The sequence below is a fragment of the Lotus japonicus genome, chromosome 6 (genome assembly GCF_012489685.1).
Source record: "Lotus japonicus ecotype B-129 chromosome 6, LjGifu_v1.2".
In the NCBI taxonomy this organism is placed as follows: domain Eukaryota; kingdom Viridiplantae; phylum Streptophyta; class Magnoliopsida; order Fabales; family Fabaceae; genus Lotus; species Lotus japonicus.
The window spans coordinates 53,836,357-53,897,304 of NC_080046.1; the positions used below are offsets into that span (position 1 = coordinate 53,836,357).

The 60,948-nt window shown below is 37.8% G+C and overlaps 6 protein-coding genes across 7 annotated transcripts; 3 read left to right on the forward strand and 3 right to left on the reverse strand.

The window, feature by feature from the left end:
* Positions 1–20,023: 20,023 nt before the first annotated feature.
* LOC130722996 (peroxidase 59-like) lies at positions 20,024–21,998 on the reverse strand. The gene is made up of 4 exons (XM_057573904.1): positions 21,740–21,998; positions 21,251–21,436; positions 20,855–21,020; positions 20,024–20,607 (listed from the first exon to the last, which is right to left on the reverse strand). Exons 1-4 carry the CDS (start codon positions 21,959–21,961, stop codon positions 20,186–20,188), a joined length of 996 nt encoding a protein of 331 aa, XP_057429887.1. The 5' UTR covers positions 21,962–21,998; the 3' UTR covers positions 20,024–20,185.
* Positions 21,999–23,394: 1,396 nt separating this feature from the next.
* On the reverse strand, positions 23,395–25,276 carry LOC130722995 (glycylpeptide N-tetradecanoyltransferase 1-like). The gene is made up of 2 exons (XM_057573903.1): positions 25,117–25,276; positions 23,395–24,935 (listed from the first exon to the last, which is right to left on the reverse strand). Exon 2 carries the CDS (start codon positions 24,900–24,902, stop codon positions 23,577–23,579), a length of 1,326 nt encoding a protein of 441 aa, XP_057429886.1. The 5' UTR covers positions 24,903–24,935; positions 25,117–25,276; the 3' UTR covers positions 23,395–23,576.
* Positions 25,277–28,775: 3,499 nt separating this feature from the next.
* Positions 28,776–32,663, forward strand: LOC130723696 (eukaryotic initiation factor 4A-11). Its single transcript, XM_057574810.1, has 6 exons — positions 28,776–28,951; positions 29,629–29,697; positions 29,883–29,989; positions 30,283–30,713; positions 31,123–31,802; positions 32,349–32,663. The coding sequence occupies exons 2-5, from the start codon at positions 29,630–29,632 to the stop codon at positions 31,756–31,758; spliced, it is 1,242 nt and encodes a 413-aa protein (XP_057430793.1). The 5' UTR covers positions 28,776–28,951; position 29,629; the 3' UTR covers positions 31,759–31,802; positions 32,349–32,663.
* A 1,285-nt stretch (positions 32,664–33,948) lies between these two features.
* Positions 33,949–42,378, forward strand: LOC130723695 (diacylglycerol O-acyltransferase 1C-like). 2 transcript variants are annotated; one of them, XM_057574808.1, is made up of 16 exons: positions 33,949–34,693; positions 34,998–35,078; positions 35,159–35,232; positions 35,332–35,407; positions 35,638–35,705; positions 36,286–36,415; positions 36,744–36,842; positions 38,362–38,463; positions 38,561–38,697; positions 38,883–38,964; positions 39,072–39,092; positions 39,761–39,823; positions 40,558–40,605; positions 41,306–41,368; positions 41,769–41,822; positions 41,934–42,378. In XM_057574808.1, exons 1-16 carry the CDS (start codon positions 34,346–34,348, stop codon positions 42,036–42,038), a joined length of 1,551 nt encoding a protein of 516 aa, XP_057430791.1. In that variant the 5' UTR covers positions 33,949–34,345; the 3' UTR covers positions 42,039–42,378. The 2 variants fall into 2 exon arrangements, with proteins under 2 accessions (XP_057430791.1, XP_057430792.1); XM_057574809.1 differs by having other exon boundaries at positions 33,957–34,693; positions 36,286–36,409.
* Positions 42,379–43,925: 1,547 nt separating this feature from the next.
* Positions 43,926–49,046, forward strand: LOC130723792 (probable U3 small nucleolar RNA-associated protein 11). Its single transcript, XM_057574922.1, has 9 exons — positions 43,926–44,086; positions 44,404–44,519; positions 44,610–44,700; positions 44,801–44,892; positions 44,984–45,077; positions 45,184–45,263; positions 47,438–47,521; positions 48,402–48,501; positions 48,591–49,046. Exons 2-9 carry the CDS (start codon positions 44,464–44,466, stop codon positions 48,681–48,683), a joined length of 690 nt encoding a protein of 229 aa, XP_057430905.1. The 5' UTR covers positions 43,926–44,086; positions 44,404–44,463; the 3' UTR covers positions 48,684–49,046.
* Positions 49,047–59,518: 10,472 nt separating this feature from the next.
* On the reverse strand, positions 59,519–60,568 carry LOC130725575 (uncharacterized). Its single transcript, XM_057576792.1, has one exon. It carries the CDS (start codon positions 60,566–60,568, stop codon positions 59,519–59,521), a length of 1,050 nt encoding a protein of 349 aa, XP_057432775.1.
* Between the last annotated feature and the right edge of the window lie 380 nt (positions 60,569–60,948).

The window sequence follows — 60,948 nt, forward strand, 5'->3', positions numbered from 1 at the left end:
TTTCGACACTTATGTCACTGACAAATAATAATTAGGTTTTGATGTAATGTATATTCTTTGTAATGGAGAATTAAGTAGTTGTTTTTAAGAGTCTTTTATATATAATTCAGATGCAAACAGTGTGCACTCAGCTATCACTTGAGCATTAGAGCAAGTAAAGGGAGCATACTACGACTGCTTTACTATTCTAAATTTTTTTATCGTAGAAATGCTCCGGTAAGTACAACAAGCTCAAAAGCAGAATAGCATGATGAAACTACTAGATATTATTAATGAACCAAACCTTTCAGTTCCAAACTGTCAAGACCTTCGTTAGAAATTTGTTCTAAAGTACGCCCATTAGTACTACTATAAGAGCAAAGCAACATGCTTCTTATATTAGGAGATAGACAAAAACAGAGGTTGCCTTAGTAAGCTTTCTCACCTGGATCAACAGAAAAAGCAACTGAAATTCGATCGATGAAAGTTGGAATGGCAAGGTTTACTCTTAAAGTCTTCGGCTGGAGGAGGATACAAGAGATCGACCTTGAAGCAAGCAAGGTATGGTGGGTGTCATCATATTCATCGATATTACCCACCAGATAGACTTGAGAAAAGACTTTCAGGCATCCTGAGAGTAAGGAGAAACTGGATCTAAATGTATTAGAAAGAGCCTAAAAGCTTTTATATATAGGAATAATATTTTACATGAAAATACTTCTACATAAAAATAAATGTTAATAAGATTTCATCGAAATTTTTTTTTGTTACAAGAAAAATATAATATAATATAGTTTGATGTTAATTTTTTACTACATAATAATATAGTCCACTTTAATTTTTTTGTACAAATTATTATAGGAGTTAAATTCTCCTACGGGAAGAAATATATTTTAACAAGAAAGTATCTTCATTAAGTATTAATTAATGTATCAAATACAATAACAAATTTCGCGGTACATTCTTTTTTTTTCTAAGATTAAAATGTGTTCTGAATGCTTTATTGGTGATTCTTCATATCCATAATTTGTGTTATTGTCTTTAGGCTCATGAAGAATGTGAAACGACTTCATGTTGATATGGGTCAAACTTAGTTTATTTTATTGTGTAAAAAATGAACTCGCATAATCACGTACATAAAGAATCTTTTCTCTTTTTTTCATTGTAGATTAAATCAGCTATTGTTTATTAGCCATCATTAAACCACATCCCCTAATATGTTTTGCATAATTTGAGATTTGGTTAACCAATTTTTTATTAGTTATTCAATTGACGAAGTTCAATCTATGCAACAAGGGTTTTAATTTAAGACTTTTTGTCCACTTTGCTCATCATTTCATACTCTTCTATTTCATCAGTTGTTTATTATATTTTTAATGATCAAGGTATTAATTGACCTATCAAATATAATTGATGTATTCCCCGTGCAACGCACGGGTAAAAATTCACGGGTAAAAATTGTCTTCTGATTTATGCTTCCATTTTTCATGAGTAGTCTTTGTGAGTTATTATGGTGTATGTATGGTTTTTGTGTATGTTATTATATATATATATATATATTATTCTAAAATACAATACCTCTTAATGACAGAAATATCAATTTTTTAATATCATAAAAATGGAAAAATACTTCTTAGAAAGGAAATATTTATTTATTTAAAAATGTAAAAAACATTAAAAATACAAATGCCATCAAAGATGTTTTTCTACGGAAAACTTTAAATTTTTCTTATATTCTTATCTTCATCCTAAAGGCTAAGCCTAATGCTAAAATGGCTAATAGTCTAATACACAAAGAGCAAGAGGAATAAATAAGTCCAATGAGTGTTTCTCCCAGTCTTATATATTCATGTTTTGGGAGCCACCATTCCATCTCCATTGTCGATGTCTTTTTTTTATATGAGTGGAGTTTTGATCTACTCACACTGACATATCTCGGGTTCTGATTCATTCGCTCTTCATTTTCTCTTCCATCTCATATTTGTTCTTATTCTTTACCTATCTTACTTCTTTCCCTATCATATCTCATATCATATATCTCATTTCTTTCATTTCTTTCTTGAGTGGAATGGAAAATCAATTGTGAACAAACACTCAAAGAATCAACAGCCACAACATAGAATAAAAAATCCCAAGGAAGAAAACCCAAAAAGTCACAAAACAAAGCAAGACAATATCTAAGTATAATTTTTGCAGTACTTTAAATACTAATAAAATTACATACATTTTTTATCCATATGAAATACATTGTCTTAAAGTTACATAAATTTAAAAGTTATTTTGTACAAAAGGATTAAGATACTTTCTGATCCAGAACAGAGCTCTGCCCAATGCCTGTCGGGTAGTAAGGATTGAATTTGTCTGAAAAAATGAAAAAATGTTTACATGACAATTGACAAAGTATGATGATAAATGTATACCTTGTGCTTTGTATAAATCAATAGAATGCACCATTTTTTCTCATGTAATTTGCAACCATTTTCAAGATGCACATTCAAAAGTTTAGAAGATTGAATTGTAGAATGCTAACTGCTGTTGAGTACGATAGAACGGGGAATATGTTGATTCAATCTCTGTGTTTTAGAGACTGTGATTTGATCTTCCTATACCCATTTTTCTAAAGGGGTGGTGATTTTAGAATAATTTGTTTTCACTTCATGGGTGTGGCAAAACTAATGATACCATTAGACCATCTCCAATGGTTTCAACATTCAACACCCTCAACACTCCACTTTTTCTTTTCCCAACACTCCACATCATCTTCTCTCTCCAGTTTAACACTTCATTCAACTTTTACCCACTCCAATGGTTTTTCATTCAACACCCTACCCCCTACCCCACCACTTTTTTATTTCATATTTTGACTTAATTTTATATTTTTCTTTTTATGATTTCATAAAATTAAAATTTTCGATAAAAATTAAATTAAATAAATATTTTTTTAACGTAAATTAAATTAAAACACTTAACAATTTAATATTTTTTTAAAAAAATATACACAATAATTTATTTTATTTTATTAACTTCAAATGGAAGAAAAGAAACTAAGCACACAATAATATATTTTATTTGCTTAACTTAAAATGCAAGACAACAAACTAAGCACACAATAATATATTTTATTTGCTTAACTTAAAATGCAAGACAACAAACTAAGCACACAATAATTTATTTAATTTTCTTAACTTAAAATGCAAGACAACAAACTAAACACACAACACACAAATAACGTAATTAGTACGATACAAAGCATATTTAATCATAATACATTCCAAACTTTGCCCAGATGTGCTTCACTAGATCTGCTTGCAGTTCGTGATGGACTTTTGGATCACGCAACTCGGATCTAGCACGCACATGATCCGCAAAAGCGGGTAACACCTCGGTCGAGTATGGTTGCGGTGTACTAGATCCACTTCCCTCAACTTGCTCAAAATCGGTCCAGCGTTGAGAATATGAATCTCGTTCATCCTCAACAATCATATTATGTAATATGATGCATGAGCTCATGATGATACCCAAATCAGTTATGTCCCACAAGCGAGCTGGTTCACGGATGATTTTAAAACGAGCTTGAAGCACTCCAAATGCACGTTCGATGCCCTTCCAACATGCCTCCTGATGTTTTGCAAAGCACTTATCGAGTTCACTTTGAGGAAGTCTAATAGATTTGACGAAAGTTGGATAAGAAGGGTAGATACCATCAGCTAGATAGTATGCCATATTATAGGGACGTTGATTCACGATGAAATTCACACTTGAAACGTTTCCCTGTTCCAATTCATCAAACACTGGTGACCGGTCTAGAACGTTTATATCGTTCAACGTTCCCGGACATCCAAAAAATGCATGCCAGATCCAAAGATCAGGAGATGCAACTGCTTCAAGAATAACTGTGGTGGTTCCCTTATCCCCTCTAGCAAATTGACCTTCTCATGCTTTAGGACAATTTTTTCACTCCCAGTGCATGCAGTCAATACTCCCGATCATGCTTGGGAACCCCCGCATTTCACTAACCTGTAGTATTCTTTGCAGGTCCTCTTGGGTTAGTGCTCTCAGGTACTCTTGCTCATACAATCGTATGATTCCTTTACAGAATCTACGTAAATGAAGGTATGAAAAACGGTAGAAAGGGGGGGTTTGAATAACGTTTTCAGTACAAAACTTCCACCTTAAAGATTTTGACAAATCTTTCGAGAACTTAAGTGCTAAAGATAAGAGATAGAGAAGCACACAAGGATTTTATCCTGGTTCACTTGATAAATCACTCAAGCTACTCCAGTCCACCCGTTAAGGTGATTTCTTCCTTCTTAGAATGAAGGCAATCCACTAATCAGGTAAGAGTTACAACTGCACTTGAAACCTACAAGTGACTAACAATTACACTGACTTAGCTCACACTAAGATTCACTCTCTTAGTCTTCTCTAGGATCCGATCAACCTTGATCTCCTAAAGGAACTAAACAAACTGTTTATCAAAGAAATGTTTACAAGAGATTTGCTTCTAAAAAGCTAATAGTAAACTCAATGAATTTCAGATGAAAGAAAGCTTAGAATTTTTTGAATATGTCTTGCGTATGTGAATGTTTCTTCTAGCCGCTTCTTTCAATCTTCAGCCTCTATATATACTCCAAGGATTAGGGTTGAGCGTTGCATGGGAAATGCTACCGTTGGAGGGCAGTTCTGGAAAGTCCAGCTTCTGCTGTGGCTGAGAACGTTAGGTAGGTCGTCAGGAAGGTACACTTGCTTTTGTACTTGGATAACGACTTGACCTTTTAACCTAGGAGACTTCTGATCAGGGGAATACTTCATATTGGAACTTGTGAAGCCGGTTGATCAGAGTCAGAGGGAAAGCACAGATCCTCTGACCATTGTATCTTCTGATTCTGAACTCAGAGGGAAGAACATGGCCTTCAGAGTTTCTTGCTTCTGGACTTCAGAGTTTCCACTATTCAGCTTCTGGATCTTCAGAGTCTTCTACACCATCAGAACATTTGAACCTTCAGTGTTTCTTGGTTATCAGAACTTCTGGATTTTCAGAGCTTCTAGCGACTGAGTCCACATCAGAGTTTGTATAGCTTCAGAACTTCTGAAGCTTTTCCACTGTTCATACTGAACATGGTGAATGCGAAAGCGTTGCTTGGGTTACTCTTTATACACAGTGCTTCTGATTTGTGTGAGATTGAGTTGAGGTCAGAGCCTGTAAATAGCACACTCAGAAAAACACGTTAGAGTACCACAATTGTTCATATCAAAAGGTTAACTTGTAATCATCAAAACATAGAGTTGTACTACTAGATCAAAACTTGATCTTACAATCTCCCCCTTTTTGATGATGACAAAACTAAAATTTTTGATGAACAATTCTTAAACATTAAACTGAATTCACTCAGAGTTTAGAGATATAGAATAAGACTTATCCTGATGTGAATAGTTTATCTTGCTCATTCTGAATTCAAGTCACTGCTTGATTCTGAACTTAGCTCCCCCTGAATCTAATACTTGATGAAAAACGTTAGTAAAGTCTAGATTCTGAGCTAAATAATATAAGAGTTCAGAGTGAAAAACTTATGACATAGATGAAAATCGAATAAACAGAGCGCATAAGTAATCAGAGTCATGGACAAGGTATCAGAGTCTTGGGTATCAGAGTCAACTTAGAATCACTTCAGAAGAAGTGAAATGTATTCCTTGTATTTGCCCAGTGACACATCTATGGTCATGAAGGTGGAACTCTTAAATTCTCCAAAAGAAAAATAAATCACACTAACACATCTTACACATCAAAAACTGGGTTTACTCCCCCTTTTTGTCATAAGCAAAAAGCCTGGGGTGTGAAAAACTTAGCTTGAAGTACAAGGTACTCCCCCTTAGAGAAGGTCTAAGTTGAAAGAAAACGAAAACGATGTAAGAATCAGAGTTAGGCGAAATAAATAAAAGAGTTAATGCAAGGGATGAACGTTTACCACCGGTCAAGTGAGTAAATAGAAGGGTCAGTTACCAAGAACTTAACCTCGAGAAACTGTAGGAGCATTAACTTGCAGAGAGAAAGTGAAGCCTATATAAAGCGTTGGAGAGAAAGGTAAGCTTCACACCTCGAATAATTTTCAGTGAAAAAGAATGGCATCATACAACGTAGCACTAGAAGAGCTGAGGAAGAAGGCCTTTGAAGAGGACTTGTTCCTGAACATCAGGCATCCAGAGGGTGCAACGACCATCTCGGAGCTAACACGGACACTGCTGGAAGAGGACCTGCGTCCAGAGTTGGAGAGAGACCTGAAGGAATTTCTTGCCTTCGTGGAGGAGGTGCAAGAACTCAGCCGGCTTGAACTCAAGCTGCTGGAAGAGAAAGAGTGTTTGGAAGAGAAGCTCAAGACTTCAGAAGAGATTCTAGAGAGGGATGAGCTAAAGAACAGGCTCAGCAACATCCAGCATGTACTGGAGAGTCTGGAGAAAGATAGGTCAGAGCAGCGCCAGGAGTGCAGAAGAATGAGGAGAGATCCTCCATTCTAGACTTTTTAGGGAAGTAATGTATGATGTAAACGCAAAAAGATTATGAATAAAACGAGTTTAGCAAACATATGTGTCACAAGTATATAGATATGCATATATAATCACAAACGAACAAATTAAAAAGGAAACAGAGTTGAACAAAAGGAAAACAAAGTTAACGAAAAAGAATAGAAAAGAAGAGATCCTAAAACTAAGGTTTGTCAGTGCGTCGCAGAAGTTCCATCATCATGTGCTTCATCTCAATCAGCATGGATTCATGAGTGTCAAGACGTTGTTCCATGATGTCGAGTCTGGATGAGCTTGGCTGAGTAGAACTGGAAGGAACATTCTGAGCAGCTTGAGGATCTGGAATGGAAGCAGAAGCAGCAGGAGTAAACACAACTGGTGCAAGTGCTTGGCATCTAAGAGCTTCAGCCTCAGCTTCAAGTCGCTCTGCCTCAAGTCTGGCTTGTTCAGCTTGAGCTGCTGCCTGACGTGCAGCTTCTTCTGCTTGTTCTTTCTTTCTCTTGGCTTCTTCAATAGCTTCAAGAAGCTTATTTCTCTATTCTTGTTCATGAAGAGCCACCCTTCGAGCAAACCTTTGCCTTGCAGCCTCAATGCTCTGACTTCCCTCTACATGCAGGAGCTGCATCATAATTGGAACTTGAGCCACTAGCCAAGTGCTCAGATTGTTCCACTCATCAGCCACACTTTCAGCATTCTCACTGAGGTCAGTCTGACCGTGCACATTGCGGAGCCTCAAGGAGGCTTCATGATAGAAAATATTGATGCACTCAGAGAGAGAGGTGGGTTGAAGGTGAGTATAGGGAATTATGGAGAGGTTGGTTTCAGGAGAGGCTGGGTGATTGCTGCTATGAGCTTCAGAGACACCTTGTGGAGAACCAATGTTAATCATGGGAGCATTGGGTTCAGAGGTTCCAAGGTGAGGGTCTGAAGTTTCAACCAGAGGATGAGGTGATCTAACCGAGGATTGGTTAGACACTGAATGTTCGGGTTCAGGTTCTGGTTGAATAGGCTCTTGTTGGTCAGGGACATGGTGAGCTTGTTGAACCAAGGGGTCTGCCTCTTGTAAAGGATTAGCCAAGATAGGTTCATCTGGGTCTACTAGACGTTCAGGTCTAGGGCCAGGATATCTCCTAGGGCTTGGACAAGTTAGGTAATATTCTTCCAAGGCAGACACCTTTTCTTTTCTAACCTCCATGAATTTTCTAATGGATTCAGAGTTATTGGAGGGAGAAGAATCAGCAACATTGATTGGGAAGGATACAGGTGTAAAGGCTGTTGAAGAGTCGGTATCCGTGGTTCTGGCAACAGGACGTTCTGATGCTCTGGGAGCAGAGTGATCAGACGTTCTGGGTTGTGGTTCTGTTTGGTTGGGCTCGGGTTGGTCATGGATGATGGGTTCAGAGGATAATGGGTCGTACGGAATGGTGAGGAGAGAGGTTGGTTCTTCTGACCTAGAGGGTTGGTTCTGAAGCAAATTCCAGAGAGGTGCTTCAGTAGGAGAAGGTTGAAAGAAGGAAGATCTTGGGGAATGTGGTGGAGTGGTGATTTGTGCGGCTGGCTGGGATTCAGGAATAGGAGTGAGGGGATTGGAGGAGTGTTTGAACATAGCAGAAATAGGGAGTGCATCAAATAAATTCAAATCATCATCAGAGGCAAGTGCAGGCTTACTTGAATGTGCTGATGATCGAGTCACTCTGGCAGGAGGTTCAGTCCTTCTGACCATTTCAGCAGCTGGTTCCACCCGAGTAGGCTTCACCACGATTCTGACCTTCTTCTTCTTCTTCTTTGGAGGACCATCCTCACTATCATCACCATCATCAGGCTTTCTCTTTGTCTTCTTGACCAGAGGGACATCAGATTCCTCAGAAGATTCGTCCAGAACCATCTTCCTCTGAGCTTTCTTCTTGGGAGGAGAAGGAAACTCTGGAGCTGGTGGTAGTCTGCTGACGAAATCATCAAGGTCAATTTCGAATCCTTGAGCCCTTAGATCTTCAACATAGCATCTGATGGCGTCAGGATTGTCCGCTTGTGTCCACAGAGGGTAGTCATTCAGAGGCATTCTTCTTCCTCTGATTTCAGAAGATGTGTCTTCATGAGCAGGAGCAATCTTCTTCTGGACCAAACCCATCTTCTTCAGAGAATTTGCAGTGAAGACATCACTGACAATGGTGCTCAAATCCTCTGTGCAACCAGCATTGATCAAATCTTGCACCAAGTTGCTTTCAATGAGAAAGTCTGAGAGCAGCCTCCCAAAAGGGATATATTTGATTGCAGACTTGATGGAGGCGGTGGTGCGAGACTTCCGGATGCATTCCTTCAAGTAGGAGAACAGGAAGTAGGGAAGGCAGATCTTCTCCTGATTTTGGATGAAGAACAACATCGCCTTCTGGTTGAAGTTGATGTAGTCTGGGGAACTGCCCTTCGGTCTCTGGTTTATGCAGTTGAGCAGGATCTTGTGCCAGATCCTGAGTTTGGGGTGAAGATCCATCACCTTGTAACTCGTCTTGCCCGGTTTGAAGGTGGTGTACAGAGCCTGGTTGACTATGTCCTTGGTGCTGGGTTTCAGCTTCGATTCCGTCAGTTGGAACCGATACCCATAAGCAGTTTCTGCACCTAGCAGATTCACGAATGACTTCTCCGTGATGATGATCTTTCTGCCAAGAATGTGAGAGACCACTTGAGTATCATCGCAGTCTGCGTGCTTCCAGAATTCCTTTACCAGTTTCTCATACACCGGTCCTCGAAGTCGGTTGAAGTAATTTCCCCAACCTTGAGCTTGGACTTCAGGACGAAGATCAAACCCATTTGTAGTCAAGTTGTCGAGGTTGAATCTCCATTCTGCCAGGACTTGGAGTTCCTCAGGAGGATAAACACAGTGAACGGCACAGCCCCGTTCTGCAATTGGAACACTCTGTTCTTGAGCTTGAACTTGATCTTGAGTTGGATTCTCAGAGCCCCTTTGACCCGTTGCTAGACCAACTACCATGTGAGGGAACTGAGGTGCATCTGCAGTAGATCTTCTGGTTTGTCTCACCATTTTGAAGAGGTTGAAGGTTTGAGGTAGAAGATGAAGGTTGAAAGATGAAGAGAGATCGAGAGAGAAATCGAGAAAAAAGGCGGTTTTGAAAAGCAGAGAGAGCGAGAGTGAAAACCGGAAGTGAAAGAGAACGTGTGTGTATAGTGGGTTTTATCAAATAACCGTTGTTGATTCAAAAAGCACTTTAAGATCAACGGCTGAAAATTAAAGATAGATAGTAACAGTAAAATACACAATCACACACAGGAGATAAGCATATCTACACGCAATCATAACAGACTGTCACACGGGCACAAGGAACTATGCATCAGAAATTCTGACGCACGTGTTGTTGTCTCAGCTTCAGAGTCAGTACCAGTGGGCACACACACTCTGATTGAGTTACCTTCTGGACTAGATATCTTCTGATCAAGAAGTATCATAGTCAGAGGTTCTGATCCATCTTCACTCTGGACAAAAGTCCATGTTCAGATTTTTCAGAATAAAATTAAATCTATCCTCTGCTAAGGGCTTTGTAAAGATATCTGCCCATTGATGGTCAGTATCAACAAACTTCAGAAGAAGTACGCCCTTCTGCACATAATCTCTAATAAAGTGATACTTTACCTCAATGTGCTTTGCCCTTGAATGTAGGATAGGATTCTTACTCAATGAGATTGCAGCAGTGTTATCACAATAGATTGGGATATTGCTCTCAAGGATCTGATAATCCTCCAGCTGATGTTTCATCCAGAGCATCTGAGTGCTGCATATTGCTGCTGAGATATATTCTGCCTCTGCAGTTGATAGTGCAATGGTTGATTGCCTCTTGCTTGCCCATGAGACTAGATTGCTTCCCAGAAATTGACAATTTCCGGAAGTACTTTTTCTCTCTGTTCTATCTCCAGCATAATCAGCATCACAATAACCTGAAAGCTTATACTCTGATGTTTTCTTATACATCAAGCCAAGGTTAGTGGTGCCTTTCAGATACCTTAGGATCCTCTTAACAGCAGTTAAGTGGGTTTCCCTTGGATCTGATTGGAATCGAGCACATAAATGAACACTAAATAATATGTCTGGCCTAGATGCAGTTAAGTATAGAAGTGAACCTATCATTCCACAATAGAGCTTCTGACATACTTTACCACTTTTATCTTCTTTCTCCAGAATGCATGTAGGATGCATTGGAGTCTTGGCCACTGTAGATTCCAGCATATTGAACTTCTTCAGAAGTTCTTTAGTGTACTTGCTCTGATGGATATATGTTCCTTCTGGTGTTTGATCAACTTGTATTCCCATAAAGTACTTTAATTCTCCCATCATACTCATCTCAAATTCAGCCTGCATCATCTCAGAAAATTCTTTGCATAGAGATTGATTAGCAGAACCAAATATAATATCATCAACATAAATTTGCACAATTAAGATATCATCTTTATAAGTCTTGCAAAAAAGAGTTGTATCTACTTTACCCCTTACAAACTCATTCTCCAGAAGGAATGAGCTAAGTCTCTCATACCATGCTCTGGGAGCTTGCTTCAGACCGTAGAGTGATTTCTTCAATTTGAATACATGGTCTGGTTTCTTTTCATCTTCAAAACCTGGGGGTTGATGAACATAGACTTCCTCTGAGATATAACCATTTAGGAAGGCACTCTTTACGTCCATCTGATGTAGAACTATGTTGTGATTTACTGAGAAGGAGATCAACAGTCTGATTGCCTCCAGTCTTGCTACCGGAGCAAATGTTTCAGTGTAGTCTATTCCTTCCTGCTGGCTGTAGCCTTGAGCAACTAGCCTTGCCTTGTTTCTGACTACATCTCCTTTCTCATTTAGCTTGTTTCTGAATACCCATTTCGTTCCAATAACATGGACATTCTCAGGCTTCTTCACTAAGCTCCAAACATCGTTCTTGGAGAATTGATTTAATTCTTCTTCCATGGCCAGAATCCAATCCTTGTCCTGAAGAGCTTCATCTATGGACTTGGGTTCAATTAAGGACACCAATCCTTTCAGACTCAGCAAGGTCTCTTCAGAGGGTCTGAAGGCAGATCTGGTTCTGACTGGTTCATCTTTGTTGCCCAGAATCAATTCCTTAGGGTGAGCTGCAGTGATTCTGCTCTTCTTCAGAGTTTGTGAGTTAGAGGGACCAGCTTCTTCCTCTGGTTCATCTTCCTCTGGCTCAACTTCCTCTGGAGCTTTGCCTTTGTCAGAAACATTAATGCTTAAATCTGCAAACTTTTCAACTAGCTTTGACTGGTCAGAGTCAAGCTTATCATCAAATCTAACATGAATAGATTCTTCAATAGTCTTAGCATCAGTATTATAAAATCTAAAACCTTTAGATCTATCAGAATAACCAAGTAATAGACACTTAGAAGACTTAGCATCAAATTTATGCAATCTATCCTTAGTATTGAGAACATAACAAACACAGCCAAAAGGATGAAAATAAGAAATGTTGGGTTTTATGTTCTTCCACAATTCATAAGGAGTCTTATTCATAATTGGTCTCACAGAGATTCTGTTCTGAATGTAACATGTTGTATTTACTGCCTCTGCCCAAAAGTGCTTAGCCATGCCAGTTTCTTGGAGCATGGTTCTAGCCATCTCCTGAAGAGTTCTGTTCTTCCTCTCAACAACACCATTTTGTTGAGGAGTTCTGGGACAAGAGAAATCATGTGCAATTCCATAGGAATCAAACAGACTCTCAAACTTGTCATTCTCAAACTCTCCACCATGGTCACTTCTGACACGCCCAATCCTACAAGCCTTCTCGTTTTGCACTTGAGCAATGAAGGTAGAGAACACAGCATGAGACTCATCCTTGCGGGTTAGAAACTTTACCCATGTCCAGCGGCTATAGTCATCAACGATAACCATCCCATATCTCTTGCCACCTATAGACTCAGTTTTCACTGGTCCAAAAAGGTCTATATGCAGAAGTTCCAACGGCCTTGAGGTTGAGACAACATTCTTTGCCTTGAAAGGGACTTTTGTGAATTTGCCTTTCTGACATGCTTCACAAAGAGCGTCTGAAGCGAACTTCAGATTGGGTAAGCCCCTGACAAGATTTAGCTTGCTCAGCTGAGAAATCTTTCTCATACTGGCATGCCCTAACCGTCTATGCCATACCCACTGCTCTTCATCAACAGACAGAAGGCACTTCACATTCTGAGCCTCCAACTCAGATAATCTGATCTTATAAATGTTGTTCTTCCTCTTGCTGTTAAACATAACAGAGCCATCGATCTGACTTACAGCCCGGCAGGACTTTTGATTGAATATAACATCATAACCCTTGTCAGCTAATTGACTTATAGACAATAAGTTATGTGTTAAGCCGTCTACCAATAAAACATTATCAATGCATGGACTACTATCTACACAAATAGTACCAGTACCAACAATTTTACCCTTTTCATTTCCTCCGAAGCCAACTTCGCCTCCAGGCTTAAGTTTCAGCTCTCGGAACATACGCTTTTCTCCTGTCATGTGACGCGAGCATCCACTGTCTAGATACCATGATTGGTGTTTCAGTGGAGCTATCAAGGATATCTGCAACATAGATAATCTTGTCCTTAGGTACCCACTTTCTGGGTCCTCTTTTGTTAGTTACCCCAGAGGTTCTGATCACCTTGGGTGTCTCAACATAATATTTTAAAGGAATATTTGCATGATATTTAGTCATAGAGAAAGATCCCTTTTTAAGAGGGTTTTTAGCAATTTTAGCAGGTACAGGATCAGGCAATATGGTACCAGAGGGAACAAAGCATTCATACAAGGATTTAGCTTTAGACACAGAAGGCTCATTTCTAATTGGTTTAGAATAGCCAATGCCATGCATTCCATTTCTGCTTACGCCATAGATCATTGAAGCCATTAAGCTTCTATCCACGCTTTTAGCTAGGAATCTTTGAAAAGACTTTTCATACTTAGATTCATTTCTACAATCAGAGGCATCACAGGCAACAATTTCTTCTAACTTAGCAATCTGGTTCTTAAGCACAGAGTTAGAATTTACCAAAGCATGATTTTCATTTTTCAAATCAGAAATAATTTTCTCATGTTCAGAAGGAGTCTTGGAGACAGCAGATAAGTTCTTTTTCAACTTTTTATGCTTAGACAATAAAGAGTTATACTTATCCATGATATCAGACAAAGCATGTTTCAGTTCAGAGGTAGAGAAAGAAGTAAATACCTCATTTTCATCGTCTGAGTTAGGATCTCCTTCTGATTCTGAGTCAGAGTCAACAGCTTCCTTTGACTCTGCTTCCTTGTCTTTGACAATTGCCATGAGTCCTTGGACTTCACCATCAGAGTCAACATCCTCTGACTCTGATTCATCAAATGTCACCATCAGACTCTTCTTCGTCTTGAAGTGCTTCTTTGGCTTCTTGTCCTTCTTCAACTTTGGACAGTCACTTTTGTAGTGCCCAGATTCTTTGCACTCAAAACATGTGACTTCCTTGATTGAAGACTTCTTCTGGCCTGAGGACTCATACTTTCCTTTTGCCTTTCCAGAGCCTTTGAACTTGCTCTGCCTGTGCTTCCAGATGCGGTTGAGTCTCTTGGAGATCAGAGTCAGCTCATCTTCATCAGAATCTTCTGATGCTTCTTCAGATTCTTCTTCTTCAGCTTGAAGAGCCTTTGACTTCTCAACCTTAGCCTTTTCAGATTTGGATTTCAAGGCTATGGACTTTTTCCTCAGATCTTGCATCTCTGAGCGTTTCAGCTCATGGCATTTCAAAATGCTGATGAGTTCTTCTAAACTCATATTCTCAACGTCTCTCGTGAGCTCTATTGAAGTCACTAAAGGCATCCAACTTTCAGGAAGACACCTGATGACCCTTATGACATGATCTTTTGTTGTGTAGCTCTTGTTGAGAGGTCGTATGCCAGCTACAAGCAACTGAAATCTGGAGAACATTTCTTCAATGGACTCATTTGGCTCCATGATGAAGGATTCATACTTTTGGATCAAAGACAATGCCTTTGATTCTTTGACTTTCTTGTTTCCTTCATGAGACATCTTCAGAGATTCGAAAATGCCTTTTGCAAACTCACGATCTGTAATCTTCTGGTACTCTTCATAGGAAATAGCACTTAGAAGAATTGCTCTTGCTTTGTGATGTTGTGAGTACAGCTTCTTTTGATCTGCAGTCATCTCTGACCTTGGGATCTTCTTGCCATCTGCATCAACTGGACGCTCATAGCCATCCACAATAATATCCCAGAGATCTGCATCGAAACCCAGAAAGAAACTTTCCAGTCTATCTTTCCAATATTCGAACCTTTGACCATCGAACATAGGAGGCTTTGCGTTGTAACCATCTCTTTGAGTTTCACTGGTGGTGGCAGCCATTGTTTTTCACACCGGCCCGGATCACTGAACACTGTTAGGTGTGGTAATCAGAACTTGCGCTCTGATACCAATTGAAGGTATGAAAAACGGTAGAAAGGGGGGGGTTTGAATAACGTTTTCAGAACAAAACTTCCACCTTAAAGATTTAGACAAATCTTTCGAGAACTTAAGTGCTAAAGATAAGAGATAGAAAAGCACACAAGGATTTTATCCTGGTTCACTTGATAAATCACTCAAGCTACTCCAGTCCACCCGTTAAGGTGATTTCTTCCTTCTTAGAATGAAGGCAATCCACTAATCAGGTAAGAGTTACAACTGCACTTGAAACCTACAAGTGACTAACAATTACACTGACTTAGCTCACACTAAGATTCACTCTCTTAGTCTTCTCTAGGATCCGATCAACCTTGATCTCCTAAAGGAACTAAACAAACTGTTTATCAAAGAAATGTTTACAAGAGATTTGCTTCTAAAAAGCTAATAGTAAACTCAATGAATTTCAGATGAAAGAAAGCTTAGAATTTTTTGAATATGTCTTGCGTATGTGAATGTTTCTTCTAGCCGCTTCTTTCAATCTTCAGCCTCTATATATACTCCAAGGATTAGGGTTGAGCGTTGCATGGGAAATGCTACCGTTGGAGGGCAGTTCTGGAAAATCCAGCTTCTGCTGTGGCTGAGAACGTTAGGTAGGTCGTCAGGAAGGTACACTTGCTTTTGTACTTGGATAGCGACTTGACCTTTTAACCTAGGAGACTTCTGATCAGGGGAATACTTCATATTGGAACTTGTGAAGCCGGTTGATCAGAGTCAGAGGGAAAGCACAGATCCTCTGACCATTGTATCTTCTGATTCTGAACTCAGAGGGAAGAACATGGCCTTCAGAGTTTCTTGCTTCTGGACTTCAGAGTTTCCACTATTCAGCTTCTGGATCTTCAGAGTCTTCTACACCATCAGAACATCTGAACCTTCAGTGTTTCTTGGTTATCAGAACTTCTGGATCTTCAGAGCTTCTAGCGACTGAGTCCACATCAGAGTTTGTATAGCTTCAGAACTTCTGAAGCTTTTCCACTGTTCATACTGAACATGGTGAATGCGAAAGCGTTGCTTGGGTTACCCTTTATACACAGTGCTTCTGATTTGTGTGAGATTGAGTTGAGGTCAGAGCCTGTAAATAGCACACTCAGAAAAACACGTTAGAGTACCACAATTGTTCATATCAAAAGGTTAACTTGTAATCATCAAAACATAGAGTTGTACTACTAGATCAAAACTTGATCTTACAACTTTCCAGTCTATCTTTCCAATATTCGAACCTTTGACCGTCGAACATAGGAGGCTTTGCATTGTAACCATCTCTTTGAGTTTCACTGGTGGTGGCAGCCATTGTTTTTCACACCGGCCCGGATCACTGAACACTGTTAGGTGTGGTAATCAGAACTTGCGCTCTGATACCAATTGAAGGTATGAAAAACGGTAGAAAGGGGGGGTTTGAATAACGTTTTCAGTACAAAACTTCCACCTTAAAGATTTTGACAAATCTTTCGAGAACTTAAGTGCTAAAGATAAGAGATAGAGAAGCACACAAGGATTTTATCCTGGTTCACTTGATAAATCACTCAAGCTACTCCAGTCCACCCGTTAAGGTGATTTCTTCCTTCTTAGAATGAAGGTAATCCACTAATCAGGTAAGAGTTACAACTGCACTTGAAACCTACAAGTGACTAACAATTACACTGACTTAGCTCACACTAAGATTCACTCTCTTAGTCTTCTCTAGGATCCGATCAACCTTGATCTCCTAAAGGAACTAAACAAACTGTTTATCAAAGAAATGTTTACAAGAGATTTGCTTCTAAAAAGCTAATAGTAAACTCAATGAATTTCAGATGAAAGAAAGCTTAGAATTTTTTGAATATGTCTTGCGTATGTGAATGTTTCTTCTAGCCGCTTCTTTCAATCTTCAGCCTCTATATATACTCCAAGGATTAGGGTTGAGCGTTGCATGGGAAATGCTACCGTTGGAGGGCAGTTCTGGAAAATCCAGCTTCTGCTGTGGCTGAGAACGTTAGGTAGGTCGTCAGGAAGGTACACTTGCTTTTGTACTTGGATAGCGACTTGACCTTTTAACCTAGGAGACTTCTGATCAGGGGAATACTTCATATTGGAACTTGTGAAGCCGGTTGATCAGAGTCAGAGGGAAAGCACAGATCCTCTGACCATTGTATCTTCTGATTCTGAACTCAGAGGGAAGAACATGGCCTTCAGAGTTTCTTGCTTCTGGACTTCAGAGTTTCCACTATTCAGCTTCTGGATCTTCAGAGTCTTCTACACCATCAGAACATCTGAACCTTCAGTGTTTCTTGGTTATCAGAACTTCTGGATTTTCAGAGCTTCTAGCGACTGAGTCCACATCAGAGTTTGTGTAGCTTCAGAACTTCTGAAGCTTTTCCACTGTTCATACTGAACATGGTGAATGCGAAAGCGTTGCTTGGGTTACTCTTTATACACAGTGCTTCTGATTTGTGTGAGATTGAGTTGAGGTCAGAGCCTGTAAATAGCACACTCAGAAAAACACGTTAGAGTACCACAATTGTTCATATCAAAAGGTTAACTTGTAATCATCAAAACATAGAGTTGTACTACTAGATCAAAACTTGATCTTACAGTAAACACTACAATGTTGTAGTCTCTCATATTTTGATGTACTCATCGACTGCATCTGCTGCCACACCATATGCTAACATTCGCATTGCTGTGGTGCATTTTTCTAAGGGCGATATACCTTCTTTCTTCGCTGCATCAACTCGCTGGGTGAAGTAGTTATCACTACTTGAAAGGTCTGCAACGATTCGAAGGAAAACATGTTTTTGCATCCGGTACCGGCGACGGAATATTCCATCGTCGTATGTAGGCTCATTGGCAAAGTAGTCGTCAATTAGCCTTTGGTTTGCCCCTGCATGATCTCTACTGAGATGTTTTCTACCACGAGGTGCACTATCCTCCAATATTAGATTTCGACGATCCCTAAATCGGTTGAGTATATAAGTGTCTTCTCTCTCACTTTTTTCAAGGTATGCTTCGAGATCAAACTCTGGTGGATCCATTTTTTGTGAAATTTGAAGTAGATGGGAAGAGATACATTGAATGGTGGTTCTATGAGTCCATATATATAGATAAATTGAATGGTGGACACTGATGGATTCGAAATAATATTAACTATAGTTAATTATCGAATAAGGACTAGATTCGAATTGAGTGATACATATTCAAACTCGGTAACCCATACATTAAAGCCACTGACAACACTGACAAATTATTAAAGTAAACAGTACAGACTTGACAAAACACTGACAAATTATTAAAGCAAACACTACAGACTTGACAACACTGACAAATTATTAAAGCAAACACTACAGACTTGATACCACTTGAAAATTAATAAAGCAAACATTACAGACAATTAATTTCCAAAGAGCTCTTGGGACAACCTCTTCAACAGCTCTTTCTTGTGGTCATTGAGATGCTCCTCTTCACTTAACTTTAGAAATAATTCCATTTTCTTAGCTTCAGTCTCCTCTTTCCTCAATTTATTAGCCTTTTGTTGCATCGATGCTATCTGCTTCAATTGTTCAACCACTATCTCCTTGACTTGTTTGTATTCAGTTCAATCTTTCTCCATCATCTCCAAGGCAGCTGTTGTGCTCTTCTTTTTACCCTTTTTTTTAGCTGCCTCCCTACCCATTGGACGGGGAATCGATCCTATAGAGTTTGAGCCACATGCATCACTCTCGCGAGATCTCTTAGATCCACTACTTCCTGAGCCAACATTTCCTCCTGCTTGACTACAGTAACATGATTGATCACGGAGAGCCTGCCATTCTGCCATCAAATTAAATTGACCCTTCTTCCCATCTGCGTATAATTCTTGCGCTTGGGTCAAAATATCATTCTCCGACCAACCGCTTCGTTGCATACGCTTAGCGCCATCATAAGCGCCAATCCATTTATTTATTTGCTTGCTCATATAATTATAACGGTTTCGGCATGCATTTCCATCCCGCGGAGGATCGAATGAGCAATGCTGATTACAATACTCAGCAATTTGACCCCAAAATGTTTCTCCTTTTTTGTTTCTCCCGACAACACTGTTTGTTCCATATTTAAGCCACCCACTAATTAACACCCTATTTTGATCAGTGTTCCATGCTGGTAAGCGACTTCTCCTGCTCGTAGGAGTTGAGTCCTCTTCATTTGGAGTGGCTTCATTACCAGCTGTCATGCCACCAAGAGTCATTTGTGTTGAAAATTCGGGAAATTCAGGTGCACCATCATTAGACGGCGGTGTTGGAGATGGATATCTGAACATAGATCCATGATGGGGATGAGGACGTTGGTTGAGAAATTGATTTGGATCTTGAAAATTGTTGGGATTTTGGTAGTTAGATTGATTTGGATCTTGATAATTGTTGGGATTTTGGTAGTTGGAAAATTGATTTGGATGTTGATAATTGTTGAGATTTTGGTAGTTGGAAAATTGATTTGGATGTTGATAATTGTTGGGATTTTGGTTGTTAAATGAGTTAGAAGAATTCTGGGTGTTGAAATGGTAATTGTTGGGATCCATTTCAAAGGAAAGGGGATAATAGAAAGATAATAAGATGATGGAAAACTTGGTTTTTTTTTCTGTGTCCAAATCAAACGAACCAAGTCTCTATTTATAGAGAAAAAAAATCATGAATTTTGGTAAAAAAATTATATTTTTAAAATTTTTTTTGAATGAAATAATTGAGTTGGAAAGATTAGGATAAACGAAAATCGCCCGGACCAATCAAACAACGTCACGTGTCCCACTGCAGCGCCTCCCTCTCTCCTCTGACGCGTGTGTGGCACGCGCCTGTCGGTGCCCAACCAGGGCATGCCACGTGGCTCCGGATGCAGGTTTCAGCTGTGTTTAAATTTTTTCAACTCCTCTCTCCCCCTTTCAACTTTCAACACTTATTTTAAACACCATTACACACACATTTCAACATTAAACACACCCCTTTCAACACCATGATAAAAATCATTCAAATTGTTCGTAATATTAATCAGTTCCAATTCACAAATCCTTGACATATTAACTTCTTTTGTCTACCCATCAATAGAAGAAAAGAGTTTTATTCAAATTTATTCATGCAAAATACAGCACAAGAGTGAAGATCACTGATAATAACTATAATGTTTTGGCTATGAAATACACATTATAAGTTGAATACTTCATTTGTTCCTAGTTCTTATATTTTTTCTGTAACCTGCAGCAGATATTAAGAATTAACGACTCTGCAGTTCTTTCGAATCTCTCCCTCAGAACCAGTTAGCGGGTTTATGTTCCCCATTTTGACCATGGCATAGGCAAACTCCATAAGAAAAAACCTTTCATTTTCGCTATAAAACTGGACCAAAGGTTTAGTAGTTGCGGTGGCGTCCTCACTCGAAAACAGAATCTGGTCAGAGCCAAGGAGACCCTTTCCATGGAGCAAGTTCTTGAAGTAGTGGTTATCAAATTGATCCGCTGAGTCTTGGTCTAGCACACTAGTTATGTTCCCATCTCCACTTTCTGGGCACAAGTTTTGCAATTCAGTAAGTGTGTCAGTTTCTATAGTATCATCTGGTGCTCCTGTTTCGGAGAAATTGAACAATCTTTTGCTAAATGAGGCACACCTTGCTCGCCCAATGGTATGTGAACCTGAAGAAATATTTCACATGTACATAAATAAATAGATAGATGTTAGTAATTGTTCAATTTATGAGAATAGGTAATAGGTGACATTAATCCTTGTAGGCTTATACCACTATTGTTTTCATGACTAATGTTTGAAAATGCTTATACAATTCATTATAAAACCAAAATCAATTCTAGAGATAAGTTTTTGAGTAGCTTATGAGTGTTGTAATTAATTCTGAGGAAAAGATAAGTTATTTAAACATATTACCTGATAAAGTAACAACATCTTTGTGATCAAGGCCAACGTTATTAAACTTGGAAATGATGGTATCTAATGTGTCAGTTGGAGCGGGAATTGAAATATTTGCCAATGTCCCGTTTGAGACTAATCCATCTCTCCGTCCTTGCGGAACAAACCAAAAGGGACCTCCACTCTGCAAAACGTGAATGTGATTATGGTAAAAAAGTAAACACAAACCGATAGCATATTCAGATCAGCTTGTGTTTATTTCTTCAAAATCAATTATGACAACCAGAAGCTATTGACAGAAACTTCTAATCAGAATTGATTCTAACTTTAGAATAAAATGTAAAAGGACTTCTAAACATGTATTCAGCTTTCCTTTTTCTTTGTGAGATAACTATATTTAATCATTGAACGTACCAGTTGAACAGAGTCTCTAGCAGCTATGGCTAATATATCAGCACAGGACACAACTCCACTACATGCACTCTCCACTGAACTTTTGATTCTATCTATAACTTCAAATCCTCTAGCAGAATTCAAGTTAGGAGCAGCAAATTTCTCACTATCTTCATCTCCATCCAGTAGAATTGAACCATCACAACCCTGATAGTAAAATATATTGGATAAAGAAAAAAAAAGTGATCAACCCTTAGTACATAAATTACTTGGTATATTATATCTGTTCAAATGTTTTCTAGCAGAATAGCTAAGTCTAAAACATTTCAGTCTTAGTAAGGTGTTTTTTTGCTACTATGGGGCAGTAAAAATATGAATTGATTGATAAAATTTGATTATGGAACAACAAATATGAAGTGTTTTAAAGTTAAAAATTAAAATGGAATCTTAAACTTGCAATTTAACCAAAAAAGGAACTAGAACATGCAAGTCAGGCCATTTTTTACATACATTTACAAAGCAATCATGGAAGTGAAGCCGAAGCAAAGAAGCACCCATTCGCATCTCATTTTTCAGAGCGTTTTGGACCTCTCTTCTCACTATTCCAAAAAGATCAGGGCATGTTTTTGCATAAAAATATGGGGACAATTGGGACCTTACAGCCACACTCAAAATGAAGAAACTCATAAGCCAAAAATATGCATTAGAACTGCATGATCTATTCATTATCATTTTGCTGTTACCAAGTTGCTATGCATGTGGAAAACAAGCCTAACAATGGCTTTATTTATAGCCAAGAAACGAGTCAAGTAGCAATTTCTTTTTGTTTTGTCGATTAGGATGCAACTTAAAATGCTGCTTGGTGCTGGCGGCAGCAATGCTCTTGCATTCAAATTAAGATTTTATTGCTACAAGATTAGATGCTTTAACATATGCATTTGAAAGTGGTGTCAGTGTCACCCTACTAATCAAATTCTGAGAAATGTAAACCTCCTATTCAAGTTTATGAATGAGGACATTAAAAAAATTTAGATAACAAGTCAAACACGGTCGATTTAGATTACAACCATGGAGCACTGTGAAGTTGAGCAAGCATTAACAATTTAAAATTGTTATTTACTGTCATCTGCTTTATGAGAACCAAAACAAAATGGTGCAGCCACCTCTAGATAATTGTTGCTTACAATTCATTCGTGGGAATATGGATCAAAATCCTCTGTCTCCAAATCGTGTCTCAATTTTTTGTTCTACCAATCAAATCTTCTCATGTCAAATAAAACTTGTAATTTTTAATTGACATGTCAAACTAATTCAATCTTGTTCCTGGTGGGGTGTGATAAATGTCAAGGGTATGAGACTATGAGTTACCACTTGTCCTGGCTCCTGGGCAGGGCATAACTATTTTCCATTGGCAAATGATATAAGAAAATTGGAGAATGATCTGTCCCTTTAAAGAAGCAGAAAAGGCGTTTTCCTCTCTCAACTGAAATATGTCGTTTGAAGTCGATTGTGTGTGTATCTTTTACTTGATGAAATCAATTTAAGGCTTCTTCACTTATACTATGGTGTGACAACCAAGCTTCTCTCACACTGCCCGAAGCCCCCTAATTATAATTTTGTTAAATCCAAATAGGGAATGGCCAAGAAGAAAATCTAAACAGGAACCAGCTCATGTGGCAGAGAAATGGGAGAATAAGGTTCAATGCTGCAATCTGAAAAAACAAAATAGCACTCGTATCCCTCCCCCAACTCCAACACGTGAACACAAAACAGGGACCAGCTTTTTTTGGAAGATACAAATGTTACTCCTCAATAGTTATGTGCATCATGAAGAATAGTGCAAATAAGAGACATTTTCATGAAGTGCATGCAAATGTCTATTTATACAAGTGCTAGTGGATATTCAAACATAGCCTATTCGCGGCCGCGGCCAAGCAACAAAAACAGAATTAATTTTTTAAGAATTTTGTACAAGTTCTTAGAACTTAATATTAGACATGGAATTAATCCCAAGAGGTTGGTGCTCTTTGAGTCCGACAGTTTTCTCTGCCTTGGATTGGGGCAACATCCTCTCACCATAAATATTTGTTTACAAAAAAAAAGACATGCGATCATGTATAGAGAAACTCAGAAGAAAATTAAGCAAAAAGAAAACCGAAGCAGCATTTTAGCAGAAACCAGAAAGTCTCCCCATAAGAGGGGCAATGAGATACCCTGTAAACTCAATAATGTTAATTGCCAGTATTTAAAGGAACAAGAAATGATGTTGAAACAATAAGCTAGCAAAACAAAACTAATGTACGGTTCTACCAAGTACATGGCAGAACCAAAACTGAAAAATACCAAACTACAAGAGCACAAGCCCAAGTTCAGATGGTTTCAAGGCACTCCGAATCCGGTAATTGTACAAGTAGTAGTGAAGCTGTCCATCTCCAGGTCCAAACTTGAGCTCTCTGAGGAAACTCTCATTATGCATCACATCCAAGGCATTGAAAACATCAAAATCCTTCTGCTTCGCCACAATCAGCGCATCATTCATCAGCTGAGGCAGCGGAGTCTTAGTAGACACATTATAATAAGAATAAGCAGCTTTCAAAGTGGAGTAACTCTGATTCCCAAGGATGGAAGAAGGAAGAGTGTAGAAGCTGCAGAAATCCGTAATCTCATGGCTGTCAGGGCTCTCAACCAAGTAGCTATCCACCACATTCTCATTGGGAAGAAGCCAGTGCTCAACATCACTCTGATCAAACTCCGGAGCAACAACAAACTGACTCAAGTAGTTCCTCAGCAGCCGCGTAACGGCAGGAACATCCCGCGTCTCCATTTTCCTGAATCCAGGAGTGACAGTTGATTCAGGCAGCTTGTAAAGCTTGATAGTACGGCTCATCGTCATCCTCGCACCAAGCCTCGAGAATCCAACATCAATAAGCTTCTTCGGGTTCAACGACCTGTGCCAATACTGACAAGTCGTGATCGGAGTCGGAAGCACAACCCCAGCAGTGTAAGAAGCTTGCCAGATATTCTCCAAATGAACCCTCCTAGTAACCTCCTTGATCATAACCGGGGCAAGCCTCTTCGACCTAAGCTTCTTATGCACACACAGGAAATTGATCTCCGCCATCTTCACAACATTATCCCTCACCCTAATCCTCGCAGGGACACCACTGATGAAAGCCACCAATTTCTTCGAAGATTTCGCACGAACCCCAATGTGCCAAGATTTATAATAATCAGGAGTGCACAAGGCCCATCTCAGAAACTCCTTGGAGTAATTGAACCTGAACATGTTCTCATCATCCTCAACATAATTGTTCTTCAGCAGGAGATAAACCTCATCACAGGTCTCCTCAGATTCCATGTCACAAGTGGTCCACTCATAAGCACTGGGAAGGTTGTAGGGCTCCTGCTTCACCTCAGATAGCGGTGTCGGCGGCTCAATTGGGCCTTCCGGTAGCGTGGTGTCGCCGAGATCCTTGTATTGGCCGACAGGCTGGGTTTCCCAGAATTTGTGTGTCTTCCCTACAGACATGGAATCTTGGAAACTCCGAACCATGGTTTCCAGCGAGGTGGTGTCAGTGTCACCTTTGGGAATTGCGGAGTCTCCTCCGTCAACAACAAGATCTGGTTTTGCATCTTGTTTTGGTGACCCAGATGGAGAATTGTTATCACCCATAGCAATGATCACAGAAATTCAGAAATCCCAACTCTGGAGTGAAAACAGGCAAAACAAATTCAATTGAAAACAGAGAAGCGTGACAACATTGATTGGATTATTGATGATGATGATGAAACAATGACAATGCCGAATTGATAAACAAAATTGAAATTGTGATGAATGAATTGCATGCGAAAAGAGAAAAATGAGATTGAGATTGTGAATAACTTACAGTTTTGGGGGAAGATTTGGATGAGAGAGATGAAGAATTGGAAATTGGGGTTTACTTGGCGATAGTATCTATCTATCTATCTGACGGAAAAGCCGAAAGCGGCTTAGCGTGAATGGGGAAGGGAAGGGATCATGAGAGAGTGTACATTTTGTACTTTCTTCCTGGAGATGGTATTGATTTTTTTTACATTTTTTTCATTTTTAAAAATCATTTTTATGTTTATCTCTTGTTTTATCATTTCTTGCTCTTATTTATTTATTTATTTATTTATTTATTTATGTTTCGGGAGGCACTCAGACGAATCACCCTCAGGTTGATCGCAATATCCCCTTAGCTCAAGCTCCACAATTATTGTGGACCAAAGTAAGGGACTGTTGTTTCGGAAGGCATCGTAGCTGATTAACCCCTAGGTTGATCGAGTTGCTCCTCTCCCGATCAGCCTAAGGTCGACCACTCCATCGAGCACAGATGGCCTCCCATAAGAGAAAAGATCTTGATCACTTCACCCATCCCATTGCTGACCCTACAGGCTAGCTGTAGAGTCTGGGTTCGAGGCTCGAGATCTAATCTCATTAACGAGGAACCATCAATCGTTGGATCTCTGCGAATAGTAGGTGCTCAGAGAGACTTAACGATGCATATGGGCCCGAAACTAGGCACTCATGACACTCCCAGGGCTACCCCAACCCCACAAACAGATATGTAAGGCTCTCTCGCAAAGGTTATCAGGTACACTATCTATCACACTTAACTTAGAGATTTCATAGAATGACTCAACCACTAACTTAGGCGTCAAAGTGCCTTTGCAGGATCCCTCCCGGGCTCATCAACGATGCTCGGACCTTTTGCTTTCTTTGATGTTTCTTGCAGACGCTACCCTTTTCCTTCTCCGCCTAAGGTTCCATCGCTTCTCCTCAATCAACACCTCTCCGAGTGATTTGATCGGTTTGACCCGATCAATTTATTTATTTATAAAGGAGAATTTATTAATTGTTATATATTTCGTAGTTTTTTTTACGGTGAAGTCTATAGTTTTTTTTTTTTTTTTGAAAGTGAGTTTGTAGTTATTCACTAGTGTTTAAATTTATGGCGGATTTTACGAAGTCACTAAAAGCATGTATATTTACATAAATCTAGAGTACATTTTTCCTTTTTTTATAGGCGTACATTTTTCCATTTATTGTAGTGTTTATAATTCCAGTTTTTGTTACTAAATTAAATTTAACTCAGTATTAGTTATCTTGTAAAATAATTGCTTTCTCAATATATTGTTGATTTTTCAAGTAGTCAATCTTAAATATCATACTCACATCATCAAATGTTTTCTTATTAAGCCACTTGACATAAAGTTCATAATAAATAAAAATAAAAATAATGTTAATCACTTCTTAAAAGTGGTTGTTTGAACACCTGAGTTGAGATTTTGATTCTTATGATCCACACTTTATGAAAGTACATGTATTTAGATTGGTTGTCAGTGATTTTCAAGTGTGGTAATAGTTTCACAATTAAGAAGAAATTTACAAACCAGAGCTGACAAAAAGTCATGTAAAATCAAATTATAAATATCATATTTACAATGAATTATGATGATAATAAAAAAGTCTATTTGTTAGATGTCATGATGAGAGAAAGGAGGAGATCTATGTTACCTAAAAATACATCCTACTTAACCATGTAATTGATCAAGTGTTGACGCAGATAATGGGGTTTTATTTCACATAAAAAATAGGGTTAATCATCTACTTGGTTCCTGTCTTTGTATCGCCGTCTGAAGTAAGTTTCTCAACGAAAAATTTATAAATCTAGGTCCTCTAGTTTGCAATAAGTCTGGAGCAGGTCCTCGCCGGAGCCCGGAGCTCCGACGAGTGATGAAGTGTCATGCTGACTCAATTAAGTGAGCTGACATGGATTTTAAAAAAATAAAAAAATTACATGTCAAATAATTTAACCCAATTAACCAAAATAAAACCTTTTAACAAATATAATCCAAATCTAATTAACAAAATCAATTCCCCCTCCCCAAATTAACCCCAAATCCTAAATCACCTATTCAGAATCACACCAATTCCAAACCCTAATTTTTCTTCCATATAACCATCTTCATTGCATTCCAAATCCAAATGCAGGGGATGAACCATCATCTAAATCTAACAGAGACACCCTTCCTTCATCTCTCTCTCATGAACAACATCATCACCCACCGCCATGGACGCTTCTTCTTCTTCTTCTGGAACCTTCCTCCTCATCACTCTCCTATTCCCGACGACGATTTCTCCACTGCCAGTCCTCTCCGCCACCGACCCCAAAATCCTTAACCAGTTCAAGAAAGGCCTCGACAAAACGGAGCTCCTTCCCTGGCCGGAACAAGGCGGTGAACCATATGGCACCCCGCGTTAGGAGATGAGAGAGATCGAGAATGAGGAACCCAGGTGAGGGCTCCATCAACGAGACCATGAATCAAAACTCCACCGTGAAGCTGGAGAATTCAAGCTATACCCACTTGATACCGAACCTGGCATGCGCCCTGATGATGGCCTTGTCCTCCTCCGGCGTGAACAGACGGTGCTCCACGTACGGCAAGAGCTGGCGCAGACGACACGATTTCCCTGATCGATCCGGAATCGATTTGCTAATCGTCGTGAACCTGAACCAGCTTCATTTACGCTTGAGACAGTGACCAAGTAGATGATTAATTCTAAAAAATACAACAGTGATTTGAGTAGAGGCATGTGCAACCTTCAATTTGTAAGCATAATTTCAGCGCAAATAGAGTAAAGATGTGGGCTATTCAGTTTTTTTGATTCTTCTATCTCTATTGTGTAGTTGTATGTTGCTGAAATAAAGTTGAAGTCTCCGAATGATAGCTCAAGTGATAAGAACTAAGAGACATATGAGTAGGGTGTGAGAGGTCCAGGGTTCAATCCTAGATGTTGCAATTTATCTTTCTGATGTAAAAAAAAATAGAACTGAAGCACCCCCAATATTTTTATTTATATAAAAAATTGTCTATTTATTTATTTTAAAAGTATCCCTTGGTGCTATACTGCTATTAACAGGGATTGTAATCAACCGGCATATTGGTTAGCTAGGAAGGGAGCCTCTTCGCTAGCCTTGGACATGTGTCTTATGGAGTCACCACCCTTAGATTGAGAGATCCTCATTTTGAGAGATCTTTTAGCAATTCCTTAGTGTTTTTTGGGTTTTGTTGTTAGCTTTCCGAGATAGAAAAAAAAAACTTTTTTTATTAGTATCATAACAAACACCTACAATATCTTAATATCTACTGTACATCTCACATATTTTTTTTATAATTATATCCTATCTCTACCTTTATCTCTACTCTCTTTTATCTTCTAAAAAATCTTGTGTTCATTTCACCCTCATGTTGGAATGTTGGTTTTTCTTATCTCTTGCACCAAAAAAATTCGATTTTTTAACACACTTTTTTTGGGACAAATAACTCACTTATTAACTGGACTTTCTTAATGTTTGCGTTTTGGGCTAAAGCCCAACTGGACCGGTCCATGCTAAAACAAAATCTCATTGGCGGTTTGACCTAGACCCGTTGACTAGGTACAAAAGCAGAGGGGGTAAATTCGTAAAACCCACACTCCCCCAAAACGAAAAGGAGAGAGAGTAATATATTCATCACTACCCTCACTATTCCCACTCACTTTCGCAAAAACAAAACGCACTCTTCGCAATCTCTTTCTCTTTCCTCAACTCCGCGGCTTAGATCTGAGGAGTTTGGGAAACCCTAACCGCCTCTCTCCGATAACACTCTCCGCCTCCGCTCTCTTCTCCGATCAACCACCGCTTCCATCACCGTCAGGTTGTTCCTTCTCCTCCCCTCTCTTCCGATTCGATGATGCTATCTCGTTTTTTTGTTTCCTTCGGTTTTTGAATTTTCTCGTGTTTCAATCGATGCTGTTTTTGTTGAGCTTTTCCTGATTGGATCTGTTTATGCTTCTCTTGTTGTTGAATTTTCCGTGCTTTTTTGTTTGCTTTTTATCTCTTTTTTTTTTAGCTTTTTCGATTTTCTCTTGATATCTGTTTTGCTTCTTTGTTTTTTTACGTTGATTTTGATTAATTTCCCGCTCTTACTTTCCTGTGTGTAGTTCTAGATGTTAATTAATCTCTTTTTATAAGCGTGATATCAATTTTATTCTGTGAAACGATTATGTTAATTGATTTTACTCGCTTTTGATGATTTTGTTAGTATTTGCTATGACTCTGATTAGATTTTGTAAACTTGATTTTATAAGAAGTGAGTTTGAGTGAAGCTTGGTGTTTGCAAATTTTAATTTGAACATGGTTCTTTATTAATAATGACTGTTTGTATATTGTTAATGTAAATTACTTTCGGGCTAGTCGTCATTGAAAGTAATTGCCTCATGGGTGAAGTAATTAAGTGTTGCTTTTACTGCTACTTTGAGAGAATCAGCTGAACTCCAATTCAACTATGGTTTTTATGAATGAGTTTTAATGCTATTTCGTTTTATCTTGCAGTATGGCTGGACTCGCACCGGAAGGCTCGCAGTTTGATGCAAAGCATTATGATACCAAGATGAGTGAATTGTAAGAGCTTTTGATGTTTATCCTTTTTTCTTTCTTGTTCTCCACAATGAAGTATGCAATTCTTGTTTGATTGGCATCCAGTTACAGTGGTTTTAAGCACGTTTTTGTCTAGTTCTGGAAACATGCTTACAACGGGATTCTGATGTTATTTATTTGATTTTAATAACTGATGGGTGTGCTTTCAGGCTTACTACTGAAGGACAGGACTTCTTCACCTCCTATGATGAGGTTTATGAGAGTTTTGATGCTATGGGCCTTCAAGAGAACTTGCTGAGAGGCATTTATGCATATGGTAGGTTTAACTTTATTTGTCGCCATCACTACTTTTCTTTCTTCAATTTTTAAACCCAAAGTTTTTTTCCATAATTTCATGTGATGGCAATTGAAAATTTATATTTCTGATTATTTGGGACACCTTGGAATTCTTCCTGGTTTATAGTTCAGTTATAACGGCAGCATATCACTTTTATCATGCTGTCTGGCTCTATTCTGCTGTATTTTTGTGCAAATCATTGTGTTAATTGTCTTGCTTCTGTTATTGGATTTCATGGTCGAATGTTTAAACTTGTTTCTTATGTGTTTTAGGTTTTGAGAAGCCCTCAGCTATTCAGCAAAGAGGAATAGTTCCATTCTGCAAGGGACTTGATGTTATACAACAGGCTCAGTCTGGAACTGGGAAAACAGCAACTTTCTGTTCTGGGATTTTGCAGCAACTTGACTACAGTTTGACTGAATGCCAAGCCTTGGTTCTAGCACCAACTCGGGAGCTTGCTCAGCAGATTGAGAAAGTTATGCGAGCACTTGGAGACTATCTAGGTGTCAAGGTGCATGCTTGTGTTGGAGGTACCAGTGTTCGTGAAGACCAACGCATTCTATCAAGCGGTGTTCATGTTGTTGTTGGTACTCCTGGTCGTGTATTTGATATGCTTCGCAGGCAGTCACTTCGACCAGATAACATCAAGATGTTTGTATTGGATGAGGCTGATGAAATGCTTTCACGTGGTTTTAAAGATCAGGTGCTTACTGTTTTTACTTTGTTAGTTCCAGTGTTTATTTCATGTGGCTGAAAATACTCACCATGCATACTGTTTATTTAACAATCATTTGTTTCAATTATTTAACTTTCGAAAATGATTCGTTGTGAGGAGTCAAGCCCAAATTGTTACTGTGTAGTTGGTTAACTCTCTTATCCACTGCAAGTTTCTTCCTTGATGAACTATTTTATTTCCATATATCTAGTTCTGACAGTTTAAACCTTTTAATGGATTCTATTTATTTGAAGTTTCTTTTACTATCATTACGTAAGCTATAAGTTTGTAATAAGTCTGTTTTGATTATCTAGGCGAGTCAACTTTTCTTGGCCTATTGATTTGATGTTCTAAATGAATTTGTGTACAAATTCTTTAACCTTTATTTTATCATCAGATCTACGATATATTCCAACTGCTGCCATCCAAGATTCAAGTTGGAGTTTTCTCTGCTACAATGCCTCCTGAGGCTCTTGAAATCACCAGGAAGTTTATGAACAAACCTGTAAGGATCCTTGTGAAGCGTGATGAGCTCACCTTGGAGGGTATTAAGCAGTTTTACGTCAATGTTGAAAGAGAGGAATGGAAGCTCGATACACTCTGTGATCTTTATGAGACATTGGCAATCACTCAGAGTGTCATTTTTGTGAACACCAGAAGGAAGGTTGATTGGCTGACTGACAAGATGCGAAGCAGAGACCACACAGTCTCGGCAACCCATGGAGACATGGACCAGAATACCAGAGATATTATTATGCGAGAATTCCGTTCTGGGTCTTCCCGTGTTTTAATCACTACTGATCTTTTGGCTCGTGGTATTGATGTGCAGCAAGTATCTTTGGTTATAAATTATGATCTCCCAACACAGCCTGAGAACTATCTCCATCGTATTGGTCGTAGTGGAAGGTTTGGGAGGAAAGGTGTTGCCATCAACTTTGTCACAAAGGATGATGAAAGAATGCTGTTTGACATCCAGAAGTTCTACAATGTGGTAGTTGAGGAGCTGCCTTCAAATATTGCTGAACTACTTTGAGGTGTTAGTCTTCAAACATAATTAGTGGAAAGTTGGTTTCTGAGGTAAGTGTTATGTAATGTTTTTCTTTTTTTGGGCCTTTTTTTTGTTGTATTTCTGGTTTTGAACTTTGTTTAACCTTTTTGGTAGGTGTAGTAATTTAATTTACATTATTAATCGTCTGAATGTTTGAAGTGATAAGTACTTTGTGATGTGAAATCCCATTATTAGTCGAATTAGTGTATTGGTCGTTGTTCCTTTTCTAACAAGCAAGCTTCTTAATATATGTTTAAGTTATAACCATGTGTTGAAATAGTTTATTTTCTTTCTATTTACTAAGAATTGATTCGTGGCATAGCTCGTAAAATGTTTGTTTATTGGCAATGGTGTGCAATGGATTCAATTTTGGGGTTACATGCTATATTATTTGGAACATTTCATTCTCAGTTGAATCAAAATTCGAGCTTGTATGTTATGATGTCTGAGTTTATCCCAAAATTGGAAGTTATCAACTCTAAACAAGATGGTGTTCTTAGTGGGGCCGGTAGCTCTCCTTAGTTGTTAAACAAGATATTGGTTTTTTTACTTTTTTTATTGGATTTTATTTACAGGTACTGAATGCAATTGATGGCACTCTGTTATGAACGTTGACTGGGGGCAGTTAACTTAATTTTTGAGTATTCTGATGTTTAAAATCGTGTTGGCTACTCTTTGACCAGCTTTACAACATTTTTGTGTGATTATCGGCAATGCTAGCTTAGTACCCCCTTATTTTTCATTGTTTTTTGAAGTCAATGTTTCAAAAAGTGATCAAGATGTGGAGTCTATTTAATGTTTGTTGACATTGTTGTTGTTTTGTGTTAGTGACGGTTATTTTGGTTACTATTATGTCTAGTAGCATTGAAGATGTCTCCTTTGTTCTCTCATATGACGTTTCATTCTTGTCAATATTTCGCCAATGTTTGAACTTTTACGTCAAAACTGTAGGAGGTCTAAAACTTAAATTGTTAGGTTAAAATACATTCGCATGTGGTATCTAGGGCTTTACTTTCTCTTGCATCTTTTTACACGAGTGATTAGCTTGTTAACACGAAATGTTCAGTACACGTCAACTGCATTTCTTGATTTGTGAATTCAATGTATTTGCTCAGTAATCAGATAAGTGTCTAATTTGATAAAATACTTGTAGTTTATCAATTATGAATATTTTTAATTTTTAGAGCATCTTTAAAATTGTATAAAACAAACTAATTTATTTGACGGTCTTCTATATATTTAAAAATAAGAACAACTAAAAATTATAAATAGAATAAACGGGACTTCTCTTGCACCCATGTAGGGGTTTCATTCTCTTTAGACTTAATTTGTCATAATTTCTATTATGATAAAATTTTATAATTTGCAATTTATTTTTGAGTTTAATTTCTATGCACCGACAGTGTAAGGGTTTTTTACACCGTCAACCAATCAGATTTTAAGTATGTGAGAAAATCTTTTTTTATTTAGTTTCATTAATTGATGTGATACATTTTTGAAATTTGATTGGTTGACAGTATACTTTATACTGTCGGTGCATCATCATTTTTATCTTTATTTTTTAATACTTTAAATAATGAATTGAAGAGTTCTAAATCTTTCTATTTTAAGAGGGTACCGGATCCATTTTGTAATGGAATGAAATGAAATACATTTAATTTGTAATTTGTCACCAACATTTTGTATCGTGTCAACTAAGTAAGCTTTGAAGTCATATAAATTTTCAATAGCAGACAAAGCAAAAAGGAAACCGAAATGAATGAGAGTTTAATTTTGATGCACCGACGGTGTAAAGTTTTTTTATACCGTCAACCAATCAAATTTCAAGGATGTGAGAAAATCTCTCTTTTTATTTAATTTTATTAATTAACGTGACATATCCTTGAAATCTGATTGGTTGACGGTGTAAAAAAATTTTACACCGTCGGTGCATCAAACTTTTTCTCAATGAATAATACAATTAATAAGCAATGGTTAATCTTTAAACCACGATTTCAAAGACGTGAAGGATCTTCTTAATGTTCTTGATGCCATGACTCGAACCTAAGTTTGGCATATTAAAGCTGAGATATGACTCATATGAGGACGCCACGTGAACCGTGCTCGAAATAAACAAGCCTAGGAGCAGAAAAAGGACAAATATGTACCAAACTTTGCTTTGAGAAATTCAGAGTCAATGTCTGAATTTGAAGCCTTTCTCATACCCGTGTCCATGACGTATCAAATATCAATTCAACGAAACACATTAATATTTCTTTCCCTAAAAAACCCGCGGTTACTTTACGTGTCAAAAGCACACAAAGCGGTGGCTCCCGCGTTCTGAGAGGTGGTCAGACCTCAACCCACTCTGCTCTGCTTCAATTCATTCCCACCACAAAACCAGGGACCAAAAACGAATAAACAGTAAATAGAAAGCCAAAACAACATTCCAAAGCCCCTGTTTAGTAATAAACCATTACTTCCGAATCTTTATTTCCATTCCACACTCTGATTCTGATTCCACTCTCTCTCTCATAATCCTAATCTGTTATTAAAAAACAACAAATTGGTTTTCCACCGTCACTCTCCACCGATGGCAGTTTCCGACGTGCCTGAAACCGACGGCACAACCGCCACTATCCAAACCGACTCAGATCTCAAACGCCCCTCTCTCCGGCGCAGGCCCAGCTCCGCCTCCGCCGGCAGCCTGTTCGATGCCGCGAGTGCCGCTGCCGATGCGGTGAGGGATTCTGGCTCCGACGACTCCCTGAATGGAAAGTGCAGCGATGAGGATAAGGATCGCAAACCGGATCATGCAGCCGCTGATAATAATGCTGATCGTGAGCAAGTTACGGATTACAAATTCGCTTACCGTCCTTCCGTTCCCGCTCACCGGAAAATCAAGGAGAGCCCTCTTAGCTCCGATAACATTTTCAGACAGGTTGGTTGATTTCTCGCGATTTTTGTTGATTTTAGCTATGCATGGCAAGTTTCGTGGCTCGTAATCCACTGAATTGATAAGGTTTTGTAGCTGAAAATTTCATATGCTGTTTTGTATGTACGAAACAAATTGGAAACCAATTGTAAATTCTGATTCCCAGATGAACTTCTTGGTTGCATGGCACTTGTTTCTTGATGTGTAGTGTTTGTTAACTTGATCAGTTTTATAGGTGCATGCTTAAGCTGTTTTGGAATCATTTATAATTGTCTTGTTTTACTGATGATTGTTAATCAATTGATTACAGAGTCATGCAGGATTGTTCAATCTCTGCATAGTGGTGCTTGTTGCAGTAAACAGCAGGCTTATCATTGAGAATTTGATGAAGGTTTGGCTCTTCCATTTGTTCTTGATGTGATTTGAATTGCCATCATGTAAATGTGGTTTTTATTGTTGTGTATTTTGCAGTATGGTTGGTTGATTAGGTCCGGCTTTTGGTTTAGTTCGAAATCGTTGAGAGATTGGCCCCTATTCATGTGTTGGTAATGAGTTTGATAAGCATCTTTAATATTTGATTGTGATTTGTGTATCTTTTCATGTCTTATCATTAGACATTTTGTAATAGGTGAATTTGTTTGCAGTCTTAGTCTTGGAGTGTTTCCACTTGCTGCCTTTATAGTGGAAAAGATAGCACAACAAAAGTGTATCGCTGAACCTGTAAGTGATCTGGCCAAGTAAGCTTTCATTTTAATAAATTTCGTTAAATGGGGGAAAATGATCTGTAAGACTGTAACCACATCAATTCCTTGATTGTTGTTTTTTTTTTTGGGTACATTGATTGTTGTTTAAGTAACCTTAGTTTGAAAATATAAATAATGGGGTGTGATATTTTTAATCACAATTTTCAATATTTAACATGCATGGGAAAATTGACTTGAACCTTGCAGGTTGTTGTTTTACTTCATCTAATCATCACGTCTGCTGAATTCTTCTATCCAGTTTTAGTAATCCTCAGGTCAGGATAAACTTCAATTTATTCTGGGGCTACAATTTAGAGTTTTTTTACATTTGTGATTACACTTATTGTAAGCTTAAGTTGATATGAAGGTTTTATAATCATGAAATCACGTCATTATCTAGGAAGGAATTCCGAAACATTATTTTTGCATTATTTGAGAAGTTTTAAAACCTTGTGGTAAACCTCGGTTTGATGTTTAATTCATTTAGTGTTGAAGTTAAATTACTTTATCATCACTAGATTCACAGATGGTTAAGTCAAGGAAAGAAAAGGTTGAAAACAACTCAGTAGCTTTTAATATTTACTAGACAGGGAGTTGTCTGCTTTCCGATGCATTTAACTGACATTACTAAAAAAAAAAAACTGACATTCATGTAACATTGTGAAGCCCTTAGCTCAATATAAGATCATGGAAATCCCTAAGCTCGCATTGAGCAGAAAAGGTGATTTTCCTTTGGAAGGATATAGAAAAAATGTCTACTTGGTGGATATAATAACTATTGTCATAGATATTTCGTCATTTCATAGATATCACTATCTCCGAGATATCTTATTGCTCCATTGCGTTTCTGTGCAGGTGTGATTCTGCTTTTTTATCAGGTGTCACGTTGATGCTATTTACTTGCATTGTGTGGTTAAAATTGGTGTCATTTGCACATACAAACTATGATATGAGAGCGCTTTCAAAAGAAGTAGCAAAGGTAGTGGTTAGTATTTTTGAAAAATAATATATTTAAAGAAGAGGTTATGTTATACAATATACATTTTCTGTGATGACTAGTTTTTTGACAGGAAAAATCCTGCATGAGCAAACTATAGTTTGTGGTTTTTGAGCTCTAAAACTTAATCAAATAGATGAATGCATTTTAGTACATGATTATTAGAGTAAAGGCCATCCTGCTTAAGTGCTTCCCCCTCAAATCTGTTGTTCAAGCAGCATGCTGACATTTTGCTATGAACTGTTCAGAACTTCAGATTATTGTCAGACAAAAAATCTTTTTGTCCCCTTATTCAATCATGTTTCCTGTGTTATAGGGAGAAACATCGCCCAATACTGTGAAAATGGAGTACCCATACAATGTGAACTTCAAGAGTTTGACATACTTCATGGTTGCTCCTACATTATGCTATCAGGTAGCACAAGTTCTAAATGAAATATATGTACTTTTGTTTGCAAAATTATTATAACTTTGTCATCATTGCTTCTGTTTGGATTCGCCTAATTTAATGATATTTGCATGCATGGAACTGATTTATGGACTTATTTACAGCTATATCTTTTGTATGGAATACATTTGAGGTTTTTCGTTAGAGGTTGTCAAACACTGTCTCGCACATAACTACACAGCTATGAATTCAATTCTAATCCTACGAGAATATTGCTGGGAGCATGAGACTGCTTGATGAGTGGAATTTGTCCGAATGGCAATTTCTTTATTGTCTTCAATAGATGTTATGCCTTTTGCAAAATCTCCTTGTTTCTGATCTTACATTTCCTTTTCATCCCCAGATGTTGCCCATTTGACTTCCCCCCCTTCTCTCTCTCTCTCTCTCTGTAATGTCAAGTACTATGTCACGAGAGTAACAGAACTACCAAAATTCACTCACGTGCAGACGTGCTTCACTTGTACCTTCTATTCATACTAAATTCGCAACATACATTCCCATTTTAATGAGCTAGTTTCAAACTCAAATTGTGTTAGTTACATCTTTGATCCATGACTTTTGAAGGTGTAGATTAGGACTTGCTGAATAAGTTGCTTTTCATCCTGGTGGTTGTTTCTCCTTTTATATTACATAGGTTCTAATTGTCTTTTGAGGGACCCGATATTACATAATTTGCTGGAATCAAAATATAAAGTTAGTGTACATCTCTGGCACTTACACTTCGTTTTGTTTAGGAGAGAAAGAGAGAAGAGAAAACATGATTAGAGAGAAAGAGGTGAGAACGATAGTAGATTTTGTAGGTTGTTTGGTACGATAGAAAGAGAAGAGAAAGAATCATGTGGACACTCCTCTCGTTTGGTTGAATAGAAAGTGAGAAAAGAGAATATTAGTTTTGTTTAAAATGACATTTTTTACCATAAATATATAAATGTTAATAAAAAAGTATGATAATGATAGAGGGATAAAATGACAAAGTGGGTATAAAAGTGGTTCAATTTCTGTTAATACTCCGCAAAAATGAGGGATTGGATGGAGGTGGTAAGTCCCACACTTTCCTGCCATGTCTCTCTCTTGTTTGCTTGAACCAAACGAGGTTGAAGAGTGTCCTCTTCTCTAACTCTCTCTTTTACATTTCTATCAACTCAAAGCAACCGATACCAAACACAACGTTATTGAGAATTCAGTGTTAGCTTTGGCAGCTTCTGTTATTTTTGATATTTATCCTACTACATAAGTATTGCACTCTTTGTTATATTAATCTCTTAACCGATAGGGAAGGGCAGGGAGAAAGTTGTATTATGTTCATCATGGTAGGATTAAGTCACAGCAATTTCGCCAAACTTTCTCTTAGCGAGTATTTTTATGCTGTTCACTTGTTTTTACATTTGTCAAAATGAGTGCAATTGTGATACATTTGTTCTGAGAGAAATTCTGACATGGTTTGTGTTCACTTGTACTTTACACTTGTGACGAATTACTATTACAGCCAAGCTATCCTCGAACACCTTCAGTTCGAAAGGGTTGGGTGTTTCGTCAACTTGTCAAGCTGATAATATTTACGGGAGTTATGGGATTTATAATAGAACAAGTAAGAAGTAGTTGTGAATAAATTTAACGGTTATTTATTCACTAATTCTGCAGATATTCTGTGTTATGACATTGTTTTATTCTTCATAATTTTGCAGTATATGAATCCTATTGTCCAAAATTCACAACATCCTTTGAAGGGAAACCTTCTATATGCCGTTGAGAGAGTTTTGAAGCTTTCAGTCCCAAATGTATATGTGTGGCTCTGCATGTTCTACTGCTTTTTCCACCTTTGGTGTGTATTTCCTCTTTTTTGGTTCCACTTATCTATATATTTTTTTTCTTCTTCAATCATATAAGCATGAAATTGCCTTCACTCACCTAATAACCACAAATTGAAGAATTATTATATTATAGTTTTGGTAAGCCTTTTGTGCTTATTTATGATAGTTTATCCTTAGAGCAACTTTTGGAATGTAGGTTAAATATTCTTGCGGAGCTTCTCCGATTTGGCGATCGTGAGTTCTACAAAGATTGGTGGAATGCCCAAACTGTTGAAGAGGTAGTCTTTTTTCTGGCATGCTCATAATTCGTTGAGTTACAATACTTCCATGAAGAAAAATTGTGACATGTCTTTGTTTAATGCATTTCTGCTGCTGCTGTCATCAGTATTGGAGGATGTGGAATATGGTATGTTTCCCTTTTCCAGACTTACTCTGCAAAATTTGTTGGTCAAATTTTTGGATGAAATTCTTGTGAACATAATATCTATTCGACCGCCCAAATTAATGTGCCACCAGGGTATAACTATAGTTGATATCTAAGGCTATTTTAACAAAAAAAAAGGAGTTAGGAAGAAAGATAACAAGCAGTTTTTTCCCATCTATTCATTTCTAGCTTTATTGTTTACTGAATATATGGTTCTGAAACCATATTTTGTAAGATATCAGCAATTGTTTGAAAGAACTTGGTATAGAAACTCAGGGAGAGAAAGATAAAAGTGAACTGTTATTGAACAATAACAGTATTACAGTGATTGCTGACTCTCCAAATACGCTGATTCCACTCCAGAATAATCCCTATAACTGCTACACAATCTCTTATAAAGAGATAACTAACTACCTAAGCCAGTTACAGAAACTGACTGATTACAACTAACTACCCAAGCCAGTTAACAAAACTGACTTATTAATTACAAATAATTGTGAACCTTTGGAACCAACTTATTCAGCCTTTATTCCTCCTTCGATACACTTTAGTAATAGGAGGCTGAATCCTGAGTCTCTCATTGTTTTTGTAAATTCTTGTGTGGTTCTAATCCATTACTATTTAACTGATTAGATTCTTTCACATTGCAGCCTGTGCACAAATGGATGGTTCGCCACATATATTTCCCATGCATAAGGAGAGGTGTACCCAAGGTAATCAAGCATCCTCCTATCTTGCTGAGTGGACCATGGACTTTCTAAGCAAAATTTAGAGGTTCATGAATTATGAATAGTTTGTCTTTAGGATATAGTTAGTCTATCATGTAACTAAGTAATTATATAAAAAATAATTTATAAATATGCTATATGGTTAGTTAAAATAAATAAAATTATCTTAACATGCATTACGTGTGTGTTTTATTATATTTGGGTAAGAATTAACTTTTTTGAATTTTTTTTCACATCACGGTTGTTAATGTTTTCCATGGCTTCAACTAATCAACAGAATGAATAATTTTCTGGATGTTCACTTAACATGTGATTTTTCTAAATCAGACACTTATTTCATCTTTTATTTTTCTTGTTTTTTAGTTTTACCTTTTGTTGAATTGTCCATTTTACATTGAAGAACTAGTTATTTGTGGAAGGCTTTCAACTGATAAGATCATAAGACTATTCAGAATTGGCATTTTCTGTTCTGGTGACTTTGGCATACACACTAAAATGCATTTACGTATAGATTGACATGACTGAATTAGAAACGGAAGCTTGCTTTGTATCTTGTGTTCTATAACCTTGTTGTCCTTTTTTTGGCTCCTTGTTTTCAACCATTTGTTCTAGACATAATTGTTTCTCATAGACTAATATTTGGGTTAGTTTTTTTTCTGTTAATGATAGATGTCTTACTTTTCTTGGTTCTATGTGATTGTGATTTTCACCCTATACAGGGTGCTGCTGCATTAATTGCCTTCCTGGTTTCTGCTGTGTTCCATGAGGTTTGTGGTTCATCTTTCTTTTCTATCTCCCTATCTACATCGATTTTACTTGAATCATATCATATACATGCTCCGCCTTTAAGGGGAGTGTTATATATTTGGGATGTTTCCATTTGTCCAGTTGTTTTAATTATGCATCTTTAGCTTTGTGTTATCACTTATATGTTTTATACAACTGAAGAAGCTTGTAAAATAAGATCTCTTTAAAAAAATTGAGAGCAGAGTGAGAGTGACTGAACAAGTCATCAACTCTATTCTCTACCTTTGGGTATATCTCTTTTTGAAAAAAGATTAGTCCTGCCCTTTTCACTTTGGTCAGGGTGAGCCTATGGGGGAGAAGGTTGAAAATTAGACACAAGTGACAGATTCAATAGAACTGAATGACACAATAGTTGTCTTTGAGTAGTCCAAAATCACATGAGGGTCTCAGTGACCTATTCAAGAGCTTATTACCAACACCTCAGTAGTACTTGGGTGCCTGTAGCTGGGCTTAACTAGATGATACTAATACAATTGTTAATATCTTGAAAGATGGGTTCTTATATGGCAGCAAACTTGTATATTCTAGTTTCTACTTGTTTATTCATATTTTTCTTTAGTCGAGTCATTTACAGCATGTTGTAATTATATTTCAATGAAGCCTTCCATAGTTTCATGTCATCTTTTAGCAATTTTGCTCATAATTTCTCTTTTGGCGCAGCTATGCATTGCTGTTCCTTGTCACATGTTCAAGTTGTGGGCTTTTATTGGAATTATGTTTCAGGTAATCACTTAATGACCATATTCTTCAACTGTCTGTCCACTGAAGTTCGCTATTTAAGGGCAAACCTGATGCTATAAAGCTCATGTTATGTGCAAGGTCCAATGAGAACCGAACCCACTTTGTGGATCTATCGTAGGCGGTCTTACCTTGCATTTTTGCAAGTTGACTATCAAGCTTCAGTTAATAATTTAAATATTAAATGGACCAAAACCATAAAATACCCCTCCCAAACAGTAAACGAAAAAGCTTTAGTTTAGTTCCTATTCCTCTGTGCCCAAGTGATTAAAAAAAAATCTCTGGACAAATTTGTGCTGCATTAGCTATATTTATGATTATGATTTCTTCTGGACTTTAGGCTCACTTGACATGATAATCATGAATGTCTTTTCCCTCTTTTTAGGTTCCTTTGGTCTTGATCACCAATTACCTGCAAAATAAATACAGAAACTCAATGGTAAGTCTGCAAAGCGCCCTATTTAAAAGTCTTGTCTATTTAATCTTTTTGATAGGAAAATGTCTTACAAGTAGATTTATTGGTTTTTAATTGTTATTTTCTTCATGTCAGGTTGGAAATATGATTTTTTGGCTCATATTTTGTATTCTTGGTCAACCTATGTGCGTACTATTATACTACCATGACATGATGAATAGGAAAGGGGAACTTGACTGAGGTAGCATAAAATCATTAACCGTTCATGTGGATGAGCTTTTCCTTCTTCAAGTGAAATCCATGTAGATATGTTGCCCTTCTATGTTCTCTATGGGGATTAACTTCTTCTTTGAAAGGGTTCCTCTAGGATAAGCATTTCCATTTGATTTGCTGCATCTTTTGAAATCAATTCATCAATGTACTTATTTAGCTTGCTCTGACACTTTATCAAAATATGCAAGCAATTTTGAGAGCAATGCACTAATGATGTTTTGTGCCAAGTAACACCAACTGGTTTCTGATCATTAGTTGAACCATAATTGTAAATGCCTTATGGTTTAGTTGTAAATGGTTTCTACAATGTCTATCCACGCCTGGGAAAAAAGTAAATACTATTTTTTTATTCCCTCCATTATACTTTATTTTCATAAAAGTTTAATGAAAAGTATTCATTTTCATGTAATGTATACATTTATTACAGTGATTTTGTTATTAAAGTATATTTTTATGTAAAATTTATCTCCGCCATCTATATATTTATTCCTATATTCTATAAGGTTTTATTTGTTAGTTGAAAAATATATATTTATCTGAAGAAAAATATGCAAAAACCAAAATGTGTTACTAATAGAAAGTATTCATTGGCCGCCGATATTGGAGATCGAACAAGAGTTGCCTCCACCATCCCCCACTGCAAGAAGATTGAGTCGTCGTCATGAATCGATAGCATCACCTCTTCCTTCCAAAGAACATGGCTTTACTTCACAATAATAACTCTTTTCCATTGAATTCAACTGGGTTTTGGTATGTAGAGGAAGCAACATATTCTCCACAACCACCAAATATGAATAGCCTTTTGCAAACAAATGCCGCCCTATGGCCCTCATGCCTCAGATTCTTCTCCTCTTGCAATTGGATAAATCCACATATGTGCAGGCAGTGCAGCTACAAACATGTTAGCACCAGGGAGTACTTTGTAGTGATGAAATAATCACTGAACGATAGAGGTGCGCAATCAGGCATTAGCAGAATAACATTCTTTGGTTTTCCCTTTCACAGTAGCATTTTGAGCACATACTCATTCTCACCGTATTAAGCGCCAAAGCAAAAAGACAATAAGTAACAAGAGAAACGAAAAATAACTAAAAATAATAGGTAAGAGCCAAGAACCGCGGTGGTGGCTGAAGGCGACAATGGCAAAACCGGCAGCATAGGTGTTGGATGAATTTGGGTAAATTGGTGAAGATGATAAATTGGTCAAAAAGAAAAATAATATCAATGACAGAACTGATATTTTAAATTGGTTTAAAGATAAAAATGTAATTTTAAAAGTTTGAAAGAGGTATTTCACATGTATAAGACCGAACCCACAATTCACTTTTTTTATCCTGAAAAAGTTTGGGTAGATTCGGCTCCGGTCACTATCATGAGTTAGAACATGTATTTCGAACAACATGTCACTTACTTATAGATTGTCCACCAACATAAACCTCACATCGGCAACGAGAATTCAACACACAACCTTGTGAGGAGAAGTGATCCGTTCTTACCAAGTGAACCAACATGCAATACATAGTTAACCTTAGTCAAAACCGTTAATAAATAATAGTAAAAATAATTCTAGTAAAAGAAACATATCATAATGTGAAAATAGATGATCGTTTTGTTTATATATCTTTTACCAAATTAGAAATTTTAAAATAGTTTTTATTAATTAAATTCATAAATTTGGTATGAAAAATATACGAAAGCTATATTCAATTTTTTATCCTTCCATTTTTAGTTATAAGTAAAGGGATAAAATTTTCTCTAGTATCAATTTAAGAATTTTTTAAATGATTAAATTGATAAATAATGTTTTTTTAGAGAAGTTTTATTTTATTTAAAACAAACAGACACGACATCGTTTCAAAGCCAGTCAGTCCCCTAAACCCTGTTATCGCTATTCCCTCAAACTCGTTGGCCTCTGAAGCAGCTTCTTCTCTTCCGTAGACTCAAAACCCCATCGGAAAGGCGCGAACGATTTCCATCCGCCCTCCACCACAGCCGGCGCCGATTCCGATTTCAAGGTATGTCTCCGTCGCCGTCGCTTATGCACAAGTAACTCCGACGCTGGTATAATTAGGATCAGAGATTTGGTATATGATGAATGCACTGCACTTCGTGTTTGATATTTGTGCGCTACTGCGATTTTGCTTTACAGAAGCTTTTTTCCTATTGATTCTGCTGATTGATAATTTTCTAGTTCTTCCAGTTTCTGCTCTAAGTTAATGGATTCTCATTATGCCGAAAACTCCATTGTTCATATCACAATCACACACCACCGTTTTGATTTTTAGGGTTTTGCAAATTTCTCATTAGGTTTTGTTGTTTTCTCCTTTTGCAGACCAGAGCTGATTATTCCAAACAACAAAGTTAGTTTTCTAGTTTCTTTCTGTGGTACAACATGTCATCCCTAAGGAACGCCCTTCCCAGGCGTGCTCACAAAGAACGCGCTCAACCGTGAGCTTCTTCGCCTTCTCTCACTCTCACTCCTTTGTCCTTTCCTATATTCAATCACATTTTTGCTTCAATTTCTCATTTTTCATTTAGGTCGTCGAGGAAGAAATTTGGCCACCTTGAGAAACACAAGGACTATGTTGAACGTGCGAAAGCCTTCCACAAGAAAGAGGAGACATTGCGGGTATGACTTAATTCTGATTCTCTACACTGTTTTGTCATGCATGTGTTAATGTTTTTTAGTTCTTTTCATTGATTGCTTTTTTTATTGTGTTGTCTCGCAGATACTTAGGGAAAAAGCTGCAAACAGAAACCAAGATGAGTTTTACTTTAAGATGATTAGAACCAGAACTGAAGATGGAGTTCATAGACCAGAGTAATTACTTGCTGTCCTTTTTATTTTTCTGTTCCTCATTGCTGCTTGTCTCTTGCTGATTTGTTTTAACTTGCTGGGCTTATCTGTTTAGGAGTGAAGCAAACAAGTATACTCAGGATGAACTTATGTTGATGAAGACACAAGATTTAGGATATGTTCTTCAAAAGCTTCAGAGTGAGAGGAAGGTGAACCTGTGCATTTGATTTTGTTATCTTGTTTTACTTGTGGTTTCATGTGATATTTTGCGTTGGTGTTTACATTACGTGTGAATGTATGGATCTTACGTTGCAGAAAATTGAAAAGTTAGCTGCTTCTTTGCACTCCATTGATAATCAGCCAACGAACAAGCATATCTTATTTGCTGAAGACAGGTTTGAGTTTCTGAGCTATCTTTCTATGAAAAATATGAGGGATTTTTGTGTTTCAACATTGTCTCTTTTTATTTTTAGTTTTATATATTTATTTTTATGCTAAGAAATAGAAAATTTTAGTGGTCAGATTTGAGAGATGGTCTCTGTAAATTTGATGAGAATAATCATTTCAAATTTATTCTGTAGTTAATGCTTAAGCCAAGTAACATGAGTTGGCTGTTGGTCCGTGTTGCTGAGTAGAGGATCAAAAGTAGGTAACATGGTTGTTTAGTATGACTCAAGAGTTTACATAAACTCGTGGAGCGCCCATAAATTTGACCTGTAAATTCGTAAAATGCAAACAAAAAGAAACACACAAACGATGAAAAACACTATCAAATTTTAAAACATACTTATATAACCAAATCATACAATGGAGAACTTATTAAAACAAGTTATAGTCATTCAGAAAAAATTACTGCTATAAGTTTGTAGCAAAAAAATTAATACAAAGTTCAGAAGGTAATAAACTGAAAATGTCAAACAAGAGCAGATAAGTCATTATCTTCAAAATTCTCACGAGTTAAAAATCAAACTATTTTATATGCCTCTAGTTATCAATTCTTAAATTGAAACTAAGGAATTTTTATAACACAGATTCAAAACCAAAGGATTTGTAGGCAATTTTAGTAATCATACGGCTTACTCTAGTGCGCGGGCAAAGAAATATTAGTCAAAGTGACATAGGAGAGAGGGATTTGCAATCATTAAAAGTAATACTGCAAAGATCGTGTCATGAAATGTTGTCGTTGTGGTAAAAATTGGGCTTTTCTCTATTTCTGGCTGAACTCGGCAGCCACGTGAGTCATCTGAGTTCGTCCGAGTTTATTAGCAAATGACTTTACATGTCATTTACTCAATTATGTGAGCTAGAATCGTAAACTTGTACTATTTTACAAGTGAAAACTCGAGTTTAACAACTATGGTTGCTTGTGCAATTTATTTTATTTAGGTTTCTAATATATGTGCAAATGTTATTTGAAATTTAGTTATGTTATAACGTAGTTTCTTTTGGAAACTCTGATTTTTCTCTGGGGATATATTGTCAATTTCCATTAATTGACTGATGTTATTTTTCCACTTGAATTTTAAGTCATGGTATGATCCATGCAGCTGACCCACTTGGTGGGAAAAGGCTTTGGTTGTTGCAGTGTTATCAAATAGCGGCTATAGCGGCCGCGACCCGCTATAGCGTAGCGGATTTTAGGGCCACCGCAATCGCTACGCCGCGACATAGCGGCCACCGCGAGAAACGCAATTGCGGCCGCGACGGCCGTAGCGGCGCTGGAAGCTAAACAGAAATAGCGGATTTTCAGGAATACTGCACGTTTTTTTTTTATTTTTTAGGGTTTTTAAATATGGTAATTCAGTAATTCTTGACTAGTGGGCCACCAACTGCCCAATTAACTCCCCATTAATTCGTTTTTGTTGCATTTTCTTTTTCTGTTTCACTGCTTTACTGCCCAATTAACTCCCCATTAATTATTTTTTTCTATATTTACGCTTCATCATGAAGAATCACGACAGAATTGAAAAGGTTTCCAAAATCCTAATTCTCCTTCTCTCATCCTCCTTCTACAAGCCCCATTAATTCGTTTTTGTTGCATTTCCTTTTTCTGTTTCACTGTTTTAAGACTTGTGTTTGGTTTATGTTGTTTTAAGTCTTTTGACATTTGATTTGAGCTGGTGGCACCCTTTAATAGTTAAAATTTGGTTGTTAAAAATGATGATTTTATGCAGTTTTTATTGTTATGTGATAAGCTGTTGTTTTTTATGCAGTTTTTATTTGTTCATTTCAAATGTTTCTGCTCTAGTATTGCAATAGATGTCTGATAAGCTGCTTTTTTTTTTATAATATTTTACTTATTTTAACCGCTATGTGGTTACCGCTATTTGCTCGTGACGCTATCCGCTAAACGCAATAGCGGATTTTGGCCTCACCGCGATTTTCCGCGATCGCGATTTGACAACACTGGGTTGTTGTTGTTGCATGTTATTGGTCCACCACTTTTCCCTTTGCCCTCATCTTTGTCCTTCTGATTTTTATTATATGCGCGTATTTGTAGATTTTATCTTCATTCCTTAAATTTATTCTGGATGAATAAGCATTCTTAATCATTGCTCTGGATATGCAGGGAAGAGGCTAAAGAGTTACAATCACAATATTCAAGAAGTGAAATTCCTCTTATTTCTGACAATATTCATACTAACATTAAAAGGTACACCTATGCATTCGGCCCTTTTCTCTTGGCGTATAATGGTTGCAATAAGCTTTGAACCTATTACATCATGCAAACTACCCAAGCTCCTCACCTTTAGTCCAATTTATATCATGCAAACTACCCAAACTACCCAAGCTTTGAACCTATTACATCATGCAAACTACCCAACCTATTATATCAATTTATTCCTTTGTTTGTTTGATGTCTTCTACGGGAAAACATTTTCTTTATGTGATCTCTCCAATGCACTTTAAGATAGTTTATTTTAGTAAATATCTTAATTGCAGTCAGTGCCAACAGTATTAGGATGTTTTGTAGGTCACTTTGGTGGCCGAGTCTTAGCATCATTGCAGTATATAGGAATGATTGATTAACGCAATTACTTCTGCAATTTTCTTACCTAATTTCTTTGGCAATGAAAACACAATTCTTTCAATAAAGTTCCAGTCTTGGATATTAAAATAATGCTTCTTCTGCACCATGACTGATGAGCTTAATATCATGTGTTTGCATGTATATTACTGGGACATTTTTTATTAACAACTAAAATGCATGGTAGCTTGAAGTTTTGAGAACTGGAGCTATATTTCAGAAGCGATGAGCTATGTTTAACCCAAAAAGAGAAAGAGGAGAAAAAAAGAGAGATGAATAACAATAATGGTCAGATTAATTGCCATTACTTCTCAGCGATTTGACCGTAGTGAGGCATTTTTTTATTTGGGTTGATCTTTCATGGAAAGCTGGCTTTACATTTTTCACTATGTGTTGAGTATTATGAGATTCATGTCTTGTCTACAGTACTATTATTACTTCCACTCGTTCTTGATTTCTGGCACCATATCGCATTGCTAGAAAAAGTATTTTCTTTCTTGCGCAGGAAAATAGATCGGTCATACAAAGAGTTGGAAGCAAGGAGGACTAGACTCAGCCAGCTACAGAAAATGTACATGGATATGTCAATGAAGAAGGAGTTGCAGGTAATGGTATTTTGGATTTCCTTATCATGAACCTGTTTTGAGTCTTACATATGTGGACTGCTCAGAAAAGATGTTCCATCTATGAACAGAAAAACGGTAGGAAGCGCAAACTACGCGAAGATGAGATTGTCTCTCCAACCACTGAGCCAGTTTACAAGTGGCGTGCTGAAAGAAAGCGTTAAAAAGAGAACTTTGAGCTGCTTCTTTATTCTTCCTGACCTTTCACCATAAGGCTGGCGACTGGAGCTCGAGAATATACGTATTACTTGAAGTAGAACTGAAAAAAACTTGCATGCCTAGCTGATGAAGCAAATTAAGTTGGATCACTACTGATGAATTCCATATTATGTAACACAATTATTTCACTCTGTTGAGTATCCTTCCATTTTCAATGTCTGTCACTTGACTGTGTCTCAAACTCTCAAGTCTTATGTTGTATCATGCAACTATTGGTTTAGCATGAGGCTGCTGCAAATGCTCTAAACATGCTTCCTACACATTGACTAATATTAATCTACGGCATAGGCTGTGATCGGTTTCAAAGACTTTCAAACAACTAATGGCGTGTATGGTTTTGCGGTTGGAAACTCCATAATTACTGATAGGGAGAAGTTTTAATTTGGATTTACCGTGTTTTGGATTGTGCATCACTGTGAAGCCAAACATTTTATAACTAGCTTTCTATCAGCAACTTTCCCCCCATCCAAAGAACTAACAACTAATATTTTCACCCCCACCCACTTGTGTCCCAAAATTTTAAGAGCTTATTTGTTTTACTTTTACAGCAAAAAATGAAGTGAGAGAACTGATTTTAAGTTTAAAAAATAGATTTTTATGCACAACTAATGTAACTCCAATTTACCCTCAGTCTTTACTGTAGTCCACACGCAGGTTGTCATTATTTGTTACTTTCGGTGTCTTTAGCCTAAACCACTTCACACTTGGATCAACTGAAATGAGTTTGTTCTACCCGTCTTGAACATGAACATGATTAAAGGTTAGAACATGTAGGATCTTAATGGATAAAATATATATAGCTTCATCACGTTGCAATCATCTCAGATCAATGTCGTACAAAAACTTGTTACAGATACCAAACATTCAAGGCTATAATCACCATGACTGATCATATACATAAACTAGAAGTTAATAAACAAAACATGAATATATATTAGCAGAAGGTGATCTTGTGTTCATGGGTTGAAGTAAGAATTGCCACACATGCATCTCCATCCTTCAGGTTCGTAATTGGCATATTGAACACCCAGATGATCTTTGTTGGTAGGAATTTGAATGGGATTGCAGGGAATGCAGCCTCCACATTTGTGCTCACACCTTGGTGGTGCTGAACCAAGCCTAGATAGTCCCCTTAATATTCTCTCAGTTCCCTTGAAAAACATAATAATAATAATAAATGTAAAACACACATACATTTGCATCAAATAACAAGCTTCTGAAGACTAATAGGTACCTGTGTGGAGACAATAGCAGGCCTAGGAACATGTTGAATTCTTGTTGTCGGAACAACTGTGGCAAGAGGTGAAAAAGACATTACTTCCTTAGAAGAGAGAGAGAGAGAGAGAGAGAGAGAGACAATGGGGAATGTGGTTTATGCTACCTACTTGGACTAGCCGAATAGGAGTGAAGTGAATCAAGTGTAAGAGTATCTTGATGTGAACAAGAAGTGATTCTGTGAAACTAACTACTGACCTTGTTGATTTGCAGCACCATACAGCGACCAATGCTTACTTTCTACACAAACCAAACTGGAAAGTAGAAGGGAAGCCATTAGGATCATATAGCACATTCTTGTCTTCATAGCTGTGGAAGTCCTAAAATGATATTGATGAGGACAATGATGAGAACCTTTATATGAAAGGGTGTGTGAGAGAGAGAGAGAAGCACTATACTAACTAGAGGATGAGGTTAGAATTAGATTGGCCAAGGAACAGTTTCAAGAAAAAGGTGAGACAAAACGATGCAATTTATTCACAATGCTTGGCTCCTTTTTATAATTTGAAAACACACTTGTACTTAATAAAGTGATGCAGATTACAATGGATATTAACATAATTAATTTTAACATAAACGGAAAAATTGGGGTGAACAAACAGAATCTAAATATATCACTTATTTGAGTGTGTGTTCACAGTTTTTACTATTTTCCTAAGTAAATAATAACTGCGGCAGGTGCACCTGATTCGGGTTGTTTATTGATTACTGAGCTGCAATGTACCTATGAGCTATGGAGTTTTCAACTTTACAGCTTTCTCCTTCCTTGACTGTTGAGCCATTTCTTTCATAAATTTTAGTACTTATGAACAGTTCTGAGTTGACTTCCCACATCAAGTTTTGCCACAACAATCTTGGATGTCCACAAATTGAATCTACAACTAGCTTTTTCAACTTTGATATATTAACACATTTTTCTTTTCTGATAAATAAAAGTATAAAACTATTGAATTAATGTTATGATCAGTGAACCACCAATAATACATACATTTTTTTAACACACCATATTATTTCCTTATCTTAAATTTATTATCACATTATATCATATATTACCACTCTCTTTGGTTCTTTGTCTCTACTAGTGTTAATGGTTCACCAAACATTTTTGATTGGATAAATAGCCCAAATGAGACAGAATGGAATGCAGCCCTTGATAGTCACGTCAATTTCCTACAGAGAATCTGCCTCTTGACCATTCAATTTGTATGGCAGTCAAAGATCTTTGGCATTGCTTCAGCCTTCATGATATTGATTAGAGCCAAAATGAGGCTGTTTTCTCACTGACTCAAATTCAAATTTGTACTCCCACTCACCGTTTTAGTGTAACTTGGCAGTTAATGAGGGTTGAAAGCAAACAAATTAAAAGCCTTACATTGATTAGACATATCAGACTTACATAATTACTACTTGCAACAACTTCTAGAGTTACCATGTTTTAGATTATCTTCACATCGATTCAAACACACAATTATTGTATTGTTTCTAAGAGCCATGCTTGTAATTTGCTTAACTTGCATTTATATATTTATTATGCTCCAGAAACTTGGCAAACAAGTTACATTTTTTCTTCTGATCTTAAGGTAGGGGCTCCCTGAGTGCCTTGGTGCTAACCCCTTTAATTTTATTGCGTGTGTGAGAATTTCACCAATCCCATCCAACCTGTTACAATTAAACTTGCAAAGATGGCAACATAGCTGGATGATCCAGTTTCAGTACCATCATTTTTAAAAAAGTATATGTTAGTCTCAGTTGAACAGAATCCAAAACGGAAAGTACTAAAATTTGGTTGCTCAAGCTTTAATTTGAGCTGTTTTTGTCTTAAAGACAACAAGAACACAAGTATCAATAATCCAAGACTCAGTCTCAGCCCCACATATTGAAACAGAACATGGTACACTGATTTTGCACTTTGCAGTGATGGTTACAATTGCTTTCTGCAGTTGGTGCATTACCCAAGTCTCCTTTGTTTATCCTGAAATCAGATTTTATTAGGATGTGTCCCTCTTCTGCAGCTATATTGCTGCAGTTATGATCTGCACACTGCTGCCACAAGTTACCATATCAGTGCAGTTTGCCAAAAAAGCTGAAAGAGCATATGACCTTACAAATTTGGGGTTAATCAATTAAGAGTTCAGGCAACTACTATTCACAGAGTGAGAGTACCCCAAATAAATGATTACTAGCTAGAAAAAAAAAACAAATCAAAAGAAGGTTAACAACAGCTAATGACACTTTAATTTTTGCCATTTCTTTTTATGGATAGGATGGGTGATTGAGTGATTTGATTATTCACTCCTGAATTGTCTTTTTCCAATTACTATCCAATCACTCACATTAACTCAAGCTGTCTTCTTTCTAACTTTCTTTATTTCCTCACCCAAGACTGCTGAAAATTGGATCCGGATCCTCTCCATCTGGTTCTTCTCTCAAGCCTCTCCATCAGCATTTTCAGCCCTACGATTGATCAAAAGATGAAAATATATGCTGACACTATGGACCTTTGTTGCAGGAAATAGAAACACAGTTAAGACTCACTTTAGACTTATTAAATTCATTATTTGTTTTTTCTTTCAATGCTGAAACTTTGATTGACGTAATTTATGCTAAAACTTAATAGTATATTATATGAAAATTAGGAACACTAATTAAAAATTAAATTATTATTTCTGTGCATATGAAAAGATCTCAATAATAACGCTGAAGTTGTTTAAAAAAATTGAAGTTAAATTCAAGTTTAATATATGATTTGTTAAAAGGAATTGAAAATGATGCTTACACACATATTACACGTGTCTTAGAAAATGTAGAAATAAATGAGAGAAATTGGTGATATGATAAGTGATGTGAAATAAATGAGAGAAATGAGTAATATGATAAATGATGTGATAAAATTCCAATTATAACACGTGTCTTAGAAAATTTCAATTCCAATTTAAAGGAAATTGATGCTTAACACTCATTAATATTTTAACACGTGTCTTAGAAAATTCCAATTATAACACTTGTTAGTAATTCGTAAAACATACTAAAAGAATTATTTAAAGTGATATTTTGTTTTACGATATTCTTTTGACAATTACTGGTATTATCTAAAGTGAATCTTAATTGTGACAAAAAAATTGAATCTTAATTGTGTTTTCATTTCCTGCAGCAAAGGTACATGGTATCGGCATCTATGTTTACCTTTTGATGAATCGTGAGGTTGGAAATAGTGATGGAGGGGCTGGAGGGAAGAATTAGCTGGAGGGGATCCGAATCCCTGAAAATTGTGTAAATAAACCATATCATATCAATTGAAAAATTTGAACGATGCTCGATTGAACTACTTCAACAAAAAGTAGCACAAATTCAACAATGAGTGTTTCAAAATGTGTTATTTTTTTCATTTTTATACTTTTTAACCATGAATCAAACCAATTCTTAATAGTGAATACAATCACGAAAATGTTTTGTTCACATTAATTTGACCCTCACCCTTTAGAAAGAGATAAAAATAGACAACAGAGAAAATAAGGAAGAAGTAGGTGAGATCCCTAGAAAGCCACACAATACTAGGAATCCTTTGACAATCCTCCAAGAAATAGGTTGTTCAGCGCAAACACAAGCACCCCCATTCGTGATAATAAATTCATTAAGACTTGGAGTGGCTTTTGGTGACACAGGTCACCTATGTCTACATTTACATTGTACCACTACCAACAATATGTTCCCCATATTTCCTTATCAACGCAGTTAAAGGCACCAAGATTAGCAAGGATTACCATTCATACTTGGAGTTCAAAGGGGGGAAATTTAGTACACGGTTAAAGACCCACAAAAGAGGTCAAGGATAAGATATCACGCCTGAAACAAAATTATTTCTCAAGGCCTTCCTTCAATGAGAATTTGGAAAGCAAAACGAGGATGAAAAGTTTCCCAATGATTCAAAATCTGCGATATAAGAAGCCCTAGAAACCTTCTAGTAAGAACTCATAAAACAAAGTTGCTTATATAAGAACTAGTTCTATTTAAGAACTAAAAAATTTAGATCAACACTCTCCAATGCTTAAGAACTTGGTTATTAACCTAAGAAGTAAGAACTCACTTCTAAGAAGATGCTCTTACATATCACATCATTTATTTTTCTCTGTTTTTCTCATTTTATTAATGGGCTAAATAAGTTTTTCGTCCATGTACTTTAGCGAGTTTTTGGTTTTATCCCTCAATTAAAATTTTGTTGGTTTACCTCCCTTAACTTGAATAAGCGGTTATATTTCGAAGCTAGAGATGAAGTACCCACCCAACAGTCGTGCCAGAAGCTTGATTCATTCCCCTCACCCACCAAGCGAACAAGTGCATCATTGAGCCAATTAGCACTTGGGGAATCAAAACAGAGCCGCTGAATGTCAGACCACCAAGGAGAGGAGTGTCTATTCAATGGAGCCAGAGGTTTACCATACCTGAAATTGTATTTGGCGCAGACTATTCGAGCCCAAAGGCTGGTACTGTCAACACACAACCTCCATCTCCACTTGCTGAGTAATGCTATATTGAACTCTTCCCAATTTTTGATACCAAGACCACCTAGACCCCTTGGTTTGCAAACCTCCTTCCAACTAACCCAGGCTATTTTCCTGGTGTCGTCATCTACACCTCCCCATAGAAAATTTCTCATTATCTTCGTGCAAGTTTTTACTACACTTACTGGCATCCGAAAAAGTGAAACATAATACAGGGGGATCGAAGAAAGGGTACTGTTAATCAAACAAACCCTTGCACCAAACGAGAGACTTTTCTGCCTCCAACTAGAGAGACGCCTTCTCAGTTTTAACAGAATTGGGTCCCAAAAGATCTTCCTGCGAGGGTTACCACCAATCTGAACCCCTAAGTAAAGAAAATGGGGGGCTGATAATCTGCAATTCAGGATTGTGGCCAACACCTGTAGTTCTCTAGCCTCCACCGAAACCCCAATCAAGCTACTCTTATGGAAATTCACTTTCAGCCCTGAGGCTAACTCAAAACAATGGAGGATAGTTTTCAAAGTAAAAGCGTTCCGCTGTTGAAAGGATTTTTACTTAACCACTTCCGAATCCCTCAAGATTCAATTGTAGTATAGGAAAGGGTTTTTATCGTCCTCAGGGAATTGGAATACAATGTCGTTCTTTAGCTAAATTACTTAAGCAATGGATTAAAGGTTGATTGAGGGTTGTTTCGATATGGAAAAACACAACAAATAATAGTAAAAAGGATTGTAAAAAAGTTGAGACAATGGTTGGGATCGGGTTTCATCAATCGACTTCGCTGTATTCTATGATTTCACATACAAACCATGATTTATGATTGATTTCATCACACCATTTCTTAACTTCATCATAGTTCCCTAATGACAAAGATTATCAAATCACTTCCTAACCATCAATTCCTTGAATAAATTAGAAAGCAAGAAGCATTAAACTTAGGTGTTCTTTGACTCTTGAACTAACTCTATTCCTAGAACTTAGATTCAAGAGATGGGTTTATCTATTTCAGATTCAGGAACAAAGTTTCCACTAAGCAATCAAATCAAATAACAAGCTCTAGTTGATCAATCTAAAACTAGCATTAAGAGCAAGATAACCCATTGAAATCATCACATAAAACATGAATTCATATATGAAAATCAAGATGAATACATAGAATTCAAATGATTACATCCAATCCCAACACAAAAAGGGTTTAGCTATCCATTTCCATGGAAGCTTTCACGCTTACAAGAGTTAAAGAGAAGAAATGGATGATCCGTGCCGTCGTCGGCGTGTTCCCAGCTCGACGGAAGGTAACAAAGCTCCCAATCTCTCAATCCCTCTTCCTTTTCTCGAGTTTTATGTCCTCTTTCTCGTTCTCCCCTGTTTCTGTGCTGAATTTTGAGTTTTATAGCATTGCAGATCTGTTACAGGGTGCTTAGCACTCCACTTTTGGTGCTTAGCGCCCTGTTTCTTCATTATGAAGGATTCTCCACCGCCAGATGATGCTAAGCACTCCACTTTAAACGCTTAGCATCCTGTTACTTCATGCTGAAGAAGTCTCCATTGCCAGATGATGCTTAGCACCCTGGAACACATGCTAAGCATGATTGGAACGACAAGCTTGATTTTCTTGTGGTTTTTCAAAGTTCTGGAGTGGGATTCTTCAAGGCTAAGTGGATTTCTTCATTTACAAGCTTTCTTTCATCCAAATCATGTACTTTCTCAAATACTCTTCAACCTACAACTGAAATTGAGATTGGAATCATTTTCTACATAATCAACTTAAAAGAGAGTTACTTATAAGAAATTTCTCATTACTACCATAGATAAGTGTCTAAAACATAATGTAAAACATGGTGAATATGGCACTTACCATCCGCCTAGAGGCCTCCCCTATGAATAGGGTGTAGTCGGCAAATTGGAGTATAGAAACATCTACTACCTCCCTCCCACAAAGCTATAGCCTTGAAAATCATTGGAATGCAGCGCTTGTCTCAATAAACCATTTAGTCCCTCAGCCACGATTAAGAATAAGAAAGGGGCAATTGGGTCCCCTTGGCGAATGCATTTACCCATTGCAAACTCCTCTCCTGGACTCCCATTGATAAGCACTGAGATTTTTGCAGATTCGATGCAGCCTTTAACCCAAGCAATCCATTTACCGTTGAAATTCATTCTTCGCATCATATAGTATAGAAAATTCCACTGAACTGAGTCGTAGGCCTTCTCGAAATCCACTTTGAAAGCCATCGATTTCTTCTTTCTAGTCTTTGCATCATGAAGCCACTCATTAGCCACCACAATGCTATCCAATGCACCCCTACCCTCAAGGAAAGCACTCTGACAATCATCAATAACAGCAGGCAGAACACTCTTGATGCAATTGGTCAAAACCTTCGAGATTATTTTATATGCACAGCCAATCAAAGAGATTGGCCTGAAATCCTGCAGACCTTGGGGGTTCTCCTTCTTTGGCACAAGGGTGATGAATGAAGAATTACAGCCCCTTGGCCAGTAGCCTTGGCGGTGGAAATCATCAAGAAGTTTTTGAATGTCTGTAGACATAAGATGCCAAAACTGTTTTATGAAGCGGAAGTTTACCCCATCAGGACCGGGGCTTTTGTCATTTCCACATTGCCAAACAACCTCCCTGACTTCCCCTGGGTCAAACGCAGCAATCAGGCTCAAGTTATCAAAATCAGAGATTTTCCTAAAGGGCACACCGTCAAGATTTAAGCCCAATAGATCACCACCTTTGAATTTTTCCTGAAAAAATTCCTTTGCACCTTTTTTCACTAAATCTGGGGTTTCAACCCACGAACCATCAACCATCAGGCCTAGCATAGAGTTTGAGAGCCTCCTCCAATTTATGAAGGAATGGAAGAATTTGGTGTTTGAGTCACCATCCCTAATCCAATTGCATCGAGACTTTTGGTGCAGTAGGGAGTCATTAAGCTTTGCTAAGCGTCAATACTCTGCTTGCCAAACACACCTCTGATTCTGCTCTTCCATGCTTAAGCCAGACTCCTCAAGTTTCGCATCCAGAGTCTGCAAATTTTCCAAGACCTCCTTGCAGTTCCTCTGAATATCCCCAAAAATATCACTATTCCAGGTTTTCAAGCTAGCCTTGATCCGCTTAAGTTTCTCTTTAAATACAAAGGCAGTTGTACCAGAGAAATTTAGGCCTCCCCATTCCTGTGTCACAAAGCCAACAAATCTGGGATCCGAGAACCAACAATTTAAGACTTTTGAATGGCTTCGGACCCCAATTCAAATCGGAAATACGATAAAGAACAGGGCAGTGGTCGGAGAAGTCTCTTGGAAGGCACCGCTGAACTCCACTTGGCCAAAGAGAAGCCCAATCATTTGAAAGGAGAAACCTGTCAAGTCTGCTAGCTGCTTGGCCGTTCGGGCGAAACCAAGTAAATAATTTGCCTGCCACAGGAGGTTCCAGGAGCTGATTATTGGAAATGAATGAATTAAATTCATCTATCTCCCTCCGGCCTGCTGACTGTCCTGACATCGCACCTCTCCTCTCCTCCGCGCTTCTAATGGAATTGAAGTCCCCTGCAATACAAAAATAAGACAAACCAGCATTTGAAAGAAACTCCTCAATGGCCGCCCAAAGGATTCGTTTTCCTTGAACATAACAGGGAGCATAGACATTGATAATTCCACAAACAACATTTTGGGAGCCCCAGTAGCCCCTGACAGCAATGAAGCCCTCCCCCATGTGAGAGTCAAGAAGGGAGGATTTGTTTTTCTGCCAGACACTTATTAAACCACCTGACCTGTTAGCTGAGGGATTGAAGACCCATTCACAGTCATCATCACCCCAGAGGCTCCGACACAAGCTTGAATCAACCAACTCACACTTGGATTCCTGAACTAATAACATGTCAACTCTTTCCCCCTTTACAGTTTCCCTGATCGCACGAAGCTTAACGCTGCTCCCCAACCCCCTCGAGTTATAGCTGAGAAAATTCATTGATTAACTCCATTGATTCCACCTGCACCCACAGAGCTAGAAGGAAGAGCCAGCTCCATATCTCTTCTCTCCAACTCAGCCAGTTTTCTAACCATTTCGTCGTCCCCCCATGGAAATCCATCCCAATGGCCTTGCCTAGATCCCATGCTTGGCGAGCCTCCTCATCGATATTTCGAATCCAAGCAGGGTCACCCACCCTAGCGGCCTCTGATTTAGGAAGAGAGCAACTAAGATGAAAAATAACTTGCCTAATCTGCCTTCTTCTAATAACTGCTTGTGAGCCCTGGCGCACTAGGCTAGACTGCCCATCGAGAGTATCACGGGCAATCTCACCCTCAGATACTTCTAGAGCATTCATAGCAGCAGGGGTCGGATCACTACCATGGAGAACCATAGGGAGCTCAGGAATCGAAGTCAAAGGTGAAAGGGGTGAGGAAACATCATGATTTCCAGGCACTCCAGCAACTCTTTCCTGATCCGCGAGGCCCAGACCCGATTGGGCCAACAATAGATCAGGTGGGCCAAGGGCAAGTGTACTAGGAGACTCGGACCTACCAGGCCCAAAACAGAGGGGATCCGGAGGGGAGCCCAATGCGTTCAAAGAGGGTGCAGACAAACCTCTTACTGCCCCGTCAGCAAAGGAGAATTCCTCACGTGCCTCAGAATTTAGATTGGCCTCATAATTGCAGCCGTCATTTGATGCTTCAATTCCAGAGCCCGATGAGCTATCATTTGAATTATTCCAATTTTCCACGTGAGCAATAAATGGTTCCGCCGGAACATCTCCCGACACCTGCTCCGGTGGGGGACTGTTCGCACTTCTAATATCTTCTGCCGGAGTTTCTAGAACACCCCCCTCATCCTCCGCCAAAGCTTCTTCTTCGTAAAGCCTCTTCGATCCATCAAAGGACCAAATGGAAGACTCACTGCCCTCATTACCCGAAGCCAGACAGTTGCAAGCACAAGTATGACTCAGCTGAGGCATCTCCTCCACAATTCGTAGTTCGTACACAATATTGTTGATCGTCATATCCTAGGCATCACTGATAGTTTCTAGCTTTGTGGTACATATCTTCAAGCGAGCGAAGCCCAGTCTCGTCAGCTCTGACGTTGAAACGTCCAACTCAATCACTTTACCAATCGGGGAAAACAACTGCTCAAACGATTTTTTCTTCCACGGGTGCAGTGGGATGCCATAGCATTGGACCCAGACCAGGCGAGACTTCAGAGTTAATGAGGGGCTCCAGGGTGTTATAGATTCAAAGAGATTGCAGAGCCAGTCCTCTGTCCCCTTTGAAATTTCGTCCCAGGAGACTCCAGGATCACCCGAGAGAAGGACTAAATCATCCCCCAAGTATCTTGCACGAATCGAATGGAATCCCCCGACCAACAAAGTTTCTTGAATATTCTGGGCCATCTCTATATTCTTAAGCTTTCCTACCCAACTCTTCTTTAGCCAATCATCTACTTCATCCTCCACAGAGAGTTGGGCCACAACCTCCTTAATCTTCCCGTCTCCTTTCGGAGGTGCGTCTCCTCGATTCCTTCCAGTTGATACTGCTGCAACATAGGATTTTTGGCTACTGATACCGTTAGTGCTTGCCAGGTTTGTCTTAGAAGGACCCGAAGGGGCACTCCTCGTACCAGCGCCCAGCGTCTTAGGTTCATTACAGGCCCTCTTGTTTGACTCTTCTGCATGGTTGCGGAACCTTGGAAGGTTAACGTACAATTTCGTGCTACCAATAAAGATTTGGTCCAGTCTCCTACCAAACCTCGTTGGATTAATGACGTCGAAAAAACGTACGAAGCCAAATCGGTTACCCTTCCTATCCCTTTTCACAGGGATGACAACCTCTTGTACTCTCCCCCAATGCGAGAACACCTCCCACATATTCTTTGCGTTGAAATGGTTTGGGAAGTTCGTGAAGAAGTAGGAAGTAATCTCCTCATCCCGCAACTTTCTGTTAGTATTCTTCCTCCGACCACCCTTCACTCTTACCCAACCATCCTCACTCTCCTCCTGCCTAAACCTGCCACCCTCGCCTCCACTCTCTCTCTCTCTAAGTTTCCCTTTCTCTCTCATTGTTGACAAGGGCCCGAGGGACAATAAGTTTAAGACTATTTGATATTAATTGTAAAATTTAAAGATAATAACATACTAAAAGAGTTATAAGTTGGAACTATTTTTTAGAAGAAATAACTTGAAAGGATCCAATTCTTTCATAATCTATTGTACTTGAGATGTTTACATTTTGTTTGATCATTTCTTCACTTGTCTCACATATGCATAATACACACACATGATTTTCTCTTGTTAGAGCATGAAAGTGTCCATAGTTTGACCAACGTTTATTTAATTCATAAGGTAGATGTTAAACATTTTAATCTCATCTACATGGTAAGATACATTTGAGCACCATGTATCACATTTTAATCATTATAACAAATTAAAATTTTATAAAA

What these genes read in the sequence shown, in the direction of transcription:
- LOC130725575 (XM_057576792.1), bottom strand. Translation starts at nt 60,568, where the DNA reads ATGAGAGAGAAAGGGAAACTTAGAGAGAGAGAGAGTGGAGGCGAGGGT.
- LOC130722996 (XM_057573904.1), bottom strand. Translation starts at nt 21,961, where the DNA reads ATGATAATGAATAGATCATGCAGTTCTAATGCATATTTTTGGCTTATG. An exon ending in CTAGAGACTCTGTTCAACTG is followed by an intron (nt 21,021 to 21,250) that starts GTACGTTCAATG and finishes CACGTTTTGCAG; the next exon opens with AGTGGAGGTCCCTTTTGGTT. An exon ending in AGATGTTGTTACTTTATCAG is followed by an intron (nt 20,608 to 20,854) that starts GTAATATGTTTA and finishes ATATTTCTTCAG; the next exon opens with GTTCACATACCATTGGGCGA.
- LOC130723792 (XM_057574922.1), top strand. Translation starts at nt 44,464, where the DNA reads ATGTCATCCCTAAGGAACGCCCTTCCCAGGCGTGCTCACAAAGAACGC. An exon ending in ATCTTATTTGCTGAAGACAG is followed by an intron (nt 45,264 to 47,437) that starts GTTTGAGTTTCT and finishes CTGGATATGCAG; the next exon opens with GGAAGAGGCTAAAGAGTTAC. An exon ending in CAATGAAGAAGGAGTTGCAG is followed by an intron (nt 48,502 to 48,590) that starts GTAATGGTATTT and finishes ATCTATGAACAG; the next exon opens with AAAAACGGTAGGAAGCGCAA.
- LOC130723695 (XM_057574808.1), top strand. Translation starts at nt 34,346, where the DNA reads ATGGCAGTTTCCGACGTGCCTGAAACCGACGGCACAACCGCCACTATC. An exon ending in TGGCCCCTATTCATGTGTTG is followed by an intron (nt 35,233 to 35,331) that starts GTAATGAGTTTG and finishes ATTTGTTTGCAG; the next exon opens with TCTTAGTCTTGGAGTGTTTC. An exon ending in TACTGCTTTTTCCACCTTTG is followed by an intron (nt 38,698 to 38,882) that starts GTGTGTATTTCC and finishes TTTGGAATGTAG; the next exon opens with GTTAAATATTCTTGCGGAGC.
- LOC130722995 (XM_057573903.1), bottom strand. Translation starts at nt 24,902, where the DNA reads ATGGGTGATAACAATTCTCCATCTGGGTCACCAAAACAAGATGCAAAA.
- LOC130723696 (XM_057574810.1), top strand. Translation starts at nt 29,630, where the DNA reads ATGGCTGGACTCGCACCGGAAGGCTCGCAGTTTGATGCAAAGCATTAT. An exon ending in GATACCAAGATGAGTGAATT is followed by an intron (nt 29,698 to 29,882) that starts GTAAGAGCTTTT and finishes GTGTGCTTTCAG; the next exon opens with GCTTACTACTGAAGGACAGG. An exon ending in CACGTGGTTTTAAAGATCAG is followed by an intron (nt 30,714 to 31,122) that starts GTGCTTACTGTT and finishes TTTTATCATCAG; the next exon opens with ATCTACGATATATTCCAACT.